We start from the raw sequence: 72,089 nt of genomic DNA on the forward strand, positions 1-72,089 counted from the left end.
GTGCTAGATTTTCTTAGAATTAGCTTATGTTCATACCATCTTATATATGTACTATTAATTTAAGAAAGACTTCCATTATTGAAGCCTAACTTTTAAATGATTGACGCTGCTCATCAATGTTGCATTAGGAACACAGAATATTAATTTGAACATTTTGTTTTTGCTAATTGAGGTGATTGTTTCAGATCTTTAGTGAATGTTGATAGAGACTAAAATGCAAAATATTGATGTATTGTACTGGAGGAATAGTTAATAGAGACAAAGCTATAAAAATATTGATCCTTTAGTGAACGTTGTGGGTCAATTAATCCAAGGGATGGATTCATATCAATGGTGTTTTGGAGAAGAAAAGAAAATTAATGGTGTGCAAGGTAGAAATTGAGAAAGAGAGGGGTTAAAAAAGAAAGCAACTTGTTTAGCCGGTAACCCTTCCACCTATTCTAATAAAAGGGGATGAGTGTAAAAGTTGGGTATATTGATAGTTAAAATAAAGTATGGAGTATTTTTAGAAGCACCTCAATAGTTTGGAGTATTCTCATTAAATAACCCTATAAAATACACAATGCGTCTTATATTGTTTACTTTTTATTTCGGAAAATTCCATATTATTGTATTTGAAATGGCTATACGGTTTTAGTGTTGTACTACTCCCTAGACCCCTTGATGTCTATAAATGGTGTAAAAAAAAAAAATTCTCGTAAAATGATTAACGAGTATAAATTTGTTTCATTGAATTGGGTGTGAATAATTGTCTGTTTTTCCGTTTAATTAATTATTTATATTGAAAATTACTATCGCCATGCGGATGTGTATATTGCTAACAGAAAGGAATGATGCTAATAGAAAGGAATGTGCTTATATGTTTGGTCGGTCAATATATTCGTGACTTTTTGTTTGTTATGTTGTCACTTATATATAAAATGACAACATGTGGGGGAAGTAGGTAAGTGTTCAACCTATTATTTGAGTAAACTTTGAAAAGTTGTGTTTCCTCTCTAAGCTATGAAAAATGTATCCCTTATGTGATATGCTTAGAAATATATGGAGCGTGTTAAAGGAAAATATTGTATGGTTTTATGTAATACAAAATTGGATCTAATATAATTTGTTATATATAGGTGGTTATGACATTGAGTAATTTGGCCTTTTGGTTTAGGATGTTAATATGTTCCTATATGACAATATTGATCTTTGGTGACATCTTTCCGAAAGGGTGATTTTTGTTTATCATCTTATGTCATCTTGAATATTGGCTTGAGCAAATGATATTGACCATTATCGCTTAGATAAAGCTTTGAGTAAGTTGTGGATTGTGGGGGCGTCTAGTGAAGGTATGACTACCCTTAACTTTGTCGTAAGACAATTGAGTTTCAGTGTTGGAAGTGGTGATAGTAGCAATTACATGAGATTGTTTGATAGTTGTGTATACTCTAATATTGTGATTGTATTAACTTGTTTCTCCGTTTATGAAATTTATGAATGGTTTTTTGGTAATACATGTGTTAGAGTAACTACTTCTTATTTGGTTTAAATGGTTATAGTAAACCAAGAAAAGGAAAAAGACGAATAATCTACATTTATTTGGTTTTGATTTTGGCGACGTTTCTTTAACGAAAGTTATTGGTGATAATTGGAACACTAATATATGAGTTATTAAGATGTATTCCTGAGTTTATACATGACAAGATGAAATTAGTGGAAAGGTTGTTACATTCATATATATGATGTTTGTATGCGTTATGAGAGATATGATATAGCTTATATCGTTGTTATAGATGATGGACACCATGGTTTTTTGTAAACTCATTCATTAAAACGTTTGTATCTTTGGGAATGAGTTTGCAATTTAATTGAACGTCAAATAATTATGATATTTATTTGACTTTGGAAAACGGTGTCTTTCATAACGCTATATCATGCAAGTCATAGATGCATAATTGTATTGTTGAATATGTAATGGAGTATGAATATATTGTGAAGAATTTGCAGGATAAAAAGCTTAATGGCTAAGTGGTTGTATTCCTTTGTGGAAATATTTTGACTCCATTAATTGTCATGCATCATAATCTGACGCATCAGGTTTTTTGGCAGATTATCAAGAGTGTTGAATAATCTGATCGGATAATGGGTTCACAGAGGTTGTGAATTGTAAGTGGATATTGAGATCCCTTACACAATGTGTTATCATGATAGTACATACGTAAATTGTGAAGAGGATATTGAGATCCTCCTACCAATGGCCATGGTAGATGTTGGTGTAGGTGGCACCACTAGGAATGGGTTTAAAGCCTATTGGGAGTGAATCGTGATGGGGCTCCCCCACTTGGGTTTACCAAGTTCAATGGGTCAAACAAAGTCACGAGGATCTCATATTGTAATACTACTACCATTCCTATTTTTAAAAGTGATGTAGTATTATTTCTATATATTGTGCTATTTCTGTCATGTGAGGAAGGTTGAGCTAAGCTCTTAATAAGTCCATAGTCCTTGTTTAAGGATGGTTTGTGACAGTCAAACCTGATGGACTTACCTATGTGAATGTGGGGGAAATGCCCTACCCCCTATGAGGTTCTTAGGCTTTAGGACCTCTAGAGCGTTCACGAGATCCCAGGCATGTGAGGGGCACCTTTTATGACATTTCGCGAGGACGAACACAGATTCGAATGTAGGTTTGTGCGCAGTTATCCGTTACAAACCACCGTGGAGAGTCCAATGCCGAGAGCAACTCGATACGGCTGTAGCAGGTAATTGTATGCACTGGGTGGCAATTCAATTCCTCAGGAACATTGTCATCTTAAGACTTGCGTTCCGTTGCCTTAATTAGCTATATCTCTTCTTCTTCTTTTGAATCATGTGGGGGATTGTTGGAATTATTGCTTCAAAAGAAGCTCTTATTATCCCACATTGGTATAATCGTTGGGATTGTTGGAAGTGTTGAAATTTTATGTGGTTTTTGCACAATTTCCAAGTCTGATAGTTCAGTCTTCTATGCTGACTATTGCGGTTTTCCCATACGGATTACTCAGTCTTCTAAACTGAGTGTTGGCTTCTCCGTGCTAATTGTGCGGTCTTCCAAAAAACAATTTACAAGACGATATTTAAATACGTCTCTAGATCCTTCCTTCTATTCCTATAAATACTCCATGCTTATGCCTTTTTTCTACACCCAACAACATCCATCCTCTCTTATATTCTCTCTAAATATTTTCTGATATTCATAGCTGATTTTGGCAACGTTCTGTTAGTAATTCTCAATCTGAGTCTTTGTCGTACACCTTAGACTCGGAAGTCGTGTAACCCTGGGAAGTTGGTTGCTAAGAGGCCGTGTGTATCGAGCGGGGCAAATTCAACTTTAGGGCAGTGATTCTATCACGCCACGACATCTTTCTCTTCAATTTATGTAAGTTTATCTGTTCATTATTCGTCTTATAGTCATACCGCCTACAGTTTGGGTTGGAGAATTCGAACTCTTGTTCGCCTGTTTTTGGAGCAAGTAAGCTTGTATGCCACACAGCCTCCGTACAAGATCCATATTCCAGGGCCAGAAAATATAGTTTCGAGTAACTGTTTTTGCATTGACAGTATATTATGGCCTTCTTTCATCTATTAACCATAGGTAAATAAAAAGATATAATTTACGAGTATTTAACAAACTGCTAAACTTTTGAATAACCGCAAAATGTCTTATACAACTATATAGAAAAACAAGTTTAGAGGCCTTAATAAAAAGAAGCGGACATGCATGATAAATAAAGGAGACTTATAGTTGCTACATTTTCAGAATAGCTGGAAATACTAGACAGAAACGCATAATTGATTACTATAAACCAGCGAATCAATAAGCTGGTAAATTAACAGAAAATGATGTTGGACAAGGAGGACTAGGAACATCAGCGACTCCCTCAAGCATCTGAGTAACCCTCTTCATAGTTGGTCGTAGTTCCGGGTTTTCTTGAATGCACCAAAGACCAATTTTCACAAGCCTCTCTAGTTGCGGCCTGTCATTCAGCGCTTCCATGTCATCGTTCACAAGACAATCTATCGTTCCAGATTGGTAACAGTCAAATGCCCAATCTGTCAAAATTGCACACTCGTCTGTACTAACGTCCATGAATACGCACCTCCGACAACAAATGATTTCCAACAACAAAACCCCGAAACTGTACACATCCACCTTCACAGACACCGGCTTGTTCTTAAACCATTCAGGCGCAAGATACCCTTTGGTTCCTCTCACAGCAGTATTAGTGTAGTTCTGATTTAGAACCAGAAGCTTGGCTAACCCAAAGTCAGAGATACGAGCGTTGTGATAGTCGTCAACAAGTACATTCTGTGGTTTTATGTCACAATGGATGATTTGAGTGGTGCATTCCTCATGCAGATACAAAAGCCCTCGTGCAATCCCCTGACCAATTTGAATCCTTTCGACCCAACTTGGCCTTTTATCGCTGAAAAGATAATCAGCAACTGTACCATTGCTCATGTATTCATATACCAGCAAGCGTTCATCTTCTTCTTTGCAGTATCCTATAAACCGGACTAGATTCTTGTGGTGTGTCAGGCCAATTACATTCACTTCAGCCGTGAATTCCTTATCAGCGCCTTTGAATGTTCGATCTAACCTTTTAACAGCGACAGAATATTGATCACCACCTGTTGTTATATTTCCTTTGTATACTACGCCAAATGAGCCCCTTCCTATCTCTTCCCTGAACCCATTTGTAGCGGATTCAAGCTCTTTGTAAGTGAAGCAGTGTGCGGTATTATATTCAGAAATAGAATGCCTCTTGCGGTCTTCATACCCTCTGATTGTACATTTTTTATACACGAAAAACAATCCCAAACCAACGACACATAACAATATGAAATTAACACATACAAAGCCACCCAAGAGGCCTTTAGTTAAAGCATTCCACTTATATTTTAGTTTTCTAGGAGGTACGAAGGGATTAACAGGATTATTAGTGCCATTGTCATGACTTACCTTAAGCCAAGCAGTCCTAATTACACCGCCGTCTTTCCTACCGTTAGAAAGTGGTAGTTTCTTCTTCCAACAGGTACTGCCACCATCGGAAATGGCAGCACCACAGAAGCAGTCATTCATACAAGAAGCCTTACATTGGTCCTCAGTGAAAGGGGACATCTGTGCATAATCTTCTTGTGGCCAGTCAGTATTTTGAAGTTGGATTAAAGTATATCCACCACCATCTTCAAATTTCCCACAGAAATCTGAATTGAAATCTGGCTCACAGCTTCCATACGAATTAGTAGGATCCATAAGTGAGTAATTCGGAGGGCATTGACATACGTGGCCATCCTCATCACCAGGGCTGCAAATGCTATTAGATCCACAGGCTCCACTGTCAGTGGCCCTCACGCCTGGTGGAGGAAACATCGTACATATGTTGTTAGGGATGAGCTGAGTTTTGGTCCAACCAACTACTTGGTTGGCAGTAGAATTTCTTGGGTAGTAGTACCATACTAGTACTCCATCAAATCCCAGACTTACTCTCTGATAATAATCCCTACCCGATTTCACCTCACCTGGTGGGATGACAGCCATTTTGGTGCCATTTTGGTTCTGTATAAACATAACCCCTGACTCGTTATAAACCAGTTCCCCACCATTTGTGCCACTACTGCCAAATGTGTAATAAGAGTGGTAATTAAATCCGGTGGCTACATCCCTGGTGTTAAGGACGACGTCTCCGTCGTCTTCAAAATATAGCTGAAACCTTCCGTCTGTGAAATTGTTCTTGGATATCCGAGAAATAACATTATTGGCTGTTCCCAAAACCTGTGTCGGAAGCAAGGTATCAGTTGGATGCTCAAAAGTCTGCCAAAGTGGAGCAGCATTGACGCTACTAATAAGAGCAAAGTTCCCGGTATCATTCATGAAACCGTAACTGACAGCTCCATCACCACTTAAGGCATTAGTAGTACTCCATAGGACAGTTCCTTGAGGATTACTGAGGACTAAACCCTCGCTAACTGTTAAATTTAATGTTGATCCTTGAGGAACAGGTTTACCTCCATTTGCACACCACACAATTGTGTCCGGAATTGCGGCATACCAAACGGATAGCAAGTACAGATCAGTATTGTTCGGAGCCTGATGAAAGCCGAAGGCAAAATCGCCCGAAGGAGAAACCACTGAAGTGCTATTATTTTTGGCTAACAGAGATTGACCAACTGAAAATTTGCCACTATTTTTTGAATATGTTGGTGATGATTGTAAGAGGATTAAGGCCAAGTAGAAAACCAGTAAGCAAGATAGAGGCCAAGCCATTGCAGGTTTTTAGATACAAAAAAAAGAAGCGAGATTTAAGCATCTATATAATCAGTATTTGTCCTGCAAGACCGTGTCGTACAACAGCGTTACAATAATACCTTATACACCTCATTTAATGATAACAATAAAATGATCGCACAAATATTACGTAGCCGTTGTCCATATTTATTACAATAGTCTTACCGGATAATTTAGGTTACTTCCTCCTTCCCAACCATATGTTTGCCTATAATTAAAATACACCCAATAAAGAATATAAAAAGTAAACAAATGTTCGAGATGAAGGGAGTATATAATTGGTCGAAGTCCGTGTGAGTCATACAAAGACTTCCCCAAGTCAACTGAAACGTCTATACCTAAAGACTAACCTAGCACTCTTAGCAGGATTGGCTTGTGTGGTCTGAAAATTGCAGTAAATAATACGGCAGAAGGACTAATAAACTACTTGTACTACCATACCAAGATTGGTTGACATGTCGACGTCATTGACTCGTCACCTGAGTCGCCTCTTATAACATTATCATCACAACCACAAAAATTTCATCTATAGATGGTGTTAGTTTATGCTTATTTTCTTAAATATCAAGCCCTGAGCTCACTATTTTGAGGCTTTCTGATAAGAGAATTGTTTGCCCTTCTTAGTAACTAGTTTTCAATCCAATTCTCGTAGCTTTTTTCATTGCGGATCACACCAAACCATGCTCGGTGTGTTTTGAACATCAATCCTATTACCTTGCCAACGGCAAAAGCGTTTATCCTAAATTGCATTGGTTGTCTGGTTGATGTTCTCGAACACAGACGAGGATGATTTCGAAATTCAAAGATTGTTTTGAATAACCTCAAGGGAAGCAGAAAGTATGCTCAGAGAACAAGATTCATTCCTTTGGCGTAAAAAAACACCACTTCTGAAATAAATATAAATATATTGTCTGAAAGACCAACAATGAAATATGAACCCGGCTTGAACTAAAGCTAACACATTGAAGACCTGGCCCCAGCTTAAACTAAAATATAACGAAAGGTGATTGCTGGGAAGGGGAAGGGTAAGGCCATGTCGAGTATCGTATACTTGGATTTTGTGTCAAGCATGGTTAGGCATCACTCTTTTGAGAAATAATAATAATAATAATAATAATAATAATAATAATAATAATAATAATAATAATAATAATAATAACAACAACAAGAACAATAATAAAAATAGCAATAATAATAATAATAATAATATTTAAGTTAAATTAATTTTAGTTAATTTAAATTCGGATCGTGTAAGTTCAGTTCAGATCCTATAAGTTCAGTTCAGATCCTATAAATTTAGTTCAGTTCAGATCCTATAAGTTCGATTCGATTCGATTCGAGATCCTATAAGTTCGATTCGGTCCAATAAGTTGATTCACTTGATCTATAAGTTCGATTCGATTCGAGATCCTATAAGTTCGATTCGATTCGAATCCTATAAGTTCGATTCGAGATCGATCCGTTTCACCAAAAAACATGACCTAAGTATAGAGCAAAAATCAGTCAACCTTAACCAAATCGTTTATAATCTGTTTGGTGGTTAACCGAATGATTAAAAACGATGCGGTTTTGGTACAGAGTTTGGCCAAACCGAATTGCCTTTGAACGCAAGTACATTAGCGGTTTTTTAACATCCCTAAACTAATCGATAGCCGAAAATGATAACCCACACAGCCGCACTATGGGTGGTCAAACCTCAAGGTCGGAAATACACAGTAACACGGTACTTGAATTTTATTTTGCCTTGTAGAAATAGAATGTGACTGAAAGTATGAGCAGGGAACCAGGGAGGAAATCAACTAACCCGAAATAGCAAAATAGTACTCCGTAAGGTTTAAAGAGGAGAGAAAGAAATTATTATCCGTCTTAAATTTTAAAACATGTCAAATATTAGCACATGTGGTAATAAAGACAACTTTTGGCATTTCCTAGGATCATGTGATTTTGGTATGTATTTGATCCATCTTAAGCTTATTAAAACGGATAATACTCGTCTTGGGTGAGAATTTGTGTAAAGAAATAGGAGTACTTCGAACTTTTGAAGAGGAGAGTTAAAGAAATACTTTAGCACTTCCGTTCTGATTATTTGTTTACTTTTTTATTCTTTGTACGGAGTAATAGATATTTGAATCAACAGTCTAATAATTAGGACAGAGGAGGATGCACAGTAAGGCAATAAATCATAATGCTAGACACCATGAGGATTATCTGAACAGCAATCAAATAGCATTGCAGCATCAGAAGGCACAGTCTTTCCAGGCAACATTTCTACAGTAAACACTTGCAACCTGGTTAATTTCAATCGATACAGTTCATACGACAAAACCTGAGCTAAAACACAAATGGTTTACAGTTCCTAGTTCAAACAAAAGCAAAGGTAGTACTGAACAAGCAAAACAAATTCCAACTACACAGAAAAATGAATTTAAAAGAACCAGGCATGTACGAGTAGTTATTACATTTTCATTGTTCTATACAGGAACGATAACTGATTAGTAAACCAGGGCATCAAGCTGATAAATGAACAGAAAATGATGTCGTACATGGAGGACCAGGAACATCAGCAACTCCCTCTAGCATCTGAGTAACCCTCTTCATAGTTGGTCGTAGTTCCGGGTTTTCTTGAATGCACCAAAGGGCAACCTTCACAAGCCTCTCTAGTTGCGGCCTGTCATTCAGCGCTTCCATGTCATCCTTCACAAGACAATCTAACATTCCATAATGGTAACAGTCAAATGCCCAATCTGTCAAAATTTCATACTCGTCTTTACTAACGTCTATGCGTACGCATCTTCGACAACAGATGATTTCCAACAGCAGAACCCCGAAACTGTACACATCCACCTTCACAGACACCGGCTTGTTCTTGAACCATTCAGGCGCAACATACCCTTTGGTTCCTCTCACAGCAGTAGTAGTGTGGTTCAGATGAACCAGAAGCTTGGCTAACCCAAAGTCAGCGATACGAGCGTTGTGATGGTCGTCAACAAGCACATTTTGTGGCTTTATGTCACAATGGATGATTTGAGTGGTGCATTCCTCATGCAGATACAAAAGCCCTCGTGCAATTCCCTGACCAATTTGAACCCTTCCGAGCCAACTTGGCCTTTTATTGCCGAAAAGGTAATCAGCAACTGTACCATTGCACATGTATTCGTATACCAACAAGCGTTCATCTTCTTCTTTGCAGTACCCTATAAACGGTACTAGGTTCTTGTGGTGTGTCAGGCCTATCGCGTTCACTTCAGCTGTGAATTCCTTATTAGCGCCTTTGAATGTTCGATCTAACCTTTTAACAGCGACAGAATATTGATTACCACCTGTTGTTATATTTCCTTTGTATACTACACCAAATGAGCCCCTTCCTATCTCATCCCTGAATCCATTTGTGGCGTATTCAAGCTCTTTGTAAGTGAAGCTGTGGGCGGTATTATACTCAGAAATAGATTGCCTCTTACGCTCATTATACACTCTGATTGTACTTTTTTTATGCACGAAACACAATCCCAAACCAACGACACTTAACAATATGAAATTAACACATACAGAACCACCCAAGATGCCTTTAGTTAAAGCATTCCACTTAGATTTGAGTTTTCTAGGAGATATGAATGGATTAGAAGGATTGTTAGTGCCATTATCGTGACTCACCTTAAGCCAAGCAGTCTTCAATAGAGTGCTGTATTTCTTTCCGTTGGAGAGCGGTAGTTTCTTTTTCCAACAGGTATCACGGCTATAATCGAAAATGGCAGCACCACAGAAGCAGTCATCCATACAAGACGCCTTACATTGCTCCTCAGTGACTGAGGACATCTGTGCATAATATGCAAATGGCCAGTCAGTATTTTGAAGTGGGATTAAAGTATACCCACCACCGTCGTTAACGCCACCATCATCTTCAGATTTCCCACAAAAGTCTGAATCGAAATCTGGTTCACAGCTTCCATACGAATTACTAGAATCCATCAGTGAGTAATTCGGAGGGCATTGGCATATGTGCCTCTTGTCATTACCAAGGCTGCAAATGCTATTATATCCACAGGCTCCACTGTCAGAGTTCGTCGAGTCTGGTGGAAACCTCAAACACATGTTATGAGGGATAGACTGAATTTTGGACCAACCAACTCCTTTGTCGCCGTTAGAATTTCTTGGAATGTAGTACCATATTAGTACTCCATCAAATCCCAAAGTTACTCTCTGATAATAATAATCCTTGGCCAATTTCAACCCACCTGATTGGATGAGATCCATTCTAGAACCGTTTTGTTGCAGTATAAACATATCCCCTGACTCGCTATAAACCAGTTCCTGGCCATTGGTGCCAGATATGCCAAATATGTAGTAAGAGCTGTAGTCATAACCGTTGTTTACATTCCTGGTGTTAAGGACGAGATCTCCGTTATCAAAATGTAGCTGAAACCTTCCTTCTGTGAGATTGTTTTCAGTTATCCGAGAAATAACATTATTCTCTGTTCCCAAAACCTGTGTCGGAAGCAAGGTATCAGTTGGATAATCAAAAGTCTGCCAAAGTGTATCAGTATTGGCGTTATTTATAAGAGCAAAATTCCCGGTATCATTCATGAAACCGTAACTGACAGGCCCACCACCAGTTGTAATGTTCCACAGGACAGTTCCTTGAGGATCAGTGAGGACTAAACCGTCATTAACAGTTAAATTTAATGTTGATCCTTGAGGAACAGGTTTACCTCCATTTGCACACCACACAATTGTGTCCGGAATTGCGGCATACCAAACGGATAGCAAGTACAGATCAGTATTGTTCGGAGCCTGATGAAAGCCGAAGGCAAAATCGCCCGAAGGAGAAACCACTGAAGTGCTATTATTTTTGGCTAACAGAGATTGACCAACTGAAAATTTGCCACTATTTTCTGAATGAATTGGTGATGATTGTGAGAGGATTAGGGCCAAGTAAAAAACCAGTAAGCAAGATAGAGGCCAAGCCATTGCAGGTTTTTTAGAGGCCAAAAAAAAAAGAGATTTAAGCATGTCTAATAGACTAATAACACTGAAGGATACTATTATATAATCAGTACAGCGAGACCGTGTCATATAATACAAGCACCTTACAATACTTTCTACACCTCATTTAATGATAGCAATAAAATGAGAGGCACAAGAATTACATGGTCGTTGTACACATATACACCGTACAATATTCTTAGACGATAATTGGTGCTATATTAATTTGCCAAGACTTTTCCCACGACTTCCCCAAGTCAACTGAAAATTCTAAGGATAAAAAAAATGTGGAAAATTTTCAGTAGGGTACAAGCCAAATGACTGTCCACACGGGATTTTTCTATATTAATTAGCCGGACTGTTTCAAATCAATAACTACGGAGTATTGTAAAAGACTGTTCTAATTAGACGATTCTTCTTTGCATTAATACACTCGTCTATTGATGGTAATGAATGAGTCTGAACTGTCCCTCTCATTACACTTTACACACCCTCTATTTCAAGCTGATGGCAAGATACCCGTCACAAACTTGCGACGGGTCAATTACATACCATATTAATCGCGGGTCGGGAAACAAGAAATGGACAAGGCACTGTTGCTCATTTATAGCAGGTTTTAAGTATGAGTACTTGACACACTATTTATTGTCAATTATTTGCAATAAGTCCGTCTTGCTTTTAATGCCATATCTCTCTCATAAATTCCATATCTCTCTTGCTTGTGCTAAGCTTCTTCTTCTTCAGCTCCCTATTGTTTCATTTGTAAGAAAGCCAAAAAAAACAAATCTCATTCATTGCTCTCTATTGTTCAAAATTATATATGCGTCTTACAATCAACTAGATTTTGTGCCCGTGCGTTGCACGGGTTTCAAATTTGTTCTTCCTCTAATTGTTTAAACCTTTTAATATCATTTTAAATAATACATAAAAGTTGTATTTCAATTACTCAAATAAGGTACTCCGTATAAATAACAAAGAATTACCCTCAATACAGAATAAAATATCTCTTCCCATTAATTGGTCTAAATATAAATTTAGAATGAATCTCTCTTCATTAATAGTGTGTCTGATAGAAATCCATTTAGATGTTTACAATTAAGATGCATGCGTCATCCGAATTTAGAACTGCACGTATCATTCAACCATATTAAACAACACAAAGCTTAACCAATACAGTATGAACAACCCTCTTAAAATTATTTTACGCCTCCTAAAGCTTGTTAATCTAAACCTCACAATGCCGTCAATATATAATATTATAATAATAGAATATGCTCATTTGTTTGTTTAGATATTTTAATTAAAAATAAACAAATACGTGTAATTAAAACGAAGAGAGCATCTAATTTACAAAAAAGCATACCTTAAAAGTGTCTCTCTATAATTTTACTTTGTATTCTATTTTTATTTTGGTGCCTCTTGATTTATTGGATTCATTAAAGATGGTGACAAGCGTTTTATAGACATAGAAGTCCTTTCTTGACTTTTAAATTGCTCACATGAGAAGTTTAAGCAACGAGTAAGTTATGAATCTATTGATCTAGAGAGATGGAGCTTGTGCCCACATTTGACATGAATTCTCTTATGGGATCCCGAACTGATGAGTCTGACTCAGATTTTGACGATTCTGATGATGAAGATCAGTAATATGGACAGCATTTTTTCTGTTATCCGGAGGTAAAGTTTATTTATTCCGTCTTTAATTTAACAATTTAAGCAAAAATAAATGAAAAAATAAACTTAATAATATGTCACTATAATTCAAAAAAGCAATGGGTAAGAGAGACACTGATCCGAATTAATTCCTAATGGACATTAGATATAGGTACGAACTCCAACCCCAAACAATTGGTCTCCCTTGTGACGGGTTACCATTTGTGACGGATATTTTGTGAGATAAAATGGTAACAAAATGGGTTAGTGGAGAAAGGGGACCACATGAATAGTGTTGCAGAGAGAGAAAAAGTGGGTACATTGTGAGGTAAAATGATATCCGTCTTCAGCTTGTGACGGATATGTCATGTCTTCAATGAGAATTTGTGAACCCAAAAATAGGTTTCTCCAACCTCAAAAGTATGAAAATAAACAATTACTGTTTGTCCTACAAGACACATCCTTCGGCACCAAACTTGATGATCTGTAAGCGAGTGTGATAGTATTAAGTATAAGTCTAATAAAAGGTTTTACCGTTAAGACGGTCACTAGAGAAGATTTATTTGTTGCAGGATGAACATCTGTACGAATCTGCAAGACAAAAATGATTAAAAACCAAAAACAAAGTTTATCATGATTCAAGTTTACGAAATACATTTGAACATAATCTAGGCACTACATATGCTATTACACAAGCTTTTAGCTTGAACAGCACAGGGTCCTTGGCTATTTTAAGCAGAAGAATTAGTAAGAGAGTCATTTTCATAGTTTCAATGACCACATCAATAATGACAAATAAACTGGTTGCCCATTATTTGTGATTCACTAAGTTTTCCAATATATGAGCAGGAATTCTGTAAAATGTAGTTAATCAAAATGGAAGGAGGGAGTACACATCAAAATATAAACATGCGAAGCTCAAAGTAATAGAAGCCACAGTGCACTTGAGAATAAGAAAGGGGGAACCAATTCATTGGACAGAGATAGCGTGACAAAACCAAAACTATTGGGAAGGTTACAAAAAAACTAAAGAAAAAAATGCATAGCTTGTGTTACTTACCCCACATCCATTATCAGTAATGCTGACAGAATTATCAGCTAGCAGCACAACATCTACCTTTGTAGCAAATCCTGCTTGTGCCTCATCGACAGAGTTATCCAATATTTCATAAACCTAAAAAATCCCATATTAGAGTCTTTTTTAGCTTGACTTGGTTATCCACTCATATAATTTAATAATCATAAAACCTAGCGACTCCATTAGAATAGCTTCCATGTAAGCAAAAGACCCACATACCAGATGATGCAAGCCTCGAGGCCCTGTGCTTCCAATATACATTCCTGACCTTTTTCTAACTGGATCTAAGCCCTCCAACACCTGTGTTAATAATCCACATGTAAGCATAAACCTTGCTGCATAACTAATGTAGATTCATAAATCAAGCAAGCAAGCGAATGAACCTATCAAATAGCCATATACACAGTGGAGTTAGTCAACGTATCCAGATTAGCAATTAATAACGGTGTTTTGTTATTGTTTCTTGGAACCACGCGATGTAAGACTTGGAGACTGGAATACTCCCGCTTGTTGGGACCACACCCTCCTAACTGTACCAGTTTCGCCGAGTCCAATTTCATGCACCTGAAAATACGAAGGAAAACAATTAGCGATAATTAATATGCAAGAAATTATACAAGAGCAATGGAATAAAAATAAACACACATAATAATAATAGACATAAAATATAGAATGGGGAAGGAAAGCCGTATTTGTTGTTGCTTTTTATATGCATGTTAAAGGGTGTTTGTTACAAATGTAATTCTATCATATTAATTAGATAGAGTTTGTTTTTTAAATAATATCTGATAAATAAATATAAAATTTTGGGGGGATAATTTACATATTAATATATCTGTTTTAATCTCTATCTTATTTAAAATTTATCATTAATATTTTTTTAATTTCTCTATTATTTATCTATTTAACGTGTTTCATTAAAGTTAGAGTCTCTGGAATTGCCTGAAAAAAGCTTCTTTTATATATATACTAGATTTAATGCCCGGGCCAATTTGTAATATCCTATGATTGTGATGTTATACACTAATAAGACTCTATTCTTTTGGACTTAATAATGTTGTTGAACTGTACATATAAAAGTTGAACTGAGCTCATAAGAGCTCAATTTTTCTGAACTAAACTTATAAAACCTTAACCGAACTTATAGAAGCGTAACTTGAAATATGTATGAATTAAGCTTAACTTTTCTGAACTAAACTTATGAGCTTAAGTTCTCTTAAGTGAATTATAAGATCTAAAATAAACTTAGAGGAAGTGATTTTAATTCCAAAAAAAATATGGCATAACTACTAAAATTTTGACAATAGTTTACATCTAAGAATTTATAGAATGATAGTAACATTACGGGTTAATCTTACAGGTAGATACCTCTTACTCATATAATTCGTTGAGCTACTGCGCATTTTGAACTTAAATTTCAAATCCTACCAATTCGAAATCCTAATTTGTGGGCGTAAACGAAGTGCACTATTAAATTAGTATTATTAGTTTCGACTATTCTAGAATAAATTGCTACTCTATCTTCTAAGCTTTACCAATCTCTATCTCAATAAATTTAAATTTAAGTAAAATACATATATTGGATATTACTATTTCTAGATTAAATATCTACTCTATCTTCTAAACTTTACCAATCACTATCTCAATAGATTATAATTTAAATAAATTAAAATATATATGCTCACTTCATTAAACTCCAACTTGTTCTAAATGTAATAAGTCTTCCGTTACACTAACTTGTCATCGCATTTATCAATGGCAACGAAAAATGAACACTTCACAAATGAAACTATTATGGACAGATGTCTTAACTTTTCATAAGTGAAATCTAAAGATAATCATGACTTGAGACGATTGTATACTCTCAATATAAACAAAGTTATAAATAAAACAACAATCCAAAATGCAGAAAAAAGTGGTGTAATATACACGAAAATACACCAAATACATATGCTTATAAAATAGTAGGTGGTTGAACGAAATATAGTACCTCAACAATTCATTTACCTTTCATTGGAATACTTATTACATTAGAGTAAAAGGAATAAATAAATGAACAAAACTGAGATAATATGTTTCTACTTCATCGAATCAAATGGCACTGGCCAAAATACACAATCCCTTGCACTTTATACCATTGCTTACCCTTTGATGAACTTTATTACTAATCTTATCGACAGTATCAACCAAAGCCCCAAATAGAAAAAGAAAGCATCAAAGAATTACGTACATAGGCTTTATGTGTCTTGAGCTATCATGATTATACTTGCTATAACATTAACAAAATATTGGAATAATGTTTACATGGCCTTTGCAATTAATTAGGTTTCAAGTGCATGTCTTTAAGATTCTTATAATATAGAAGGGTCACAAGGATGTGCAGTGTGCATATCAGAATCTTAATCAAATTCTTAAAGATATTATACTAATTCTTATTTAAGATCGTCTTAACTTAAGGCGACTCTCACACCAGAGTAAAACAAAGGGGAAAAATAAATGAAGGTTATGAAAGGTCTTAATTTAAGACGGTTTTAAGCTAAATTAACCGAAGACCTTATACATAATTACTCTAATTAAGATGATAGATCATGTACGTAGAGCATGTTTTATAGGATAATAAACTTCAAATGAAAGTAGCTTTTATGTTTGATAACTGAAAATATCGATTTCTTACCTCGGAATTGTGTTTTAGAAACGAATCCATATCCTAAAAGAGGTGCAACATAACAAATTATTTTAGTACACATCAAATATCGTTACAATTTGCAACGAATAAACACCATATATACATGTCAAAACAATAACAAACCCTAACAAAATTACCCTATGACGGAGTCAATCCTCTTCAACGCTATAGTACCTACAAAAGATAAGAACATGCTGTCAAACATCAAAAGATAAACAAAAATACATAACACTAAAATAACTAAACAATAGATACATAGAGTAACAAGCGTAAAGATGCACATATTAGCCTTCAATAAGTTCTCCATAGCGAAATTTATCATTAAATTGCATCATATATATAAACATCGTTTGTCAGTAAAAATAAGTATGATCATTACTCATGGAAAAAAGAAATCCAAATGAACAAAAACATACATAATCAAAAGAAAAAAAATTCAATGAGGGAATAGAGTGATCGACAAACTGAAATATTTATACTACTTGTATTGTTGTACGGAGTAATTGTATTGGAATTGGTCTTGTAATTATTTCAAAATTGTTCTGCATCTAGGATTCTAGGCTGTAGTTGTAGTTAGCTTGTACAACGGATCAGATAATTTCACAATGCTCTGCCTCTTGTAGTCTTGTATAACTAAATGACATATTAATATATAGATTAGATTAGATTTTTCTTAATTATAATCTCCAAACCAAATTCATATAATATATAATATCACTCTAGTCTTTCGAAATTATTGGACTCTCTATAAACGCTCGAAAAAAGCTTCCTTTATTAATATAGATAGATATTGATTGTCAAAATTTACATTCTTAATATCTCAAAAAGCTTGCGATAAAAAAATGGCTGACGAAAATGTTGCCTTAATTGACGTTACGATGGTGGACGAAGATATAATTTACAGTTTATATGCGTCTTTCACCTTTTTCTTCCATCTTAAATAAATTATAATTTCAAGATCAAATCTACAATGGTCATTGTATGCTCTTACTACAATGGTAAGTAATTAAGTTGAATGGTATTATATGTGTTGATTTTGACAAAAAAATGTATTTATATAATAACTTGTAATGCTTAGATGTAAACATATTAGATTGAAATGACTGTTTATTAAACATTTTTTTGGTGGTTTAATTTTTTTTTTTTTTCCATTTTTACGGAGTTTGGGTGTTTTACTTTTTGTTTGTTCCATATCCTATTATATTTCACCTTGGTTTAATATGATTCCTTATGTTTATAGACTTGTACACTTTGTTGTTACTTGTGAATATAACTTAGTTTAATTGATCATTATTAATGAACATATAACAAAGAATGGTAACATATAGAATTAAACTATCAACAGGGTGATCGGCTTTAGAAAGTTCTTGAGTACTATAACATGAAGCCAATTATCAATTGTTTTTAATCGTTTTTTACTTATGCATATATGGTACGAGTAATATATTATATCGATGTGGTGACAATTTATACTTGTGAAGTATATTTTGTGACTAATTTCTTTGAAAATGTTGGTAAACTGAGATAGGTCCATATTTTGTTATAAAGAGTACATTTGTTACTACTCGTAGATATAACTTAGTTTTATTGATTAATATTAATGAACATATTAGTAAGGATGGTAACATATAAAGTTAAACTGTCAACATAATGAAATGTTTAGTAGAGTTGTGGAGTACTGTAAAATATAACCAATTATGAACTGTTTGTGACTATTTCTTCAGTTGTATTAAGATAACATTGTTTTCTAGAAGCGGTGACAGAATGTATATTTCGATATTTCATGTCCAAATGAGTCCACAACTGAACATGAGTCTACCACTGAGGATCTCAAGCAAGTACAGTCAACGCTACATACGCATGACAACACGAAGAGGGCAAATGACCGTGGGGGTGATATTGCAAAAGGTGGAGGTCGTGCCAATAAACTGTAGTTTGATGTTTTGTCAATTTTAAATAATTATGTGATCTTGTATTTGTCATTTTCAAATAATGTTGTGAATTATGGACACGTATATCAACAAGTTGTTAGATATAGGCTATGTTCTTTTGGACTGAAACTTATAGGATCTGAACTGAACTGAACTTATAAGATCTGAACTGAACTGAACTGAACTTATAGGATCTGAACTTAACTGAACTTATAGGATCTGAACTAAACTTATAGGATCTGAACTGAACTTATAGGATCTGAACTGAACTTAAATTAAGTGAGTATAGGATCTGAACTGAACTTAAATTAAGTGAGTATAGGATCTGAACTGAACTTATAGAATCTGAACTGAACTGAACTGAACTTATAGGATCTGAACTGAACTTATAGGATCTGAACTGAATTGAAATTATAGGATCTGAACTGAACTGAACTTACATGATCTGAACTAAACTTATAGGATCTGAACTGAACTGAACTGAACTTATAGGATCTGAAATTAACTTAAATTAAGTGACTTGAAGTCCAAAAGAACAGGGCCATAGTGATTTACATGTGAATTAATGTTTCCATTCTTGCACATATTGTTAGCATCTTTTAATTGGTAACATAATGGATAGACATGAGGACACTTGTTGTAGTATATATTTTACACAAGATGACTTAGAGTTGTCATTATGTAATTTAAGTGACGTCTTCGTTTTTGCACAATATGTTACCATATATAACTTGGTAACATAATAGATCCATATGTGAACAATTGACATTCTTGCAAATGCATTTTAACAGTAATGTTTTTCACTCTTGCGCAATATGTAAAAAAATCACAATCAATGTATTTTTTAAGGCATTGAAATTTATAAGTCATGTTGCCGTTCTTGAACAATATGTTTCTATATACAATTTGGTAACATAATTGATAAGAAATTGAACAATTGTGTTCATATATGCGATCACTTAAACAAATTATAATAACCAATGTTTATGCCTATTAAGTTCACATTTTTTAAGAAAATGTCACTAATATGTATGACTAACTACTTCTCATTCTTAACGAAAATGTCACCATTGTAGACACAATTGTCCAAAAGTAAATGCCCAAAATACTTCACAAAACATGTTGTAAAATAAGAGCATAAACAGTGTCATAAGTTTACAGACAAATTAACAGAACCATACACCATGTCCAAAATAAAGTCATACAACATGTGCAAAATAAACTCTGAAACATGAGACTATTGGTTCCCTCAGGTGCGTCATCACACTTTCATTTATTGATCCTTAAGGCTCATCAGCTCCCTCTTCCTAGCCTTCCAACTTCTGCTTCAGGTTCTTGTGCATAACGGCTACCACTGAAAAATTTCTCCTTCTTATCATCCAATTTCGGAGGCATATCTACACAAAATGATAGAATGGTAAACATAAAATGGTTACACATTGTCACATATTGGTTTAAGTCACTAACATCGCACACAACTCCGTTAACATTATCGTAACATTAAAAAAATTACACACATTGTAAGCTACTGACATTTTTTACCAAATTGAAAATATGTTGTAAAGAAACATACTAAAAATACACCCAATTTAACTCATTCTATGATGATTTCAATTATACAACAATTAACTCTAAAGTGGTTACGAATAATACATTGCATAAATACATAATTTGTACCTATTGTAAGACACATTATAATTCAGTTACATTTTTAACCAATTTTAGAACATGTTAAGTTAAGAAACATCAAAACAATATACCTAATTTAATTCACTTTGTGACCGTCTCAAATATGCAACAATAAAGTATAAAATGGTTACACATAACACTTTGCCAAAATATATAATTAATACCTATTTTAACACACATATTGACTAAAACAGATACAATCCTAACTAAGATGGTAACATTATATACACAAACTCACATTTGACAATTATATATTATGATTTCGTAGCATGTTGCAGAAATGTCACCATTTGTATCATGCTATGTTGTCATTGTATAAACATATTATCATGTTACAGTATAGAAACAATATAATAAAAAATAAATAAACATATAAATCAAACACCAATTTTAAATTTTTAAAAAAGCAAACATAAAATAGATTCAAAACATGCAACATAAATTTTAAAAACCACATCAAATAAATAACAACAAACTCTAAAAAAAACAAAAACCAAAAATAATAAAACCAAAAATCCAAAATAATGAAATCAAATAAATCAAGAACAATATAAATCAATTTGAAAACAAAAAATCCATAATAATGAATAAACCAAGTTAAAAACAACAACAAAAACAACAAAACACAAACTAAAAAGAAATATAAATCAACAATTATCACATAAACTGAAAAATATATAAATTTATGGAAATAAGAATACCTCATCCGACATTGTTGCTTGCATTTCTCCCTCTAGTATTCCTCTTAAGTGGTGCCTTTTTGTGTTATTTTCTTTGCCACACTACTACAGATACAGGCTATTACAACGGTTTAAAACCGTTGTTATATAAAAAAGCGGACGTTGTTAAAGCGTCCGTTGTAAAAGGTTTTAACAACGGTTGGTTTTCTTAAGGAACCCGTTGTTAAAACTATTAACAACGGTTTTAAGTATACAAACCCGTTGTGGAAAGTATGACTCAATTTTGGAGGGAAAGTTATAACAACGGTTGTAATATACAAAACCGTTGTTATAACTAAGACAACGGTTTTTTAATAAATAACCGTTGTTTGTTCTTAAAAAAAAAAAAATTAAATTAAATATTACTAGATGTATGCATAATTACGACCCGTTATAATTCCGATGCATGCATTATTACTGTCATCACTGTGCATATGAACGGACAATATGGAATGAGAAGGGTTTAATAAGATTTGAAGCAGCATTGAGAGATATGATGATGATTATGGCACAACTTCCTAACATATATATTAATTAAAAAACAACTCAAACCACACATTGCTTAGTATAAATACATGCATTATCTCAACTAACATTCCATTATCTCACTATATACATCTCCAAACTCTAACTGCTAAAACAAACTCCAAATAAATTAACCCTACTTAATCTTTCAAAACAAACTCCAAACTCCAACAAAATGAATGATATCATCCTTAAGACTCTTACTATGATCAAGAACAACAACAGTTTCATCCGCCGGTTGCTCCACATTGAGGAAAGCTTCAGGAGCTACCTTGCGGGTGCTCGATCCATTCTGAAGGACGCCAAAGAAGATGGCTTGACGGAGCAGCAGCAGTTGCAGCTATATGACGATATAGCAACTGCTGAACGGAACCTCCAAATAGCCAAGGAGGAAAGGACGGATATCATAGAGGAGAATAAGACCCTCTATGAAAATATAAGAATTGCATTTTTATTAATGTATTTTTTTTTTTAATTTATGTATATATATTAATTATGTTTATCATGCATTCCTCTCTATCATCTTGCTTCTTCTTTGTTTTAGTTTATTTAATTTGTTTTACTAGCTAATTAAACGAATAATACTTAAAGAAATAACATAATGGTCGATAAAAACTAACACATACACATGCAAATGAAATAATTAGAAAAGGAAAATAATGACGATGAAAGACGATGAAACCAACAAAGGATTTACGAGATTTTTACCTGATAATTAGACGATGAAATCAACAAAGGATCATGAGAAGATAAAGAGACGATGAGAAAGAGAGAAAGAGACGATGAGAAAGTGTGTTTTGTGTTTGTTTGCTTTGGTTTGTGTTTGTGTATTAAGGTTTGTGTTTTGTGGTCAGAAAGGACTTGTGTTTGTGTGGTTTATAGTATGGAAGGTATTGACAACGGTTATTAAAGAACAACCGTTGTCAAATAAGTTTTAACAACGGTTGTAAATCAACAACCGTTGTCAAATAAGTTTTAACAACGGGTTCCAAAAGCAACCGCTGTGATTACTTTTCACTAACTTTGCGTCAATTTTGCGCCAAATTATTAACAACGGTTATGCATGTGTAACCCGTTGTTAAAACTTATAACAGCGGTTTTTATAATCATACCCGTTGTAATTCATTTTAGTAAAATTCGCGCCATACATTCTACAACGTCTATTGTGATTTTCGTGAATAATCGTTGTTAAAGAGGCGTTGTAGTTGCCTGGATTTGTAGTAGTGCCATGTTACCAATTTTTATGTTAATGTTTGAGTTTAAGGTTAGTTTGTATGTAGTTGAAAAATCTGGAAAGTTGAGATGAGAGAGAGAAAGAGAATATGAAAAGAAAGTGAGAATGAATTTTGGACGGTGTAATGAGGTTTTACATAAATTATGTGGTCATTTAGGTACATTGGGAAGATGGGGTTTATTATTTGTTTAATGTACAACAATAAATGCACACACAGTAAATACTTAGCCTACACTATTTACGAACAGTACATATTGTCGACCCACTAAACATTAAAACAACACTATCCGACATGTCGCAAGCTTGCGACGGGTATCTCCGTCACAAGCAAGACAGACTGAAGTGCATAAATCCCAAATGTGGAAATATTCTCTATGATTATTAAATTATTATAGTACTTAATAGCGCTTCTTAAACGCAAAAATACATGATTGTTATATTGTGAATCATTCAGCGACGTATAGGGGTGATAATGAGATGAGACTACGAGCAATTCGAGATCGGCTCAATTAAAGCTAGGCTCCAAAGCTTAACGAGATGAGATGAGCTAACGTTGACTCGGCTCGGAAAGCTCGCGAACGGGAGGAACATATCTGATTAGATAAGATATTGCTCATATTTTATAAAAATATTTTATCATTATTATATCTTTATATCAGTCTATCGCACATATCAAATATCTCATTGATTTGCCAAATATTTGTATATATAATCTTCGAACTTTCTAATTGAAAAATATCGCAAGAAAAAAACGAAAATTTAACAATTATATATAGGTTCGAATTTAGCTCGAGTTTGGCTCGAGCTCAGGTTAAAGTTGCTCGCAAGCTTGCTAATGGGCACAATTTTTTCAAGTTTGGATAAGCTCGAGCTCGAGTTTTACTTCATGAGCACAAGCCGAGAAAGGCCAAGATCGCATCACCCCTGGCGACGTACTTGCTTAGTCAAAACTTACTCCGTATGTGAGATGGTTGTATCCGTCACACTAAGTCACTAATCGTATAATTAAATGTGAGGAATACATAATGGTTCCACGTTGGTCTCACACATGCATCATACCGTCTCATATAAGACTCACTGAATCAGATAAACTCAAATCATTACTAAAAAATAAAGTACTCAACCACAAAGGACCAGAGAATCTAACGTTAAACTAAACATATTATAAGAAATACAACCCTTAGGACTAAGGTTGTATTTAAGAAACTAAAAAGGGAAATAATTTGTTAATATATGCATTAGTTGTATTGCTTAATATGTAATTTAGTTCTCAATTCCTAAATTTACACCAAATTTGGAAGGTATTAATACTTAAATACAACTAGGGATATCAATGGATCGGGTTCGGGTCGAGTGATGCTTCATCCGCATCCATCCATCACATTAAAAAGTTCATCCAACCCATCCATCATCCGCGAAACGTATCATCCATCACCCGTCCATCCATCATCCGCGGATGAAACGGGTGGATCGGGTGATAAATGGATGGTTATATAATTATGTTATAAGCCTAAAAAAGTATTGAATTTTATTTTACCCAAAAATATGTAAGGTAAATTAGTTTTAGACTACGTACTTTAAAAATCTTGTAACTTAATGTTTGCTCGAATAGTATATAAAGTAAGTAGATTAGTATTGGTTATCTTAAATTTTATATAAATATGTATTTTTTTTTCCAATAAACGAAGAATATCGGGTGGCGGATGGATGACGGGTTGGATTTAGCTTCATCCATCATCCATTTATTTCATCCATCATCCATCCATCATCCATTTATTTCGGGTTTTCATCCGTCCATTTAAATCGGGTGGATGGATATTTAGCGGGTGCGGGTGAGATTGACATCCCTAAATACAACCCTAAGGGTTATCATTACCCAATTACTCTCTTTAATTTCTAATTCATTTACTTGAATTGTTGTAATTAGGACTATAATCAATGGGGTAGGGTAATTCAATTGCAAATTCTGAAAAATCTCCATGTATTATTCGTAATCATTATCGTTATATTAATAAATAAATAAAAGACACCTTCCTAGCTGACGTGGCGCAAGGAAATTTCAGCATTTCAAATTTGGAGCTCTCTCATTAAAAGGGCAAGATTGTCCGTTAACTCACACAACTAATACATCAAGAAAGACAATTGGGCTTGATTGCAGGGTCATGTGATTTGGTATGTATCTGACCTGAATATAATCAATTGGGCTTGATTGCAGATCTAGTATAACTTGTGGGGTTAATTTGCATTATTAGAAAGACATGAGGCTAATATGCACATAGTGTCAAACATATGAGACTTATTTGTCACTTCCCCGCCACCGGGCCACCACCACCTTTGAACAACCTCCACCCCCATGTTAGTCCACCGCCCCACCAGCGCCGTCTACCCTGACTCACCGCTCGTCACCACGCCCAACGCCGGCGACGCCCCCTCATTTTTTCCACGCCCTCTCTTTCTCGCCGCCGCACCCTCTCGCCGGCGGCTAAACAGCCTTATCCCGCCCCTCTTGCCGGCAACGCCTGCCCCTATTGCTGGCGACTCCACTACCCCCATCCCTTCATCATCAATTAGCCCTAAATTACTTTTGACATAAACCCTAAATTAATTAACAGAACACACCTAAATTATAAGAAAGACATAAATTTAATTAATAATAATGCAATTAGTAAAGAAAATACATTCAAATTGTTATTCATAACTAATGAATTTTGTATTTGGGAGGAGATATTGTAATGAGTAAAAAATGTACTACGAAAATAAATTAAGTAAAATAAATGCTCTTTTGATTCATCTTACTAGTGCATGCAAATTAAAAAATTCGTAAAAATGATTAATAGTAGAATTTCTCTAATTAAGTTTATTGTTGTATATAATAGATAATGAAAATGTAAATGATCACTAGAATAAAATAAATAAATGGAACTAGAAAAAAGCAGAAATATAGAGCAAAAATCAGTCAACCTTAACCAAATCGTTTATAACTGTTTCAGTGGTTAACCGAACAGTTAAAAACGATGCGGTTTTGGTACAGAGTTTGGCCAAACCGAATTGCCTTTGAACGCAAGTACATTAGCGGTTTTTTAAGATCCCTAAACTAATCGATAGCCGAAAATGATAACCCACACAGCCACACTGGTGGTCAAACCTCAGGGTCGGAAATACACAATAACACGGTACTTGAATTTTATTTTGCCTTGTAGAAATAGAATGTGACTGAAAGTATGAGCAGGGAGCCAGGGAGGCAATCAACTAACCCGAAACAGCAAATAGGAGCACTCCGTAAGGTTTAAAGAGGAGAGAAAGAAATCATTATCCGTCTTAAATTTTAAAACAGGTCAAATATTAGCACATGTGGTAATAAAGACAACTTTTGGCATTTCCTAGGGCCATGTGATTTTGGTATGTATTTGATCCATCTTAAGCTTAAGAATTAAAACGGATAATACACGTCTTGGGTGAGAATTTGTGTAAAGAAATAGGAGTAATGAACTTTTGAAGAGGAGAGTTAAAGAAATACTTGAACACTTCCGTTCTGATCATTTATTTACTTTTTTATTCTTTGTACGGAGTAATAGATATTTGAATCAACAGTCTAATAATTAGGACAGAGGAGGATGCACAGTAAGGCAATAAATCATAATGCTAGACACCATGAGGATTATCTGAACAGCAATCAAATAGCATTGCAGCATCAAAAGGCACAGTCTTTCCAGGCAACATTTCTACAGTAAACACTTCCAACCTGGTTAATTTCAATCGATACAGTTCATACGACAAAACCTGAGCTAAAACACAAAAGGTCTACAGTTCCTAGTTCAAACAAAAGCAAAGGTAAGTACTGAACAAGCAAAACAAATTCCAACTACACAGAAAAAATGAATTTAAAAGAACCAGGCATGTACGAGTAGTTATTACATTTTCATTGTTCTATACAGGAACGATAACTGATTAGTAAACCAGGGCATCAAGCTGATAAATGAACAGAAAATGATGTCGTACATGGAGGACCAGGAACATCAGCAACTCCCTCTAGCATCTGAGTAACCCTCTTCATAGTTGGTCGTAGATCCGGGTTTTCTTGAATGCACCAAAGGGCAACCTTCACAAGCCTCTCTAGTTGCGGCCTGTCATTCAGCGCTTCCATGTCATCCTTCACAAGACAATCTATCGTTCCAGATTGGTAACAGTCAAATGCCCAATCTGTCAAAATTGCACACTCGTCTGTACTAACGTCCATGAGTACGCACTTTCGACAACAGATGATTTCCAATAACAAAACCCCAAAACTGTACACATCCACCTTCACAGACACCGGCTTGTTCTTGAACCATTCAGGCGCAACATACCCTTTGGTTCCTCTCACAGCAGTAGTAGTGTGGTTCTGATTTAGAACCAGAAGCTTAGCTAACCCAAAGTCAGAGATTCGAGCGTTGTGATAGTCGTCAACAAGTACATTCTGTGGCTTTATGTCGCAATGGATGATTTGAGTGGTGCATTCCTCATGCAGATACAAGAGGCCTCGTGCAATCCCCTGACCAATTTGAACCCTTCCGAGCCAACTTGGCCTTATATGGCCAAAAAGATAATCAGCAACTGTACCATTGCTCATGTATTCATATACCAGCAAGCGCTCATCTTCTTCTTTGCAGTAACCTATAAACGGAACTAGGTTCTTGTGGTGTGTCAGGCCTATCGCGTTCACTTCGGCTGTGAATTCCTTATCAGCGCCTTTGAATGTCCGATCTAACCTTTTAACAGCGACAAAATATTGATTACCACCGGTTGTTATATTTCCTTTGTATACTACACCAAATGCGCCACTTCCTATCTCGTCCCTGAACCCATTTGTAGCGGATTCAAGCTCTTTGTAAGTGAAGCTGTGTGCGGTATTATATTCAGAAGTAGAATGCCTCTTGTGGTCATCATACCCTCTGATTGTATTTTTTTTATACACGAAAAACAATCCCAAACCAACGACACATAACAATATGAAATTAACACATACGAAGCCACCCAAGAGGCCTTTAGTTACAGCATTCCACTTATATTCTACTTTTCTAGGAGGTATGAAGGGATTATTAGTGCCATTATCGTGACTTACCTTAAGCCAGGCAGTTCTGGATACAGTGCTATCTTGCTTTCCGAAGGAGAGTGGTAGCTTCTTCTTCCAGCACGTACTAGTGCTATCATCGAAAATGGCAGCACCACATAAGCAATCATTCATACAAGACGCCTTACATTCGTCCCCAATGATAGGGGACATCTGTGCATAATCTGCGAGTGGCCAGTCAGTATTTTGAAGTTGGATTAAAGTATATCCACCCTTAACACCACCACCATCTTCAAATTTCCTACAAAAGTCAGAACTGAAATCTGGTTCACAGCTTCCATACGAATTAGTAGGATCGATCCGTGAATAATTCGGATTGCATTCACATACGGGCCTCTTGTCGTTACCAAGGCTGCAAATGCTATTATATCCACAGGCTCCACTGTCCTTCTCATCGTCTGCTGGAAACTGCAAACATATGTTATCAGGTCTAGACTCAAATTGGGTCCAACCAGCTCCTTTGTTAGGGTAGTAGTACCATATTAGTACTCCATCAAAACCCAAAGTTACTCTCTGATACTTTGCCGACATTGACCCACCCGATTGGATGAGACCCAATCTAGAACCGTTTTGGTTTTGTATAAACATAACCCCTGACTCGCTATAAACCAGTTCCACACCATTTGTGCCAGTACTGCCAAATGTTAAATAAGAGTGGTAGTTATATCCGGTGGCTACATCCCTGGTGTTAAGGACGAGGTCTCCGTCATCTTCAAAATGTAGCTGAAACCTTCCTTCTGTGAGATTGTTCTCAGATATCCGAGAAATAACATTATTCCCTGTTCCCAACGTCTGTGTCGGAAGCAAGGTATCAGTTGGATAATCAAAAGTCTGCCAAAGTGTATCAGTATTGGCGTTATTTATAAGAGCAAAATTCCCGGTATCATTCATGAAACCGTAACTGACAGCTCCACCACCAGTTGTAGTGTTCCATAGGACAGTTCCTCGCGGATCACTGAGGACTAAACCCTCATTAGCTGTTAAATTTAATGTTGATCCTTGAGGAACAGGTTTACCTCCATTTGCACACCACACAATTGTGTCCGGAATCGTGGCATACCAAACAGATAGCAAGTACAGATCAGTATTGTTCGGAGCCTGATGAAAGCCGAAGGCAAAATCGCCTGCAGGAGAAAGCAATGAAGTGCCATTATTTTTGGCTAAGAGAGATTGACCAACTGAAAATTTGCCACTATTTTTTGAATAAGTTGGTGATGATTGTAAGAGGATTAAGGCCAAGTAGAAAACCATTAAGGAAGACAGAGGCCAAGCCATTGCAGGGTTTAAGATGCAACGAAAAAAAAGAGAGATTTAATGATAACAATAAAATGGGCGCACAAGTATTAAAATACACCAAACAAAGAATGTAAAAGGTAAGCAAATGAGTGAGACGAAGGGATTATATAATTGGTCGAAGACGTGTGAGTCATACAAAGACCTCCCCAAGTCAACTGAAAAGTCTACACCTAAAGACTAACCTAGCACTATAGCAGGATTGGCTTGTGTGGTCCGAAAATTGCAGTAAATAATACGGCAGAAGGACTAATACACTACTTTCATACCAAAGAAAAATAACAAGAGTACAAGACAATTCAGTTGGACCAACAAATGAACACACATGGTAGACTCTTAAAACTGTCTAATGCCCATTAACCCTCTCAAATGCACTAGGGTGGTACCGAGTCGGTACCGAGTCTCTTCAAAGTCTCTTGTTTTAAGTTCCATATCAGCTTAAATATCAAGCCCTGAGCTGAGTATTCTGGATTACGATGAAATAAAACAAAATGGATCACAAAATTGTTTGCCCTTCTTAGAGCTGGCCAAATGATCTAGCTTATCATTACTCGTCTTTATTGACAAAGCTTTGAAGAAATACCTGCAACAAGACACAAAAATGTGTCTCGGAGATTCATCTCCTAGGATGTGATACACAACATCAGAAGACCAACGAGACCCTTGAATCATCGAGAGGTACCAAAGTGCACTTACACCACTAGGACGTAAAAAGAAAAGGCGGAATGTCATCAACACACTACTGTTAGCCGGTGTAGTTACTTTGTTGTCTTAGTTTATGTTATTATTAAAATAAGTGCATTTGACCAAATGAGTCCAATATCATCTGTATAAAAACTTTTTTTCATGGCTGCCAAAAGAAAAAGTTTTCAATCGAATTCTCGTAGCTTTTTTCATTGCGGGTCATACCAAACCATGCTCGGTGTGTTATGAACATCAATCCTATTACCTTGCCAACGGCAAAAGCGTTTATCCTAAATTGCATTGGTTGTCTGGTTGATGTTCTCGAACACAGACGAGGATGATTTCTAAATTCAAAGATTGTTTTGAATAACCTCAAGGGAAGCAGAAAGTATGCTCAGAGAACAAGATTCATTCCTTTGGCGTAAAAGAACACCGCTTCTGTAATAAATATAAATATAGTCTGAAAGACCAACAATGAACCCGGCTTGAACTAAAGCTAACACATTGAAGACCTGGCCCCAGCTTAAACTAAAATATAACGAAAGGTGATTGCTGGGAAGGGGAAGGGTAAGGCCATGTCGAGGATCATATACTTGGATTTTGTGTCAAGCATGGTTAGGCATCACCCTTTTGAGAAATTCAATCGGCTGTGCCTCATCAGGATTAGTTTTCTCGAAGGAAACGTAATTTTCTTCCTTGTCATAGATGTGGCACGTAGTCATGATCGTTTTCATTAGTCGCCAATTCCATTTAGCCATGTTCAGATGCTGCATTATTCAGAACTAAAAGTTAATAAGATATCAAGCAAATATGCAGTCATCATCAGCTCCTATCGTCATCCCCGGGACTTCTAGGAGGCTCTCACTCCATGCGGGTGAGACGACCTCTTTCCCTAGAATCCACAAACCAGTTGTTTCAATTGACCCTTGCCTAAAAACTTAATGACACTCTGACGAAAAACAATACAGGAGCGCTATAAAAGTCAATTCAATTCATTATATAACAAGTTCAAAATGAACAATGAATCTTCAAGAGTCAAGAAACAAAAGAACGGATTACATATTAAGAAAGCGCTTATAAAATTAGATAAATGAAAACACTTATAAAGTTATAATAAATGAAAACGCTTATAAAGTTATTATAAGACGACGGTCATATTGGTATGCAAGTATACAACAAGGGAGGGAGGAACACATCAAGGGAACCTAACACCTTTATCAATGGATATTTGGGAATTCTCATCCCTATGTGGATCATCTTCCAACTTAAAAAGTAAAGAGAAGAGTAGAAGACAACATCAAGAAGGGGTGACTTTATAGACACTTGAAAGACTTAAACCCACGATGACAACTTAAAAGATAACTTGGCACTGAAACATAAGCAGCCAATGCAAAGGCTTTATATAAATACACCAAAATGGAAAGATCGCATTGTTGGCACCGTTGGTAGACCAATATGAGAACCATGCTTGATCTCTAAATAAGAAATAGAAGGGGCGACAAGAAACCTACGAATCTACAAACAAGAACACGTACCTTTCCCCAGTTCTCGTTTAGTGACTCTTGAGCTGCCCGCAAATTGTAACTCGGTATTTTAGGAGAAATATGGTGAGGAATATGCACATTAATGTCATGGCATAATATCTCTATCCTGAACGTACAAATAGGCATATTGTTACAACTCTATAGCTAATAACCTCCATATATAACGATAACAGCAGAAAACTTACCACCGAGGATAGTCACAATGAACAGTTCCATTAAGTTGGGCCTGAGCAGCATTCCATTCTTGTGAATTTTTGAAAGGAATATGAGGTGCTGTATGGTGTACAATAGTAAAAGTGCTCATCTACAATTTTAAGATGGAGACAACAATAATGAGCCAAAGCAAGTTCAGCAGTTTCATGATATCTGACGACATTTGTAAAAGAAAAAGACCAACATGATACTCCTGCAGAATACCACTGTCAATTCTGTTGTGCAGGATACTTACCCAAAAGTGGTAGCCCAACCACGGCATTAGCCAGAACTTGATCCATCCAGCGATGCCAGTCTTATATATTATCAGTGGCCAAGCTATACCCATGAAAGCAAAAACAGCACCCAAGCTTATCATGACACGCTTTCTTTCACTTTCTCTGTACTTCTTCAAATTAAAGTGCCACACTAACCTGCAAAAACAAAGCAGCCCATCAATTTATAGTAGTTACAAACATGAAGTGACTTTGGAAAGCAAATATTAGTCAGAAATCCTGGTCATACCAGTGTGCTATTGACATCCAAGGCCGAAGAGGGCCATAACCAAGTATTAGCGCTTTGCGCATGGCTGGTGACGAGTCTACATGCTCTTTCAGAATTGGCTGCCAAGCTGTATCTGCCTTCAGCCTAACAAACAACTCTCAGTCCGTTGGTGAACATAAAAACTTTTTGTCTTCAGTAACAACACACATAAACGGGTATGTACTGAAGCATTTTTATGCTTTGCACAAATGCTATACAATACAGAAGGGCATGTAAAACAATGTAACCTAATGCCACTAAGGCAGGGAAGAAGATCGGAATGTACACAACATTGCGCCAATGGCAGAGTCCAAAAATTTGAACTTTAAGGGGCAATAATGGCTGATGAGTAGGGGCCAAATGATTACATTAGAGGGACACAGAGCTCAAGCGAAGATTCAAGATTGTGTCTCGAGATTTTGAGCTTAAGGGGCCAGGGAACACTCTAGAGAAAGCTACAGATTATGCTTAAGGGAATGTATCGATGCTCACATGTTTGTCTTTGCGTGATGTTGATCATGCTTGAAGCGCCACGGTTCATAAGGATATATAAGAGGCATGAATGCAAGCGTGCCAATAATGTCTTCAAGTAGCTTATTCTTTGAAAAGGATTTATGAGCACAATCATGTCCTATCACAAAGAACTGAAAATAAAAGAAAAAAGGAAAAGAGTGTCACCAATGGAACACGTATAAACAAGCAAGGTTGAGAAATAATTCATTAAAAAAGAAGCTAACCCCAGTGACAGCAGTGCCTGTCCATGCCCATGCTAGAGGAAGCAAGTACCAAGGTGCTTTAGCAATCATAAAGATACCCAGCGCATATGAAGTCACACTTATCAAGATAGAACCCCAAGCTTTCATGTCATCAATTTCAAAAACCTAAGCATCATTAGATTCTTCGGAATGAGGCACAAGTAGATACACAACCTTGTTTTAAAGCGCCATCAACAGTAGAAGAAAATGTTACAGAATACCTCTTTGGGCAGGGAGGTGATAATGTCCCTGAGTGTAACATCATCGGAAATTGGCTCACCAATTTGCTGAAAACCATAGCGTTCCGCTAACAGTTGAAGGTGTGAAGGGTCATCGATTGGGGAAGATGCCGATGATGGATTAACAGGGACTGCTATCGCATGTACTGCTTTGGACATCCTCCAGCAAATCCTTTGTTGTTCTTGTGCAAGGCCATACTTGTTTATGCATCTTCTGGGCCAGTTTATACCTTCAGAACAAGACGTCGACAATGGACAATGGTCATGGCAATATGAGACATCAAAAGATAAATAGAAACCGAAATGCAAAATTCTAAGATAATACTTTGATTGATGTACAGTGGTAAAAGTTAACTCTTTACTCTTTGGGTATTCTTTCTCTTTGGAGACTGAAGATAGGAACTCTTCATTTAGTGGAAAAGTGATCTATTCCTTTACTTCCGCCAAATCAAAGATGACTAGCGGCTATTTGAGCTCTCGTGCTCTTCCGAACTTGTTTTGATTAAAAATAAAGAAATTATCAAACTAGTGTTGTATTTACAATAATTATCAAAAATTGATCCACATTCCGGCGCAAATCTGCTCGTTTGATGAACAAATTCACTAAAATTTAACACTTTTTGATAAAGATATTTATATTAACAAAGGTACTGGTTGAACCAGGAGCTTTGATCCAAATGTTTTTCATTAAATTCCAAAAGTCTGAGAGACTGTCGCACAGTGCAACTAGAGTGAGACATACCATTAAAGGATGAGTTCATCACTTCATCATAATAAATAAAAGAAAACAAACAGAGAGTTAAGAAGTTTTCATCCCCAGCCCATTTTGATATATAATTGTTTTTCGAGCATTTAAACAAACAAAAAAAACTCTCGCTCATTTACCAAATGGAATAGAGAGTTAACAAGTTTTCCCTATGTTACCATAAGAGTTACTTTATCTAGATTTTTTTTCCTTGTCATAGTGCAAAAGTGCTAATTCTCCATTTTCTCTTTACTTTAAACGGTAGTAGTTCAGTGGGCAAAAGCTGACGAACATTGTTCGAAAATGACAAATAATGAACTCACATCCAAAGAATTCAATATGTTTATCAAGTTATTGGTTTACTAATCGTACATATTCTTGAAATGTGGTGCTCCGTTCTTTATGACAATACTTAATACCCTTGACAAAACATGAGATTTAGAAAATCTTGAGAATTGCAAAGGTGAGAGTTGCTTGTGGGCATTAAACTCGTAACCATATTAGTCATTTCAAACAAACTATTGTCAAATTTTACCACCTTCAAGAACAATTTTCCAATTTACCCAAGATTGGAAAAGTTGGCTCACAATATCTATCTCCTTCAAATGTAACTCTTTGCTGCCATCCTAATAAGTTGGTAATAGCCTAATAGGATTCACGGCCATTAATGAATACTGAAAAACAATCCATATGACCCGGGACCAGGATTTAAACTTAGCGGGGGCAAAGGGTAAATAGTGTAAGGTCAAATCGAAAAAAGATCCAAAATTTACAATTAAAAATTTGGAAATTTTCTTCCATTAGCAGGGGTGAGCGCCCTTACTAGCCCTTCCCTAGCTCCACCACGGAGATTAACTCGGATACTTCTTTACGTTTGATTAAAGTACAACTCATGAAAACAATAAAGATGTAACTATCCCAAACGGCCAAACAAGGTTCATGTCACACAATTTATGGTGCTGAAATGTAATGTATTGTTTTTCATGTCAGAAACGTAAAGAATTAGTGAGTCAGACGGGCAACTAACAATACAATGAGTACCATAAAATTGTTCATATCACAGAAACTGAAATACCAGAATTCAATAAACAGAAACAGTAAAGACTCATCCTTATAGTAAAACAAGCATTAAAAGTTTAAAACTGAGGCGGTTTTACATCACTGTTGTGTAAAACTGATCCAACATTACTCCATTCGTCTCAATCAATAGTTTAATTAAATGTAAACAAATGATTGGGCACGGAGAGAGTAGTTTACTTCCACAATTAACATTATCAAGAATGTCAATGACAATTAAGAAACAAGTACAAATATCTGAACAGTAAAATAAAATACAATACTCCCTCCAATTCACCATATTCTTCCCTATTTCCTAAAACGGTTATTCAGGTTTTCTTCCCCTTTCTATTTTTGGTAACTTTTACTCTTATTTTATTCATACCTCTCTCCTATTACCCCACCCACCCAACTCTTTTAATCATATTTTATTCCTTACTTTAATATTTGTGGCCCACAATTCATTATTTAACTCTTAATTATTCATCCCTCTCTCCTATCACCAAACCCCACCCAACTTTTTATCAATATAATACTCTATTTCTTAATTCTTGTGCCCAAAGTAAAGAGGAAGAAAATAGAGGATTGGAGGGAGTATAAGGCAGTAAAAAAAAAGACAGAAAGAGGGGTAAATACCAGAAGGGTAAAAAGGGGAAGAGTGAAGCAAAGTGAAGGGAGTTGGGTGATGTTGCTTAACAAAGAATTGGGAATGTGAAAGTTGGGAAGTCATAACAATAGAAGAATATGAATCACTGAAGAATATGATGAGATATTAAAGAATAAATGGGAGGTTTGTGTTGTGTAATGTGTATGCAACACCACTCAATCTTTCTGAACCTCCTGCCTCTTCCTACTACTCTCACTCTTACTTCCCCTTTTATTTAGGCACAAATTGCTTCCCTCTCAAATTTTTTCCGTCACTTTTTATCATGCCTAGAAAATTACAAAATAGACAAGTAGTCCTAAAAAATTATTTTGGGTTGTGACGGATACCATTTTTTTTCATAAAATATCCATAAAAGGTGAGTGGAGAAGCACATGTGAGGTGCCCCACCTTGTCCCCTCTCCCTTCTTGTGAGAGGTCTTCAGCTTGTGACTGGATTAGCCCGTCACAAGCAAGACGCTTTGAAAATTACAAAATAGACAAGTAGTCCTAAAAAATCATTTTGGGTTGTGAATATAGAGTAGAGACTTCCTGTTCCACTTTTATGTCTTATCTTGTGTCTCATCCCCTTAAGATTTGATACATCACATTTAAAATAATAAAAATTTGTAATATTATATCTCCTAATGTTAATGTGTCATTAGGAGAAGTAATGAGACATAAGATGAGACATGAAATGTGACAGAGGATCTGCTCTGGAGATTATATCATCGGTTGTATAACTTGTATTTAGATTTGTTAAAACTGACCTAACCTGAATAATGTGACCTGAACCCATCCCGCACTCGAACTGAGGACCTGAATATGACTTGAAACCCGAATTGACCCCGACTTTATTCAACTCGACTCAAATGGTTATTATTGGAAACTCGAAGTTTTCCCCAAATACAACTCGAACCTGAATTGACCCGACCAGAACCCGACCCGTTTGCCAAATCTAGCTGTATTGCAGCTGGCGGTAAGTATTTTAGTTTCTCCAAAAACCCATTTCGGGTTGCAATTGGGCAATAGGTAGACTATAATACCACAGTTAAGATCACCTGTCTCATTTTTATGTCTCATCTTGTGTCCCATTACCTTAAGATCTTGACACATCACACTTCAAAGGATAAAAATGACAATAATAAATAACAAAGTGTTTATGTGTCATCATCAGAAGTGATGGGACACAAGATGAGACACAAAAATGGGACAGATGATCTCCATTGATAATACCATAGTTTCAGAGCTTTATAAGAAAATTTTTGAGATTTGTAAAAACTCATTTGGGTTGTTATTCGAGTTAAGTGTACAGTTTATGAGTTTTATTATAAAGTTTATGAACTCATATACATAAATATTAAGTTAAAAAAATTATAATATAACTCAAAGACAATACATATAAGCTCAATTACGTTTTAATTTTGATGTCAAAATTAAAATACAATCCAAAAAAAATTATATTAGCTCAGTTACATTAGTGGTATAATTTTTTTTTTTTTAATAATTGGGAGTTACGGAGTATTAACATAGTTTAAGTTAGACCAGAAAAAATTGAGCGACTTGAATGACCCGGCATCACCCGAACTGAGAATCTGAACTTGAAATGACCAACTGGAATATTTATTGTTGCTCATCCCTCATTATCCCTAAATACTTTGATCATAATTGATCTAAAACTTGCCTAAACCCGAAATGACCGACTCGACCCGACCCAACCCAACCCAATCCAACCTGAATTTTTTAAACCTGAAATAATAAAAGGTTTCTTTTGTAACAAACTGTAAATATGTAAGCGTCATGCATTACCCTCCGGAAAAACAAATGTGGTGTTCGAGTTTAAATGCAGTAAATACAAGTTATGCATCATATTATTACTCTTGAATTTAATTTGAGAATGTCTTGGTGTTATTTAGCGATAATGACTACTCGTAAGATAATAAGATTAAAAACTAAAAGTATGTTGCGCATTAGATGGTTATAAACAAGACTAATTTTCTCGATCAAAAATGTCTTTAACCTAATACGAGTAATTTACATGGAAATGATATGAATGATAACTTCAAAATCCTCCTCATCTACCTTATTATTGTACAACAAATCTTTGTGATCAATTTCGATCCTCTGTATTTCTTTTTCTCCAGACCGCTTTGTAAATTGCACTCTTATATAATAATGCGTGCATGATTTTCATTATCACAACTCTATAATGTATGAAAGTTTGGTATCACAAATCCTTATTTTCTTCAATCTTTTGTTTTAGTGTGTGTTTCCACTTGATACCATTCAATTCTTTCGTTAATTTTTAGGTTCTTTCACCTTCCCTTGCACTTTCTTTTCCGTCGACCTCTATTTCCGGTTCTTTCCATCAACTCTTTGTTCCACAAAAACATGCACCATATCGGCAGTTGAACCGGTTTACCAAACCCGAATCCATAAAAGAGCGAAAAACCTTGGGATGAGATTTGAGAAAGCAATGGTGTACCGTGTGCGTTCTCTCTTACTTACGTATAAATTAGTACTCATACATTCTTAGTTCACAGATTTTCTTATTATTGCATGAATGTCGGTATTTCACTATACAGTATAATAATTAACCTTTCAAGAGGTTTTAGGAAAAGGGAGCAGGAAAACATAAACCTTTCCAAATTCCAAGAAAAGAACGTAAGATTATCGACCACATTGCCCTGTCCCTTGTCCCTTTGAATTGTCGCAACTGTTTCATGCACCTATTTTCTCTATTACAACTTCTGCTGAGCGGGATCCATTTTCGAAAGAAGTGCATACATTTCAGCAATTGCTCTCTCAAAGTAAACTTTGGCTTGAGGTCTCTTTACCTGAAACACGCAGACAATACTATGAATACCACATTGCCCGATGTAGAGCTTACAAACTGAATTAATAAAAACTCCAGACCCGAAATAACAGATTCTTATATTTTATCGTAAGTTATATTTCAGCACGGACTATATGGACCATTTATTGTGCAATAAGCCAATAACAGTCCTCCAATGGAACTATCGAAGTAAATTTCATTGTGGCTCAACCAGTCTGTGTTGTTAACAAGTCTGGTAATGCTGCATAAATCCGAACCCTCTACCCCGCCTTAGGTAAGGGCGCCCTAGAGGCGTTGAGGTAAATGATAATGCTATAGAACTTGTAGTGTGGATCATTTGGATTTTTCTTTGCCTTTATTTCTAGTTTAGTGTTTCTTTGGCTAATCTCGATGTTTCTTGCAGTTCATTTCTGGTGCTGTAGTTTTGGTTGCAGTGCCCTGGCCTCTCGCCTGATTTAAAGTTGCACAGACATTGCGTGTAATATTTTTCCTTGTATGCCCAACGTGAACTTTAATAAAGTATAGAGACAAGCAAGGCAGACACCGGAAGAGAGTAGGGGAGTAAGAGACGAACCTTAAAGGTTGGGGTGAGGAGACCGTTTTCCAAGGTAAATGGTTCAGGCACCAATGTCACAGCTTTGACAAATTCAAATCCTCTCAACTGGCCATTAAGAGAAGTTAGAAATAGATCTGAATCCTCCATATTAAGCAGAAAAGTGCGATGAAGAAACTTACCCCAGCATCTCTTCCCACAGCATCCATCTCGGCCAAAACTGCGGCCTTTGCTCTAGGATCGTTACATAGTTGAGCTAAATCATCATACTGCGATGCACGCGATAATAGAAATATGTTAATAAACTGAAGTGTAACAAATGTCATTTTGACCAAAAAAAAAAAAAGTCAGAAGATGAATTTTGTTAGCAACTCTATGTAACATCACTATATGATAGTCATCAAAAGCTAAACATCGATAACACGAAACCAACTTTACCAGCGCCTTATTGTGATTCTAAATACATCAATGCTTGTGAAAATTTGCTCTTACTGAGGTAGGTAGAAACAGTATAAACTACCTTAATGCCCTCTCCAGCAGCCCAAGCGTTCAATACTTCGGGATCCACAGAGATGACTGCTACCAAACTCGAATTGAAGCTATCACCTGACAACAGTTTCAAGCTTATGTTATACTCCCCTCTAAAATACATGACAGTAATGTTAAATTATCTGGGTTGGATTTGAGCCTACCATATACAAAGCACTGCGCTATAAATTTACACTTTGCATATACATTCTCAATTTTCTCCGGTGCTATATACTCGCCCTGTGCTAGTTTAAAGATGTTCTTTTTCCTGCAAGTAAAAAAAAAAACAATAGCCTTGGTAAATAATTCAAAGGACTAGACAACAGTCGTGTTAAGTAATCATGGTTAACAGGTCATTTGCGTTGCCCCGAGTCGGAATTGGCATTTCGGATGCACTGTCAATGGATTATCTCGATATGGCTCAATTATGTTGAAGATAAGAGGCATGAAACAAAGCCAAAATGCTGAATATGAGAAATTACAACAAATGCACTTTACAGTACTGCATCACACTCTCATCGAGGATTCAATTGAATGCCAATTACACAAATCACCTGTCTATTATCTTAAGGCGGCCTCCGGGTAGCCAAAGCCCTATGTCTCCAGTGTGCAGCCATCCATCATTGTCAACAACTTCCCTCCTAGAATAAATCGCATGCAAGTCATTGAATGAAATGTTTCAAGAAAACAAAAGAATAAGCAAATGACAGAAGAGTCGCTACGTCTGAACTTCATCTTTGAAGTAGCCTTTGAAAACAGTGGGGCCTCGAACAGATATTTCTCCACGAGGGTATGGCTGATCCTCAGAGGTGTAATTCATTTCAGGAACGTCCACAAGTTTTACCTCTTTATAGAAAATACAAGGCAGTGTGTCAGTCACCAATTGTCAATAATATCTTCATGTAACTGAGTCATATCTACTAACACGAGAATTGTTTGTATACATCATTAAACACGGATATTATCAGTGAAAAGAAAAACCTAATCACTGCTACGGTGCTACCTTTAAGACAAGAGACAGGACAAGCATGATTCGTTTCGCAGGATCAAAACACAAACATATTAATTATAATGACTATTTGTTGTCTGAGAATGTGAACTGCGAACATTTCTCAAGATAAATCTGGGAAAAAAATTAAGCAGCTGGAAAACTGAAGTGTGGCCATGTTCTGTCAGCCAAAATGCACTCACCACAAGCAGGATTAGGAGAACCAACATGGCCCGACAAGATGTCTCCTTCTTCCATTGAGGTTATTACACAAGACGACTCGGTCATTCCATATCCTTCAACCACTTGGCAGCCAAAGCACCTAAAGGTGAGAAGTTCATAATTTTAGCACAACGGATTATTGACCGAGTGATGGACTATAATATTGGTTTAAAAGGGCACATAATTGCATTATTAGTACTTTTCATCGAAGAAAATTTCTGAGATAAATTTACCAGTGGATCACAATTAACTCACACTTTCAAGAAGTCCAAGACATCAGGTGACAGAGGTGAAGCACCTGATCCCATAAAGCGAACTCTGCCACCTACCTTTGCTTTAATTTTATTGAATACTAGCTTGTCCCAGATGGGCGACGGGTTCCTACCTGAAAAAATTATGAACAATACAATTACAATTGCACTTCAAACTAACAACAGATATTCAAGAACACACAACTACACTAACTCTATGCAGATTGCAGATAGAAGGCAGTGAAAACACATGAACCCCAACAAAACAAAAGGAATGTAACTTACAAATATAAGGGTATAAATCAAATATGCCAAGCTATAAAGAGCTCACAAGATACAGTATAGCTCACAATCCTGGCCATTTCCTAATTTAATATGGAATTTAAGAATGGAAGACAGTTCAACTACTGTCCATTTGAATTGAGCCAAAGATGGTTTGTTTTTTTTAGCTATGGAACACAAATTATACAATGAAGTAAATCAAATGGTCATTAAACCCTTTGTGCTTCATTCTTCATGAAGAAGTAGATAGTCATGCCGTGTTTGTTTGAGGGTCGATGGAAAACAACCTCTGAATCATTGGACTGGATGGATGCACACCCCGAACCTTTCTTACGCACTTGGAATAGTGCACCAGTAACAAGGCGGCTCTTAAAAACAGACAATTATATCAATGGGGAGAGGATAGTAGCCATACAACATAAAAAGCCCATGCTGTAAAGTGTAAACTAGAATACTTGGACACTAAAATGAAGAATGGTGGAGAAAGATACAATACCATTTAATATAGCTTGCTTTTTTGAGTTATAAGCTAAATTAAAGAGTCGTTCCTTAAGAGCACCAGAAGTCTTGACAGCATTAACAATCCTAGGACACAAAACAATATCAGAGACACAAGGGTGTTCCGAAATCAAACCCATGGTTATATTTCTGAATGGCACTTAACAGTTAACAGTGACTTACCCTGCATAAATTCTGTTGTACAGGCGAGGAACACTACAGAAAATGGTTGGACGTAACTCCAGCAAATCATCCATCAACTTCAAGTTGTCCTATAAAACAAACAATGTACAACTTGATTGACTTCTAGCCGTAAAATTGTTCTTTCAACCATGGTATTAAATTACGGCTCCAATCTTGAGCTCGGAAGCGATTGTTGCGGCCTAAGGTTGATCATTAATGCGACCAATACCGCCTCAAAATGCAGTAGCAGTAACCTCATGAACTTTATAACTCGATCGTGAAGCGATTTCATGGCAAATATTTAATACCATGCTTTTAACATTCCATTAGTTGAAAAAAAAAATTGCAGATAGCACACCAAGACCCCACCATCACCACAAAAGAAGAGACAAAAATATTGGCTTCAAACAATAGTTCCGACTCTTTTAACTTAGAGTCCAGTTGATTTTGATGATAAATAGATCATATATTCTGAAGTAGGACGTCATAGTATGATAAAAGAAATCACACATATGACCAATATGCAGCGAGCTAAGCCAGGCAAATAAGCCTCCACTAAGCTTCCTCTAAAAGAATAAGTAGTCTAACATCTATGAAAAATGTGAGGCTAAAATAACACAAATCACCTACCCCTTGGTAAAAACCAACAGCAACACCATAGTAGGCTGACATAATCTGGTTCGCCCTTTCATATATGTGTGCCAAAGGAAGATAGGATATGTAGCTGTGACATTCAGAAAGTTAGAGAGTATATACAGAATTACACAGGAAAAAAGGAGAAATACATTTACCTACGTGTAAGAATCTTTCGATTTACAAAAATTTTCATTTCGAGTGCCTGAGGTTTGACTAGTTCCACTAAAGAGATACCAGGTTCCTAGCACAATTCCACTATGGATACTGGAGATTTGAATGGTTTCATTTTGGGCACCTAAGGTTTGGACATACTTCCACTTTGGGTGTCTTTCAGCTTTAACTACAACCATTATTTTTTATTTATTGATGCAACATATAAGGGGCTGTTTGGTTGACACTTGAAAAACATAGGAATTGGAAAATCCCATGAATTGCAAAAACATGGGTTGTTTGGTTGCCATATTTTTTGGAAAATGGAGGAATTAGAAGTTCCCAGGAACTTCCAATACCTATATGATGTAGGAATTGACTTACCTACTCCCCCCTTGGTCATTGGAAGTTCCCATGAAATTTAATTCCTACATGAGCAACCAAACACTTTTGCCAAATTCACCCGAATTGGACTAATTCCTACATGAGCAACCAAACACTTTAGCCAAATTCACCCGAATTGGATGCAGGAACTTAATTCCCATGAAATTAAACTTCCTAGGAAAATTAAGTTCCTTGATCAACCAAACGACTCCTAAGTATATAACTTTTCTATTCCATGGTTTGTTTGGGTGTTATTTTATTTTGAGTTACCAAAAAAAAAATTATATCAATATAATAAATTTTCAAAATATTTTGAAATTTTTCTTAAAAAATTCAAATGAGTTATTTGAGCGGGTTGTTATAATTATTTTTGTAAAATACATTTTGCGAAATGTGACCCAATTTTATGATATCATATAATACTATACGGGGTAAGAACTAAGGAATATATTATATAAAGTCAAAAACAAAGCATTAACTCAAATGTTGATCCAAAATTTATTACTAAAGCCAAAATATTAACTCAAATGTTGATACAATAATAATAATCATAAATCATATACAAGTATAATATAATAGGATTATTGTAAAATATATAAAGCCAAAGACAATGAACTAAGAAATTTATATCTATGAAAAAAATAAGGAAAACATTTCAAAAATTATACTTACACATCCGTGGGACAACACAACAAAAATGTTTTACATCACATTAATAGTTAGAAAGTTAAATTTAATTAGAGGTACCATAGTAAGACAACATAAACCTTACGCACCCAAAGTGGAACTAGTTCAAACCTTAGGTACCCAAATATGGATTTTTCCAAAGCTCACACATCCAAAATGGATAGTTTCCTTGGATATACTTACACATCCGTGGGGTGAAACTTGATCATGTGGCTCATACCAGCAGAACTTGTAATCAAATTTCCATGTGTCAATACAACTCCCTTCAAGAAAAAAACATAAGCTTTTAGCACATCAAGATATGTCATCTACTCATCTACATGCAAATACAGAGAGACTGTACCTTTGGTGTCCCTGTAGTGCCGCTAGTATAACAAATTGTTGCAACGTCCTCTGGTGTGGGAGGGCAGAAGGCCCGAAGACTTTTTTGGCCCTGAAATCGTATTTATCAACATATACACTATATTGCTGGCTAAACATATTTAAAAAAAAAGGATGCATTTGACTACTAACAAGCAAATAGAAACCCAATAACTTTGATTCTAAAGTGGATTGGAAATATGTCACTCTAAAGAGCCAATAGAAGAGTAACGGTACAAGAATAACGGTAAGGAAACAAAGCGAAGGTGCCATGGATAATCCACTACCTTAGAAGTGAATCACCCTTGATATAATGTGGTCAACTCTTAGACATCGCCCCTAAGGTTACCATAATGCTCCTCCAAATGTTGCATCCACAAGGAAGAAATATATAACTCAAATGTAGCTACTTAGATCGTTTTGAGAACATACGAAATTAGTATTGAGGAAAACTCGGCAATTCGCTAAGGGAAATTCTACATCGTACACCTGAGTTTTTGGGTTTCTAAGTTGTAACCCCTACATTTTTGAAATTACATGGTGTATCCTTGAAATCCATAGTCTCTAGAATGACCACCTTCAAGCGTACAAAAAAAAAATTAAAAAAAAAAAAAGAATGACCTCCTTCAACCCTTCTATTAATTCTTTTTCTCTCCCAGTAACCCTCCTTCAATCTCCATTGAGTCCATTCTCACTCATTAACATCATCTCATCCTCCTCTACGAGATCAGTCACAAACCACCTTTAACAACCACAAACTACCATTGATACCTCCATGAACCATGATGAAAATGGTGGGTTGATGTATTACTGGGTAGGTTCCTGGATTATTGGCCGGGTTCATGGGTTAATAGGTAGGTATATGTGTGGGTTAATAGATGATTGGCTAGGTTAACGGGTTGATTAGTGGACCAATTAAAGGACCAAATTAACAAACATAAAATCAATAAGGTCATAGTAGAGACTAAGAATAGGGTAACCAGTAGAATAAAAAAAATGGCACGGGGACCACGTAGAAAACTAAAAATTTCAGGGTTACACCATAAAATATCCCTTTCGCTAATTGTAAATGGCGCATAAAAAGGTTCAATTTATGTTAGAAGTATGGAGCAAATTCTAAGAACTAGATGTAATGCGTGGATAGACGCTACATCTCGACCATTCACCACATGCTTTGCCTCAACTGTGATTAGCAGATGACTAAAAGATGACTCAATAGTTTTGAATAAGATATAAGAAATGGAGGAACTATAAAGTTATTAATTAAATAAAGCCACGGTGATCTTTTTAATGAATATAATTATTTATCCCACCAGAGTTTAGAGTAAGCAAAGCACACAGAAGTTACCTGACTTAATAGTTTTGAATAAGATATAAGAGTGACTCCTGATGCCTGAGGAAGTGAGGGCAAGTGCTCATCCACCCCTCCAACTACCTGTGCAACATGCAATGTCAACACTGACGTAATTCTCAAGCAAAATGCCACAACAATAGATTGCTATCTATTACGCCATGTAAGGTTCTGAGAGAGCCTACCACTATCACACGAACAGTAGGAATCTCCGATAGAAAGCTCAACAACTGCGATTTCCACAAACAGAACACAAATTAGTGGGAAATAGTGCAAACAGATAATACACTATACTTGCAACATGAGAAACCATTAAACGGAACACAAATTAGCGGGAAATAATGCAAACAGATAATACACTATACTTGTAACATGAGAAACCATTGATCACTTCCTTGTAAAACTCTTTCCACTAATAGGAATATTTATAATAGTTGGGCCTCAATTATCACCTTAAGGTTTTGGTTGAGATGGTTCATCTATCATGGTATCAGAGCCAGTGTGACCGAAGGTCACGGGTTCAAATCCTGGCAATCTCAAAACTCCTCAAAAACTCGAAGTGGAAACCCAGCACACGGTATGTGGGAGCCGGTGCATAATTAACCACTCTTCAAGCCCAACGGGCATTTGAGTGAGGGAGCGTAATAGGAATATTTATAATAGTTGGGCCTCAATTATCACCTTAAGGTTTTGGTTGAGATGGTTCATCTATCATCCACCACTTCAGTTTGTATTCTAAGAGAAACTTCCTCAAGACTATTAAAAGGTAATTCTTTATTTAATTTTCATGTTCGCATCACGACCCATAAACTAGTTGATGGAATATAAAACTAAAGACGAGGTGAATAGGAGAGAATAGCATATTAGAATATTGGATATACAGAGTTTAATGTAATATGATGAGATCACGATATACCATTATTTTTCAAGGCTCACTACGATATGAGTTATTTGTTAACGGGGTAATGGATATCAAACAAAAGATGAAATAGAGGGAAATGATGGTGTTGAAGAAAAGATAAAAAGGGGATGAAGGAGTGGTGAGAGAACTATTACTACCGTTAGTACCGTATCAGGGTAAGGAGATACCATAGGAGGGAGGTGTTCAACTATTTATTTACAATAAAACCGAATTCCAAGCGCCCATATATAAATTATTGTGTCCTTACTCTTTTCATGTGTACCTATGTACATCTATATATATGAATTTCTCCTATTTAATCATATAAAACTTTCCATTCAAACAATTTTTAATACAAGATATCAGAGCCGAGAATAACGGCAAAACCACGTCGGATAACATCACGTAAGATTGGAAATTGTATCTCACATTCTCACACAAAAAAAACAAAAACTTTCTTAGCACCCACCCTCTCGGCCACCACCAAATCGACACCCATGCCCAACAACAATGTCATACACATACTCCCTTCACTACATCTCTTTTTCCACTTGACTTCCTTCGAGTCCTTCCTTTTAGTCTCCTTTATCTATAGTTTTCCACCATGGCGACCTCTTCTAGCCAACTCCATCACCTTCACCAACATCTGGATCGACTAATTACCATGAGCGTCAATATAATCAATTAAACATCATCCTTTCTCTCCTAGTGGACGCACAACTGAATTTACCGCCATGACCTCGACTACCTTTTGGCATTCATCTCTCTGCCTCACCACTCCAACTTCTTCCTCCCTTAATACCAGCACGCCTCACCGTCTTTTAAAAACTGTCAAAAATGGAGGGAAATACAAAAACTGCCATGATCAGAAACGCCACTGAACCCTATAGCAATTTACCACCAAGAACAAAACAATCTCTCTTTTCTCTTCACCATTTCCGCCCTTTTTACCATCCTTTTCTCCAGTACAAAACACACTTCTACTTCAGCGTCGTCCCTCCAAGAAGTTAACAACACTTCAAGATTCTCAACACGTATAGGCCTCTCATCATCATTTTCCTATATCCACCAGGGACCACCACCCCCACAGCCTACTATTATTCTTTGTGTTTTCCTTCATTACCCCCATGACAATTATTTTTTATTCCGCTACGCCCTTGGCCTTAATTACTTCAATACTTCATTCTGCCACAATTTCCTCTCTTCTACAGACTACATCACTCGGTCTGCTCATTTAGAACTTCATTTTCTTCAAATTATTTTGAACTTTTGTAAACTGTTTATGTGGATCTCATCTGAAATTTTATGGACTTTAATGAGACGAAAATATAAAAATGAGAGAATTATGGTCAAGATAACATTATTCAAATAACCTTGTAAAGTCAAATAACCTTAAACTGTTTGGGTTCTTCATTTATAGTATAATGATAAATACAATAAACTTAGTTATCTATCAAGTTGCCGTCTTAGCTCAGTGGTAGAGCGCGTGGCTTTTAACCACGTGGTCGTGGGTTTGATCCCCACAGACGGCGTTGTATTTATTTTAATTTTTATTAATACCTTTGTTATTTGCAAGAGCTACACACTTTTCTGAATCAGTTCCTCTCCCGTAAGACACTATCGTGCACAAGCTATTATAAGGCCGTTGTACATTAAAACATTTACGGAATGCATTTTACCAAATTAAACTTCCTCCGTCCTGATCATTTCTTTACCTTTGATCAAAATATGTCTCGCAATGAATATAAAAGGGTAAACAAATGACTATGACGGAAAGAGTATTGGTTTTTCTTGGGTTTCTTGTATTTTTTTGTTGGTAAAATCAAAGCCATGAATATACAATTAATCTAATCTACTGAGTGTAAATTATTTGTCACCCTATCGCACATTTGCAGTTGTTGACTTATCGGAGTTGAAATTACAAAAAATCAAGTTAAATTAAATTAAGTTAAATTTCTCGTTTTTCACTGTGTGTTCAAGCTTGGATTATTGTTTGCTCAGCAATGTTTGCACTTGGTCAAGGAAAAACTTAAACATACATTTTGGTGTTCAAATGCAGGTCTTCGTTTAGAATATCGTTTTTGTTTGCTAGTCGATTTTTCAAGTTTACAGTATAATGATAAATATAGTAAACTTAGTTTTCTATCAAGCTGCCGTCTTAGCTCAGTGGTAGAGCGCGTGGCTTTTAACCACGTGGTCGTGGGTTCGATCCCCACAGATGGCGTGTATTTATTTTAATTTTAAGCAGCTGCTTCCTCTGTATTTTTTTTTTATATAGCTGATTTAAGTAAACATCATTGAAGATGACCTTAGTTCCAATCAAATCTCAAATCTCTAGTATCCCAAATTTTTAACCAAGTAAAAGACCATGCGCATCAGAAAAACTCACAGCATTCAATGTGCTCGGTACACAAAAAATAGCCTGTATGTCAGCATGATTCACTATATATTTTACAGCATCTGGACCTGTTTTACAGTCAAGTCAAACAAGCTAATTTCAGAACTCAGTGGACTTTGACAAAATAAACGAGGTATTATAAAAACGTACAAGAGCTGAGTGGATAATACCAAGTGTATCATATAAAGGAACTGAGATAAATGAATAAGCTGAGCAAGCATGATCCACAACTATCCACTCTGGTCTGTTGACAAAATAGAGTCCAACACTCATTCCCTGTCAGAAACAAATAGTGGAACATTAAGAGACGTGCAAAATAGGTTGAAAATCAGTCTGAAAATAGACTTATGCGGAAGCTACAGATTTCGATTCTAAAATTGGGGTAAAATGCTTCACGTGATTCAAATGGAATAAAACAGAAAGAATACAACTGAGATAACAACAACAACAACATCAGAGCCTTAATCCCAAAATGATTTGGGGTCGGCTGACATGAATCATCTTTTCGAACCGTCCATTGGTGAACGCACGCCTCAAAATGCGAATAAAAAAAGGGAAGATGAAAAACAAAAAGGAAGAGCGAAAATGTAATGGAAAGTCAAGGTGAACTTAGGGGACAACTGAAAAAAAAAATAGACGAGATTCGAATGGAATAAAACATAAAGAATACTACACATAAATCATGTTCCTATTTCTGATGGAACCAAAGACTCACAATTACGTGGTTGTGATATGATGGAATAAACTCTTTGTGCTTCATTTAATTGTGAAGGAGTCGTTAGATGTAATTTTAATCATGGGGTCTTGGTCACTGTCATGGTGGCAGTTTTCGGGCCTTATCTCACTCAAAGTGGCCAGTATAGGCTAAAAATGTGGTAAATTACTGTTCAGTTATTCCTCCTACTTAGTAAAGAGGAATGAACACTCATTACATTAATTCATGATGGTGCATGCTAGTTTCAGCTTCAAGTGCACGTATTACGCAAAGAAACTCAACTCCATTGAATGTATGAGTTTTATACATCTAATCGTTTTGTGAAACATGCGTAAGCTAACCTTGGCGAACTATAAATAGAAGAGCATTGCGGGGAACCGCGGATACAACATTAATTCAGTCATCTACAATAATAGATATTGTGAGAATTAAAGAGAGCCACTTTGTAGTAAAGAACTTGAGAAAATTCAAGTTAGTGCGAGTTCCACATAAATTTAGTTGTGTGCGAGATATATTATATTCCATCCATTTTTTGGGTGAAGATTTGTAATCCTACTATTATATTATAGTGGAAGAATTGGACTCCTAATCCGCGGTCTTTTACCTATTTGGGTTTTCCGCGTAACCAAGATATTCTTGCTGTTGCTGTTTATTTTAGCTGCAATATTTTTCTCTCTCCATCGAAATTACACAGAGGGAAATATAAATTTTCCCAACATTTTGCAACTGTTTCTTGATAATCGGACGCGGATCAGAGTTGCGGCTGATATCTAAAACCATGCTCGAAAAAACCTATCTATATTGTTAACCTAGAGATAAGGCTACATCACTACATCTGATCTCCATTACCCTCTCATATGCGGAACCCCTTGGGACATTGGGGTAATGCTGTTCTTTTAATACATGTAAAATCAGTGGAGCTCGTTAGTTTTCAGCCTCACCTTATCCCACCACTTGCGAGACCATTAAGGCACCTGGGGTAATGTTGGTTTTCGAAATAAAAACATGTAATCAGTGGAGGCTGTTAGTTCTCAGCCTCACATCACCACTTTGGATCAAACGTAATCCTTACGAGAGAGAAATGAAGATTAGAAGCACTGGACTTACTTTGGATAGTCCAAAGTTCTGAAGGGCAGATCCTACAGCCGACCGAGCAGTACTCACTTCTCCGTATGTTGTCCATTTGTACCTTCAGAATCAACAAAATCAAATGAACAAAATTTCTATTGACAATTATCATCGATGTGGTCACCAACTAATAACATTACCCAAGTGCCTCAACGGGGTCTTGCAAATAGCGGGTTAACAGAGGTCGGATGTACGGGACCATACCTCTATGTTAAAAACACAGAGGTTGTTTCTAAACCCGAAAAGAAAATTGCATTGAAAATTGCGGCAAAATAAATTCTAATCGAGTGACATACTCTCCTACTGTTCCATCAACCCGCACTCGAGTACCCAAGTACTTGTAGTCTGGAAAACTTTCAACTGCATGTCTGCACAAATTTTGCACAGCTTACAAGATGTTAACAGAAATACTTAAAACAACTGTACAACATTCTATTGCTAACAAGAAAAAAGATCTCACACAAAGTTATCATGCAGTGTCCCAATCTCAGGATGGTTTGGAAATCTAGTAACCAGTTGCAGTGGGGATCGAGCAGACCTGCTCAAAATTATGACAAAGCAAGGTGTTAATAAATAACAAAACTAATAACAAGAAACATGAGACAACCAAATGCAAAAGTACACCGATTCAGAAACTCATCAGGAAACAGCTAACCTGTACACATTCCACTTTCCTGTGTGTAGCTTCTCAGGAAGGACTACACTGTACAGGTCGCCTACAAAATATCAAGCGTCAGAACTTTGTGAACAAGTAAATCTAAAGGGGGACATTTTGTTGAACATAGCTTAAATCCTGAAGGACTTGACACATACTGACGACAAGCCACCAAATGTTAAACAAAAAATCTCCTCATCTTCCGCGAAGAACAAATTACAAAACCAGTTCTGTATATTTCCTTGTCCTTTTTCCTTTATAGAAGAGAGACTTCCCTCCATTAAGAATTGGTTGTTTATCTTCAAAACATAGAACTTTAATTTGAATCAGTCATGTTAAGTGCTGGTAACCGCATTGTATAACAAGACCGACATAGTAAATTAATGATATATGTACTCTGCTTCTTAAGGCATCCCCTCAATAACTGCGTTTCTCTAGCCATTGAGTATAATCTTTAGGTAAATGTTTGAGATATTTGTCCTGTATCATACTTTATTATGTCACTCCACAAAGGTCAAAGCCAAATGACAAATATCTCAAGCATACGCAATCAACGTCAGCAACAGCTCTAGACCATATGACATTTAATTCACTCCACACTGAAATTGCATGTCGCTTGGTCCATGCATAATTTAAGTAACGAATGAGACTAATAAGATAACAATCATAGACGAAACTCTCTTCACTAAGTGGCCTATGATACATTAAGTGAAGAGTTAAGATTGGGGAGATTGTAGCTTCCCAATAAATGGCAACTCCTAGTAGATCAAGTATCCAAACTATCATCCATGAGACGACAGTTCCTCCTCAATAGCTTGCATAGCTCGACATATTGACAATGGGAACAAAAAACCCATATCTCTCATGAATCTCTAGGAGTTCTTTTAGTACATAGTAAAAGAAGCCTTCCAACCACAGTAAACACTTCATTGCCAAGGTTGATTTCACAACAATGGCCATGACAATTTTTTGCACCTCTTAGTAGTGGTAAATGGGCGCTGACATGATAAGGAAAAGCCGCTTTGAAGTTATGCTATAACAGTATTCTTCAACTTTAAACATAACCGATTATGAAGGGAGATCCTTACTCCCATTAAAGTTGATATTCCAACGAATGTAAACTATAATTAGAATAGATTTATAGATAGCAAGAAGCAACGACATCTCCACATGACAGACATTTGACGCCAAGGCTGTCTTTCCAAATCTACTGAAGCATAAAGAGAGAGTAAAGCTGTATTTTTGAATCATCTGTCATTTATATCCTCACTGGTACAAACAAAATGAACTAAACAAATGACTGCTGTCCCTTTATCTCCACTCAACAATTAAGCCATAACCAACACTAGTAAAACTGGAAAAGACACAAAGCTCCACCATTATATCGTACCGATATTTTTATGATAAGCAAATCCCATGATCAAAAGGTTCCAAATCTTCAAACGTAAATCCGAAACAACTAAACCCAAAAGCAGAAACTTCAACAACCAATCACTGAAGAACCCACAATGTATAAACCCATTTTTGTCAATTGGGACCAACAACTAATCCAATGCTACATTCCTTCCCCTTTCATTTTCTAAGCTAATTGTTCATACACTGAAAAGGGCAATCACATGGGAATTAGAACACACCCCATCACACATCAGCTATTCTGCTATCCATTCTCAAATACTAATTGTGGGACCAGATCATCCTACAATCTACTACATCAATCCAGTACAATTCATTTTCCTACCGAATCAACAGCAATTATTCATCACCCCCTCTGAAATCAACAATATTATAGCGGAACCAAATTTTTAGCTAGCAGCGAAAATTTCAGGGGCGAACTATCAATGCAATATGCTAAGCTCCAAAAAGTTCGAAAATTTAACTAAAGTTTCAAACATTTCGTTGCTGAGAGGAGTGACCGCCCTTACTAGCCCCCTTAGTTCCACCAATGTAGCAATATAAACATTCAAACCCAATATTGAACTTTCAAACATTGCTATGACATTCACACCCATGACCCATCAATAAAATCAAACAAAAGATACATATATCCACCAACAAATTATTTCCCCCCTCAAAATCTACACAAAGCTACACATTATAATCAGTGGCAGAACCAGGATTTGTTGACTCAACAGGCGAATTACCAATGAAATAAAGTAATCTATAAAAAATCGAAAATTTTATGCACCATTAGTAGTAGTTAATTGGAGCTCACATGATGAGGAAAAGACGCTTTGAAACCCTTCTATTGGAGGTGTCATTTCAACTATGTACACTATAATTAGAATAGATTTTTAGATAGCAATAAGCAATGACATCTCCTCCACGTACAAAACATTTGACACCAAAGAATCGTCCAAATCCACTGAAACATAAAGAGAGGGTAAATAAATTTTTGAATCATCTCTCATTCGCACCCCTGCTAGTACTAAACAATGACAGTCGCCCCTTTATCTCCCCTCAACAATTAAGCCATAAGCATCCTTAGTAAAACTGGAAAAGACAACTGCACTTACTATTGCACCGATAATTTTATGATAAGCAAATCCCATGAACAAAAAGTTCTCAAGTCTTCAAGCATAAATCCGAAACAACTAAACCCAGAAGCAGAAACTTCAACAAACAAACACTGAAGAACCAACAATGTATAAACCCATTTATGTCAATTGGGACCAACAACCAATCCAATGCTACATTCCTTCCCCTTTCATTTCCTAAGGTAGTTGTCCATACACTGAAAAGAGCAATAATAAGGGGATTAGAACACACCCAACACACATCAGCTGCTCCATTCTCAAACTCTATCGGTGGGACCGGATCATTCTACAATCTACTCCAACAATAAATCCAATGCTATATTTCTTCCCCTTTCATTTTCGGGCAAAATAATTCTACTACATCAATCCTATACACTCCATTATCATACTCCATATAAACATTTACATTGCTTCAGATTAGTAGCACTCTTAGTTCCGCCACTGACCAACATCCAGCTTTTGTACAAACATATTACTTCCCACATCAAAATGTACACAAAGTAACCCATGATCAGTAGCGGAACCAGGATTTATCGCGAAAATTAAACGGGCAGGGGGACTACCAATAAAATAAAATAAACTTAACAAAAATCGAAAATTTTAACTAAAAGAATTAATCTTTTATTCATTGGTCACTGGCGACCGCACCTGTTAGCCCCCTTAGTTCCGCCACTGCATAAAATGATTTAAAAAAAATAAAACTACCTTTATAAAATTCACCAGCAGTTTGACTTCTGAGAATTACAGAGCCATGATCTTCAGTTTGATTAGATAAAACAAGATGATTTTGGATAGCTCTTAAACGACGTTGAGCAGAAGACTCCATTAATTAAATTCTGGGGAATTTTTTGATTGATTGATTAATATGTGATGAACAAGTGTTTAGTTTGGATCAGACAGATTGAATGAAGTAACACAGGATTGAATTGATTTTTAACGGTGCACGCAATTCTATGATGATGATGATGTTAATAATTGGATTTATTACGACATTTTATTTATTTAATGTTTTACGAGTATTTATTATTGTGATTATGATAGTTGTAGTTAATTATTTAATGTTTTTATGATTAGTTGGAAAATGCAAAGGGATATTCATACATCAAAGATTTTTCAACTATCTTAATTTTGCTTTTTGTGGGTTCAAATTTGTTAAATATGTTTAGATGTGATGCATTAATGTTAATGATAATTTGTTGAACATCTTTGTCTAAGAATTAACTTTGCATAGAATTCAACATATTTTAGTTCCCGTACTAAATTATTAGGCTACAAAAAAACCTAATGAACTTTTTTTATATGTTGAGTTAGTCACAGTTCTTTTCGGCCGAATTGAATGGAACTGAACTGAAATAAGAGTTAAATTTGTGAAGAAATGAAATGAGCTGAACTGAACTGAATGAAGCTCGGCTGAACTGAAATGAATTGAAATTAAGCCAGCAAAAATAGAGGCTTAGTAGAGATTAGATAGATAATAAAAGTTCGGTCGAGTTTATTACTCTCTCTGCCTCTAAGTAAGATCAACTCTCCAATAAGGCAATGATACAAGAATTAAGGAGAGTAATAATGTGTGCGGAAAACTAAGAGTCGAGGAAAATGTGGTGTCACAAATTATGCAGTTAATAGATCATACAACCAGTTGTACCCAGTTGTATGCTCTAGAATCTGACCTATATAATAAAGCTTTCGAGTTTTGTTTTAAAGAAGTCGAGCTATACCATAAAATTTCTGAATTCACTCACTTAAACAAAAAAAATTAACTTTAAGAAAGCTCAATAAAATTACACATAAGCTCGATAAGATATAACCTTGTTGTATGATGTTATTGTACCACTGGAGGTATAATGTTATTTGTGCAAATTATGTGAAACATGAAAAATAACAAAAAGGGTGATTTGCATACTACTACCTATTAAACTCCAAAATTTTCAAATTACTACCTAATAAGTCTAATTTTGCAAATTACTATCTAATACTTTACAACTAAATATATTATACTACTTTGTTGACGGAATTTGCGAATTTGGTACTTATAATTTGCCGGAGCATGTTAAATGACAAGTCTACCCTTAATTAACACACTCCCCCCAATTACCCACCTCACACTCACATTTACCACTCAATCTCTAAAACTTCTCACATACTCCTCCTCAACTCACTGTAAAAGACATTCATCCACCAAAAAGCATCTCACATTCATTCAACGCCAAAAAACCTTCTCCCTGGATTTTGTGTCGTCCACGCTGTCACCAAAGTAGCAGACTTACCACAGTGACATGTTAATAGACTTGAGTTTTGTGAGTGAGAGTTTCTTGAAGATATTAAATTCCAGATCTAAAACATTAAAACCCAGAAAAATTGAAAAATAAAGGTAACTCGTTAACCGGAACAAGAAAGGACAAGAATAATGGTAGAAAAAGAGAAACTAATTAATGGAAACAAGTGTAAAGTTTAAGAGAGAGAAAACTTATCTTTAATGGAGGAGAGGAGAGATGAATTGAAGAAGAAGAAGAAGCTGATAATGGAGGGAGAGTTGTGTTTTGAATGCTTATGGTGAATTGGAGAAGGGTAATATGGGTATAAAGGATGAGGAAGGAAAAGAAAAATTGAAAGAAAGCAAATCTTACCTGAGATTGGTAGAATTAGTTGTGTTTTCCGTCGATTAGGTAGTAGTCTGAGGTTATTTGTAGTTTAATAGGTAGTAGTTCGCAGGTTTCAACATAATATGTAGTAAAATAAAAAAAATCGAACTTTAATAGGTAGTATTTTGCCATTTTTCCTAACAAAAAAGGAATAAAGTAAAGAGTGAACCTTATTATGATGGGTATTGTTAAAAAGGAAATGGTGAACCCATGGTCACTTAGATCCAACACATATTTTTACTATCACAAAATCTCACTTTAGACGGACTACTCGTCTAAAGTTGTAGACGGGTCAAATATGTGACTACTTACGTAATAAGACAAACAACAAGTGGGATGGTGGGGTTACTTTTCATGTAAAAATGAGATTATTTGACACGTCTAAATCTTTATATGGATATATATACCCGTCTACAATGAGATTAATTGTTTTACTATATCCTCCACATTTTTTACTTTTTTTTTATCTTTCCTCCAAAACCCAATCAATTTGATTACAATTTGACAGTTACAGGTCTTAATTTGCTCATATCTTAAGTATTTTTTCGCGTTTTATTAACATTTTTGTTATTTTACTAATATTTGTCTTTTATTTGATTGAATTAATGTTTTTATTTTAAAAAAAAGGGTGATTTTATACAATTAGGGAAGTGTGGTTGAAGGGGTGGCTTTGGAAGTTGGTGGTTGAAGAGGTGATCGTGATGGTTGTGGCATCGAAGTAGAGAATGTGGGTGAGGAGGATGTCGTCGACGGGGTGTGGTGGCTGTAAAGGAGATAGTGTGATGGTCGTAGGTCGGTGAGACGGTGATGGGAGTGGACAGCTAATTTAGGGAGACGACGGTGGTTTGGGGGGGGGGTTTAGTCGGTCGTTGTCTCGTGGGGGAGAGGGTCAAGGGAGAAGGTAGTTCGGTGGTGGTAAGTGTTTTATTTAATTTTTTTTCTCTTATTCATGGAAGGTGGTGCGGTGGCTGGAGGACGGTGGTGGCTGCGGAAGAAGGAGTTACGGTCGGTCATGGGGGAGGGGAGGTCAGAGTTGGTGAAAGGGTGGTTGGTTTACTGGTTAGTGGGGTGGTTGGTGGGGGCAATTTCTTGAACCTTTTCTATCTCTTTGTGAGTAAGACATGAAAGGGGCAAATTTGAAAAAGGTTGGAAAATTTGTGTAAGATTTAGTAATATATTGTGTAGGAAATTAATAACATTTCCCTTTAATTTTTAATTCTTAAACTTGATTGAATTTATGGCTCTATAAACTATTGAATTCACACTTAATTTGTACTTAATTTGAATTCTGACCCCTCAAGAACGTAACTTTTGATTAGTGATTATGGGTCTCGAGTTTCGAAAGGGGGACTGCATATGTTGTTCCTGTGGGCCGCATGAAACTTCCATAGATATGTCGTGTGAGGTACACGAGGGGTCTTTGTATGTTTGAATGAGGTATACTAATTGGCATAGGCCGAGTATGGTCGTGTTCGTGACACGAAAACTCCTAGGTCGTTTCATATGTGGCGCATAGACAAGCAATGGATACTTCGTTACTGGCCCATGAACCCAAGGTTCCACGATTTTAAGTCGAAAAGTTTGCACCACAATTTCTCCAATTTACACCAACTTTTCCAAAAATTCTCTTCACTAATCAATAATTGATTTAAGCAAAACTACCGCTACACTATTCAAATTTCATGTATTGAAAATATAAAAGAGTAATTGTGTTTACCTTATAAATTGAGTAGATGATATTGGAATTTTTTCTGTTGATTTTAGATGTTAAAGAGAAGATAAAGTCTAGAAGAAAGAGAAGGAGTTGGAGTTGTTTCAAAAGGATATATGACATGGGAGATGAAGGAGTTAGCTGAAAGGATATTAGTAATTTACGAGCGTTAAAAAGAAAAAATGAATCATTCTGCTAAAATGGATCACAAAATAGAAACTAATAAAATTAAAATCTAGAAGCAAATTGAGGAGTCCACTCTCTCATCAAATATTCTCATTCTTAAATAAACCCTCATAAAGTGAATCATTCTACCAAAATGGGTTAGGCAATGTTTGGCAAACAGGAGAAATAGAATTATGATAGCAGAATACGGTTGACAGATTCTAGTAGTAGGTTGTATACACCAAGACAGATTTTAGTAGTAGGTTGTATACACCAAGTAGATTTATGATAATAGATTTAAGACCAAACATGGCCTTAATGTCGCAACTCCTTTCATCTGTTACACCGAGCCATGATGTTATTCCTTTATTACACTCAATTGAGCACTACATAAGAAGGTTGTACACATAACAAATGACTAAAGTAGATCAATTTCGTGGGAAAAAAATAAAAGAGTACGATTACATTGGCTAGGAAGATGGGAATTTTTAATTTCATCAAGTGCTAACATATTGTAATGTCTCTGATTTTTTTAGTTGTGCACTCGGTCGAGTACAACAGAGTACTCGACTGAGTGACACTCACTAGACCGAGTAGAGTGACCGAGTGTCTTATGGGTTTTAATCCATGTTTTGTTTAGGTGTCACTCGGCCGAGTGGCTGGTGCACTCGACCGAGTGACTCGGCCCAAACTCAAATTCCGCATGTTGGGCTCCGTGTTATTGGGCCTTACTATATATACCTTATTTCAGTTTCTTCTTCATTCTAACAAACCTTAAACACTCTCTACACTCTCTCAAACACCCACAACTCTCTATAAACTTCTCATGAACACTAGCAAGAAGACTAAGCCTAGATTTGGAGGGATTATTCACCAAGTTTGATTCTTTCTCACTCCTTTCCACTATTAATTTGATACTCATCTTTTTCCTTTTATTTTTATGTTGACTCAAACCCTAGAATTTGAGAGTTTTCATGGTATTGTTAATTAGTATTATTAATTAGTATTATGTGTAATTAAAGGGTAATAATAAGAGATTTTATATAATAAAAGAGTATAAGATGTATTGTGATGGTTATTATGTGATTTATGTAGGATGAGACGGTTTTGTGAGACTGATTCTTGATTGTCTCGAGTTGTTTATGAAGTATGCTAAAAGGTAGAGTTTCCCTACTCGATTTCAATAGTATAAATGTTTACATGTGTCATTATTATGTTGTTGTTGCAAATTTATAACATGATTATTGTGGGTGATTATTGTTAGTCTCATAAGAGTGTTGAGATTTCAAGGTGGCGTGATAATGGATTGTAAATGTTGGTTTCATGATGTCATTAGAGTTGTAACAACCCGGATTATAAAACAAAGGAAAAACTTATATAAAATAAATATCAGAGTACGATACTGATAAAAGGGTCAAGGTGGCGGAAACACCTGACCAATCCGGTTCGCTACTAAATCCAAAACAACTAATACATTATTCAAAGGGTTCTTAAAAACTGAAAACAAACTCCTAAACAATTTATTAAGCTCGCTTTGCACACTCCCCAAGCAAGCATCAACGAAACAGCAACAAGCGTTCAACCTGAACAACCTGAGAAGGGGGGCGACAATCAGTCGGGAGTAACTAGATGCTCTCCCAGTCATGTTTACAGCAATTGAATATAACTAACAATCATTAACAATTGAAATGCAAAACTAGTAATCATGTGAGACCATCTATACTCATGAAGACTCGACACCAACTGACCATTGAACAATGACAATGACAAACATATGAAATGATAAGTCCAAGTCAAACAACATGTGACGACGCATAAAGACATAAACCATATTACGATCATAAGACCATCATAAGACCATCATAACCACGCAATACAAGAACAAACCAAACAACAAAGCACAATGTATAGAATGAACGCCGTTAGAACGATTAACGAACTACCTCTAACTAATGGAGCGATTAACGAACTGCCTCTATTCAATGGTATGGGCCGATTAACGAACTGCACCTACAGTGGACCGATTAACGAATTGCATCCATACTATGTATAGCGTATAACCACTGCCTATATGCCTAAGACCTGGCCAGACCTCTCGGTGCAATAACTGTACACCGAACGACACACGGGAACCAGAGCGATTAATGAACTGCCTCTGACCAATCCCGAACATAGACCATAACAAATCCCCGAAGGGTAGCCTTAGTTCATTCCAATAGTATATAAATGATACTATCGTCATCTATACACTAGCCAACCAACAAATGCATAGTATAACGGACTGCACCAACATTCATGAACAACGTCACGACTCATCTCATAGGATAGTATAACTGACTACCCTACTTATCATATGAACGAAAGTAATCAATGACTCATACCCATAAGGACACACACGTTGAACACAATACAACATATGAGACAAGTATTAACAATCAATGTTATAGTAACCTTAACCATAACATGAACTCTGGATGCGAGGTTATAGTAACATCTACTATAACTTTAGTATATATAACTTGAAGTTATACTTACCTCAACCATAACCTTGACACGAAACTCAAAGTTACACTAGCATTAACCATAACCTTGAGCCATAATCCCAGGGTTACATTAGTTATAGCTATAACCTTGACTCGTACTTCAATGTTATAGTAGGTTCAGCTATAACCTTGAATTCATATTTCCAAGGTTATACCTCAAACAGCCATAACTTAACAACCCAAAGTTGTACTAACTTCAGCTATAACACTTGAATCATCATCAAGGTTATACTAGCTTTAGCTATAACTTTGGAGAGAACCCTTGACCGCCTATCATGCCGCCACTAGGGTTTATTCGTAAACCCTAATTGCGCTCATGACACCCATAATAAACACATAACCAACATACGATATATAATTAATACATTAAAACATATACAAACATGTGAAAACATAATTAACATGATAACAAACAATCTAACACGTACCAATCATGCAAGGCAATCATTAAATCATATTAATTACATCAATTGGCATAAACACAATTAAAATAAAACACCTAGTTACCTTATTAAGTAAATAATCTTAAAGATCATCTTCAACGATATAAACGTCCTCTCCAGGAGCAACTTCCGCGCCTTCATTGAATCATTCACTTGCCAAAGATAACGAATCTAATAAATATACTAACTATATATATAAAAACTATAAAAACTATAAAACTATGCGAAGCATAAAAAACTTACGAAGAAGATAGATAAATCCAAGAAGTAGGATAAATCTAAGCACGAAAGATGATGAAGGAAGGAGAAAAGAGGCGCAGCACGAAACCCTAGGATGGGTGGAGGCACACGACACAAGGGAGGAAGAGAGGAGGAGAGAATTAGGTTTAGGGTTTTGAGAATTATGAGAAAAGAAAAGCAAGGGTTTGGTTTCCCTTCTTATTTATAGAGAAGCTCATGAGTTTATTTCAAGCTTAGGCCCAAAACTCACCCATATATACTAAACCACACGTGAAACCCAAGATAAGAATGGGTCTTCACCGTTTTCGAACCCAATGGGCTAAAAAGACAAGAGACGGATATTTTCCCGGAAAAATAAAATATAAAATATGGGAAAATAAAATTAAGGAATTATATTATGGAAATTAGGGGTGTTACAAGAGTTGCATTATAACATGTTAATTTGGGATTTCATCTTGAGGTAGTGTTATGGTTGTTGGTGTACATGATTACTTGGCATAATTAACATTTATTACATGAGAAAGAGGCACATATGATAAGAGTCATTCATGTGAAAGCATTATATTTGGCATATTGTGTACATGTTATTGTGGTGGTTGTTGGCGAAGTTATTGTGGTATTGTACGGTTGTTGAGGAGACGAAAGGCGGTTCGGGAGACCGTCTTACACTTGGGTCGCCTCTTGGGGTTTCTCATCTTAAGAGGGACGTGCACGTTAATGACTTGAGTATGGAGGGACTCGTGTGGTGTCACGACGTCTGGCAGGGATCCGGTTGGCGCCCGGGCTCAGTACCACGGGGGCATCCCGAGTACCTGTTTTACGGGCTGTGGTCCGAGTATTTGGTGGGTAATTGTGCGGTGCCGTCACCAGGTTATATATGGAGGTGGTGTGTGGTGAATGGAGACTTGTGATTGTGTGCTTCATAAATGCATTGCATAGTCATGTCTACATGTTATGTCGTGAGCATTTGTATTATTGTAATTGACGTGTGTTGGTTGTCTGTAACCGTCGCTTGCTTTAATTGGGCTGGCCTGATACCCGTCGTTTAGTACCAAAAATAAATACCTAAAACAACTAACATAAGTTAGTGGAAGTAGGGTCGATCTCTACAGGGAGGCTATTATATCTATCTGCTATCTAAGTTTGTCAAGTAACAATTGGGGGTTTTAAATTTGATTTCTAATAAACTAAAAGAGATTAAGGCGAGAGAATAGAGCAATAAGAATAAAGAGAAATAAAGATGTGATCAATTAAGGAGAAATATGTCAGGAAGTCGTTTCACCATGACAGTTAATCAACTCAGTCATAAATAGTTCAGACGATCTAATGTGAGAAGGGTAAGGGAAAGGTCCTTCCGGTCCGCTATCCGCCCTAGAATACAACTAACTTAACTTCCGTCCTCATTAGTGTAGTCTACCGTTCATAACAGGTTTGTTCATTCCAATCTTCCGATCTAGGTCTGAATTTAACCGATTTAACTAGTTTAGAAGCGTGCACTCAAATAAACGATTATAATTATATTGTCATAAAACAGTTCTCACAGTTCAATCATCTAACCTATTCACAACATCGTCAACTCACTACCATGACTCCCCTAATCCTAACATAGAGAGATTTAGCTACTCATGCTATTGATGAAATAAACAACAACAATATATGAATAAGCAAGAGACATAATATAAGAGCAATAACGATGAAACATAAACTAATAACAACAATAATTAAGCAGCAATTAAGAACAAGGATTAAGAAAAAAACAAAGAAGAATTAAATTAAGAGTAAAGAGTGAAGAAAGATTACAAATTGAGATCTAGAATTAAGAGCAAAGTAACGTAGCAAAAGAGAAAAGCAATAGTCTGCTTAAGAGAGTAATTAAGAGAATAATAGAGTGTAAAAGTGTATGTTTAACCTAATAACGTCTTCACCTTATATAGGGAAGAGTTTATTAACTAAAATATTAACTAATCACGGAATAAAATCCCGTGTAAATAAGCAAACCTCTCGATCAAGCAAGTCTTCAGCCAAACCTCTCGATCGAACAAGAAGCACGTTCGATCGAGGACCTCCAATTCAGCCTATTTCGATTGAGCTCAGCAGGGACTCGATCGAACTCCAGCAACCATCAAAACCACTCGATCGAACAAAAGGGCTCTCAATCGAGTACTCAACCACTGAAAACAGATTGCTCTCGTTTGGTTAGCTCCCAAAAACTTCCTTCACGCTTCCCGTGGCATGGCACTTTCGCTCTAAATCCTCCATCTCCATAAATGCATGCTAAGAGGACTGAATAAGGCACGATTTCTCTACTTTCAGGTCCGTTCCTGCAAATGAGGCAAAACAAACCAAAGTAGCCTATTCGGGGCATTTTGCAATACAAAACTATAAAAACGACACGGAAATGCGTGCAATAAGACGCTAAAAAGACTATATAAGTTGCACATATTAAATCTCCCCAAACCGAACCTTTACTCTTCCTCGAGTAAACTAAATGCAAACTAATGGAACGGAAATGAAAACTCAGAGCTAGCTATAAACTGTCCACTTAAACCATTTAATGCAAACAAAACTGACATTTATAGCTACAATAGTCAAGCGCAAACGAGTTGTATGATGTCTATAAATAAGCTGAAATGTCGACCTTGCAAGACCTTTAAAATTGGACTCTCACGGGTCACTCTTCTCTCATAAAGCAAAGGGTAAGTATATAAGTGTAAGAGAAGAAGAGAAAATAGTCACTCACCTAAACTACGACTCACATAAACATGCTTGCAACTAAAATGATAGACAATTCTATTCACCATACATACATTCCAACCAAACAATGTTGGTCATAGCCGATGACTTACAAAAGTTATGGTTTAGTGAGGCAATGGATAAGAAAAGGCAAAAACAGTTATGGAAAATGTGGAGGTAAAGCGTCAAGCTAACACCTAAACAATACCATACTAAGCAAATTTGATTCACAGCCAATTACAAAATCAGTCACAAATGCCCTTCAAATGGCACAAAACTCACTCAACCAAACGCAACTCCTCAAAAGACATAAGTAATGCATAGGAGTAAGACCGTATCAAACACAAACTTCCCTTTTTTACATGGTCTGTTTTTCTTTTTCTTTCTTTTCTTTTCTAACTCTTTTCTGATTTTCCTGCCCACATCTTTTTTTTTTTTTTTTTTTTTCATTTTTCAACTCTTTTCTTTTTCAGTTTCTTTTCATCCAATTCCAACATATCCTCCTTTCTTTTCTTTTCTACCAACTCCAAACAATATAAAGCAAAATAACTCGCATCAATGGAAAGTATACCGCAAAATACACTAAACTAGCTTGACATGCAGGCTTAATTTGAGTGTAGTTAAGGGTAAAAAAGGCTAAGTTTGGCTAATGTGGAGCTAAATGGGTGAAAACGAAAGAAAGGGAAAATTTGCAAGCGCCTCCCTGCATGTGACACCGACCACAAACCCGAATGTATGCAAGCAAAAAGCAATCAAATTTCATAAAAGTTCAAATTAGTGAACATGTGTGGACAGCGGGCCGCCCACGGGGGCGCTTGGTGAGAAACGGGGAACAAGCGTTTGCATTTTGTAAGGAGTCGCCACCAATTTTTATGGGAAATTGGAACCGTTCGAATACCTCGTGTCATGTCAAGACACAAAGTAGTGACATGAACACTAAGCAATCGTTACCCTTAGCATTCTATGTCTAGAATGACTCTCGTGGATGCCAATGAACACGGGTGCTCACGGAGATCTGGAGTAAGGGGTGAGGGTACGTATTAGGAAGCTCTTTTGATCGAACACCTAATCCCGCCCGCCTCGATAGCGGCCTCTACTAATGATTAGGGAAGTTATTCGTACTCGATGTATCGTCGGCTATATGCATGCAATGCAACATCCAAGTTTTAACCCTAGCATGTGAGAATTAGACTAAGTCGGTTGACACGTAATTAGCATACAATTGGGTCGAAGTAGGATTTAATATTGATTTACATGTGAAACATACAAACAATAAAAGAAATACAATAATGAAAATACAATAATGAAAATTACAATAATTACAACGGAATAGGCGATTTATGTCGAAAATACCTTTAAAAACGGATAATTTGATAAAAGAAGAAAAGAATAAAAGAGAGAATTAATGAACAGAAATTAGCGTGATATTGCGGATATTAGTTAGTTAATACGTAGCCTAATTAATTACGTCAAGGCGAAAAAGGAGTTCGAGGCGTAACTCATCTCGAACAGCGCAGAGATCGCGCCCTGAAGAGCGCAGCGATTCTTGCGTCTGTTCCAAGGGTGAGTTCTGGCTGTGAAGCCGGAACTGCAAATCGTTAAGGTTAATTGTTAAGTTTAGGGATCGATTGATATAATTACTCGGATGAAAGTGATTTAACAGGTTATTTAGCATATGAATTAGTCATAAAAAGCAGTAGAACATGAATGAGGCGGATGCAAACGGATTAATTACATGAAGGGGCGATGTTAATGAATGATTAATTAGTGACATCGGTGAATAGAACAAACTAAACATGATGAATTGATGACAAATTAATGACGAACACGTGAATGAACAGATGAAAACTATATCAATGACGAATTCCAGAAACTCAATATGAACAAATTGAATCTCTAAAATCCGGGTTTGAATTTAGTGACGAAAACCCGCGAATATGAATTATTTGGGATTTAAGTCGGATTTGAATAATTAAAACATGTTAAAGATGATGATTAATATGATACAATATACATGTGAATATTAATGATAATGAACGAAGAATTTAAGAAAACAAGTGAAAAACAAATAAACAAAGACGAATTACGAGAGGATTTAAGAAGAAGAAAAGAAGCAGAATCTGCAGCCTCACGAAGAGGCGCAGCAGGAACTGCGCTCCTTCGAAGAGGCGCAGCAGTTGCTGCGTCTTTTCTCGACGTCTGTCTACTGGAAATCCGCAAAAACAGGTTTTAACAAAGGGTTTTAGAAATCGATTTTAACGGTGCTTTCGACATAAATCTTACATGACTGATATGATAATTAAAAGTACAAAAATACAATAAATAAAAGAGGATTATACACCCTCAGACTTACATGTTGACGCAACGAGATGAACTAAGATATCGACTAGTGAATGCTCGACGCGAATGCAAGGAAAGAGTGCCCTCGTAAGAGGAAAACGATTGATTAATTAAGATTGATTATTGTGTAGTTGGTCAAATTGGTCGGTCATGCAACGGAAAGGTCAAAACCGGAAAGATCCGAGCTTACGTGGTCGAAAGTCCAAGCACGTAGGCGCCAATTAGTAAGAACGAAGTCTAGAATGCAAAGGGAGAAGAGAAGGGCGGACACTCGCGTGAGAAATATGAGGAACGAAAGCTCCTATTTATACTAATCACGTGAAGGAATAGGGTTTCGGAGACTCTTTGGAAGTGAATCTCGGAAAGATATGAAAAAGATACGTAAATCATGCCAAGAAGGGCACTGGGAAGAGGCGCAGCGACCATCGTCCCTTGGAAGAGGCGCAAAGACTGCTGCGTCTATTCCCAGGAGGTTTCCTCCTGCTGAAGAAAGATTTCCGCGTTTGAGTTATGGTAGGACGGAAATAATTCGATTATCTCGTAAATATTGCGGGATATTATTTGCCAAAAGATAAAATTTGTAAAATATGGAATAGAAATATCCGGAACATTCCAAACATTCCGACTCGGGATTTAACAAACTATCGAAAAATGGAGACGGTTTTTGACCCGGACTCCGAATATACTCTAATTACTGCCAAAACGACCGTATCAGGACGTAGATGACAACTAAGAGGTTGACATTAATATTTGAGCAAACACTTGACGATAATCTTACGAACTGTCACAAATCGTTCCGCGAATCAAACATGCGGCCCAATCATCACCGGGTGGTTTGCGGGAGGTGCGTAAACGAGGTGTCTCTGAGCCCCCACTTTGACCGAGGCTTGGACAAGGCGAAAGTCAAAGTATAGCCATCAGTCAATCGAAGATTACAACCTGACGACTATGGCGACGCGAGGCGGCTCAAGGGGTCTGAGCCAAGGACCTATCGTCGGGAACATTTTAGAGTCTGTCGACTATCGGGGAGGGTCGTTTAAAGTCCATTAGACTACGTAAGGAAGCTCGCCAGCCATAAGGAGAGATCATACCTGAGACTCGGTCGAACTTCGCGGGGAAACAAGAAATATTGAAAGCAGCAGGACGTCGGTAGAAATCTGCGAGGAATCCGCTTGCGTCGGTCTCAAGCGAACGCTGGCGAAATTTGAGGTTGAATCTGCTTGCGTCGGTCTCAAACAAACTGTTGCTGGGGAATATTGTGATGACTAGGAACATCTTGATCGTCGCGGAAGAAATCTTGAGTGAGCAGTACTGCAAAATACTACTGCGTCGGGGACAGACGACTAGGAACATCTTGATCGTCGTAAAAGAAATCTTGAGTGAGCAAGATCGCAAAATACTATCACACGGAGATGTAGACGACTAGGAACATCTTGATCGTCGTAAAAGAAATCTTGAGTGAGCAGTACTGCAAAATACTACTGCGCCGGATAAAATGAGTTGAGCGATACTGCAAAATATTGCTGCGCGGGATAAAATGAGTTGAGCGATACTGCAAAATACTGCCGAGCGGGATAAAATGCGGACCGGAACGAAAGAAAATCGTCGAAACGGACCAAAAGAACATAATAGCATTGAAGAAGAGGCGCACCCAAAGATGGGCCCACTAATAACGAACTCATAACGGATTTTTGAACATTCGTATGGAGGGAACACAAGGAAGAGGCGCAGCAAGAGCTGCGTCTCTTGGAAGAGGCGCAGCGCCTGCTGCGTCTTTTCCCCAATTTGGCTATTTCCGCGTAAAAACGCGAAATCAGAAGGGTTATATTTCATTATTTCGAAACACATTTCCTTCAATTTCTCTCTCAAATCTCCACCATTTCCGTCAAGGTTGGATTCAAAAGCTTGCATTAAACATGACTAATCGAGGTATGTGTCTTAATCTTGCATTAATCATCTACATTTGTCGAATTTTGAGCCGCGAGAATTAGGGTTTTCGACCCTTTTGATCGAAAATTTGGGGCTTTTCCCCCAAATGGATTTGTTTTGCCAAATTGATGTTAGAAATGGATATTAGGCAATGTTTGGAACATAACCATGTATTTGCTTTGAATTTTCATCGAATTTTGAGCCCTTGAGCGAATTTTGAGACTAGTTTCACAAAATTGACCGTAAATTGCTTCGAAGAGAGCCTTAGGATTGCCCATTGGCGATGAAATTTGATATTTGGGGTCCTTGGATGATGGGTAAACTTCCTACCATCTCGAAATTTTGACTTGTGACAACTTTTTCAGGGCACCTTTCTAGGGCATAATCGCCGTTATAACGAAATGCTGCCGAATTTTCGGCTTGAACCCGGAACTAGGCTTTGACTTGGACTTGACTTGACCCAATTTATCACACGAGTGATTGGGTTGGCGGGAATATGGCCAAAGATGGCATGGAAAGGGCGTTTTCAGGGCTCCGGAGGCTCGAAAACTCCTTAACAAAGGCTTGTCGTCATGTGACGCGGCCTAAATTTACTTTAATGTTGCAGGTGATGAGGCTTCTACTTCTGGGAGGACTCCCATGGAGGTAGACGCTGCTGTTGAGGAGGCCTTGGAGCAGGTCTTCACCGACGCGGTGATGGCCACTGGAGACGAGGCTCACGAGGAGGAGGCCGTCGAGGAGGAGGAGGAGGCCCCGAGACGGGCCAACGTCAGGCGAGGAGGTCGTCACCGAGGGGGGAGCTCTGCGTGGCCGAGACTCGGGAGAGTAGGCACCTCGTGTGGGCTGCAGAGGGCCACCTGTCCTACAGGACGGTGAAGAGCTTGGTAAATAAGAATTCACTACTCATTACCTATTCTCTTTCATTCTTCTTGTCCAAACTTCTCGCAAATTTCATTCAAAACTAAGGATAGCTTTGTTTCAAATCATAATAGGAGGCCGGGAACATCAGGTCGTTCTCGGGTTATACGACGGCGATGGAGCACTACGAGCGGCTGTCGACGGAGGAGAGGGCCATGATCGAGCGTGGAGCGTTTGGTCCTCTGGTTCAGGTCTGGAGGGATATCGTGAAGAGGAAGTTGCGGGCTAACCTAAGCCTGGTCCGCGCTTTCTTGGATCGATTCTGGGATACGACTTCCACGTTTCACCTGCCTTTTGGTGAGGTGGGAGTTACTCTGGAGGATTACGGCATGATTTCTGGTCTGCCGTGTGGGACCGAGGAGATGGTGTGGCCGGAGACTGCTATGAGGGCGGATTCGGCCGAGGCGAGGAGGTTGATCGGCTGGAACTTATCGCCGAAGGTCGTGTTGCGATCTTGGGTTTGGTACCCGTACCTATGTCCGAGACTACTTTGGGGGAAGACCCCGAGTCCGGTGACGATCGATGGGAGGGAGACTGCTCCTCCTCCTTGTACAGCTGAGCAGAGAGCTCGTCTGTGGCTTTGGTGGTTCTTGTCTTCGATTTACCTCGGAGACAAGGGCGAGAGGCTATCGACGAAGCTTCTTCCCTTTCTTTCTGACCTGAGTTCCCTAGGACGTTGGGACTGGGTCATCACTGGTTTTGCGGTCCTCATCCGCTTTATGAGGGCCATGGTTCGTCCGGAGTTGATGGAGAAGGGGACTTCTCCCGGCGCCGTCGGACCTGGACTACTGTTGGAGGTATGAAACTTCCTTTAGACCAAAGTAAATTCTTTTCTTTATCGAATTACGAAAGATCGTCACTGATTATTCTTTTTATAGGCATGGGTGTACTCTTACTTCCCGAGTCTCACGCCCAAGAGGACAGAGTCACTGAGAAGGCCTATCCCGTGGTGAGGGATTGGGTGATGTGCTGGACGAAGAGCAAGCGCTCCTCTCACAATGTCTACCGGCGGGAAGTGAACGCCCTTCACCGAGCAAATGAGTATCCCACTCGTATTCATTTATATTTCTTGTCCTTTGCTTTTAATTGATCATAGGAATGATCTTTGCCTTATCTTGTCGCAGTGGATGCCCAGACCTTGGGCGGAGTACGCTGGAGCGCCTCCTTTTGTTGCTGGGGTCCTTAGACCTAAGAGCCCGAGTCGGCTGCTGTTGTGGACGTCGATGGGTCCTGTGTGGTATCTGGGCGAGCGTTTGGCTCGTCAGTGCTCTCGGGGCGCGTTGACGGTTCCCATTGACCCTCCGAGGACGATGTTCGGGAGCCTACCGAGGCCGAGAGGGAGGCGGACTGGCCGGTGCCGGTGGCGACGACCTTCTTCTCGCCCGACGAGGACTACTCGGTGTTCCTTTACGGGAGGTTGGCGTCGGCGCAGTGGTGAGTATCTTTTATTTTTCTTGATTTGATTTCGGGAATTACGACGAAAGATCATCGATTAATGAGAGCTATTTGTCTTTGCAGGAGGTCGAGGCGGCGGGCATCGAGCCCCCAGTGTATCCCGAGACCCTTGAGTACACTGACGCGACTGGGAGGACGACGATCTCCGAGTTGCGTGACTTCGACGTAGCTGTGATGGATGCTGGCCTAGACGACTGGCAGCATCTGATTCGGAGGGTGAGCCTCCAGCTTATATACCTTTCGTGTAAGAACACATTTGATTAAACTTGTTCAATTTACTGAGAATTCTTTTTGAAACGCAGGTTGCGCCATCTCGGTTCGTGGCACTATGGAGGGTGGCCAACCGGCTACGAGCTACCGCCATCGAGGCACTCGTCGGTGGTCGAGGTCGTCAGGTATGAACCTCATTTGACTTCTTTTGATTTTTTTTTGGTTTTCAGTCTTTGTTTGAGTTGATTGACATGAGCCAATTTATTTTTGTCTATAGGTTGGTCGCGAGCTGGAGCGAGAGTTGACCCAGTCTCGGGAGGAGACGGCTCGCTTGTCGAGGGAGCTCGAGTTTCGGGACGCCGAGATCGCTGCTCTTACGGCGAGGGTTGCTGAGTTGGAGGGTGCCCAGCAGTAGTTTTGCGTAGTTTTGTAGGCTCATACATTTGGACTTCTGATTTGAACATTTTTGACTTTGTTTCGGCGCAAGCCCCCGCTTTACTGGACTTTGGACTTGATTCGGGCGCAAGCCCCGTTTGCTTGTACATTTGTATATATGATGGCCTGAGTGCCTTTGCTGCTGGGTTGTGTTGCTTGTACCTGCAGGTTAGTTCTTGAACAGGTTTGGTAGACAACGGTTTACGCCGTCATGCTGCCGAAATTCACATAGAAATCATGCAAAACATGCATTTTATACACATATGGCCTTAATTAGCGCAAAAATGAGACTCAAAAGGACAAAAATGCAAAAATGCAAAAATTTTGTCGGAAATGACCGGACGGTAGGGAGGGTTACCCCCTAAAAAAGAAAAAAAGGAGAAATCTACAAGTGTAGAAATGAAAATGTTGAAACAAAAGAAAATTATTTCCTAAAAAGAAATTTACTTCCTAAAAAAAAAATGAAATAAACAAAT

At 36.9% G+C, this 72,089-nt stretch overlaps 5 protein-coding genes and 2 non-coding genes across 8 annotated transcripts; 2 read left to right on the forward strand and 5 right to left on the reverse strand.

Annotated features, from left to right (window-relative positions):
* Positions 1-3,835: 3,835 nt before the first annotated feature.
* Positions 3,836-6,289, reverse strand: LOC141608409 (G-type lectin S-receptor-like serine/threonine-protein kinase LECRK3). The gene has a single exon (XM_074427766.1). The coding sequence runs from the start codon at positions 6,287-6,289 to the stop codon at positions 3,836-3,838; it is 2,454 nt and encodes an 817-aa protein (XP_074283867.1).
* Positions 6,290-8,733: 2,444 nt separating this feature from the next.
* On the reverse strand, positions 8,734-14,585 carry LOC141606156 (G-type lectin S-receptor-like serine/threonine-protein kinase LECRK3). Its single transcript, XM_074425179.1, has 5 exons — positions 14,405-14,585; positions 14,241-14,321; positions 14,004-14,117; positions 13,478-13,534; positions 8,734-10,792 (listed from the first exon to the last, which is right to left on the reverse strand). Exons 2-5 carry the CDS (start codon positions 14,280-14,282, stop codon positions 8,819-8,821), a joined length of 2,187 nt encoding a protein of 728 aa, XP_074281280.1. The 5' UTR covers positions 14,283-14,321; positions 14,405-14,585; the 3' UTR covers positions 8,734-8,818.
* An 11,862-nt stretch (positions 14,586-26,447) lies between these two features.
* LOC141608410 (G-type lectin S-receptor-like serine/threonine-protein kinase LECRK1) lies at positions 26,448-29,190 on the reverse strand. The gene is made up of 3 exons (XM_074427767.1): positions 26,788-29,190; positions 26,645-26,667; positions 26,448-26,547 (listed from the first exon to the last, which is right to left on the reverse strand). The coding sequence occupies exons 1-3, from the start codon at positions 29,188-29,190 to the stop codon at positions 26,448-26,450; spliced, it is 2,526 nt and encodes an 841-aa protein (XP_074283868.1).
* Positions 29,191-30,231: 1,041 nt separating this feature from the next.
* Positions 30,232-35,881, reverse strand: LOC141606157 (omega-6 fatty acid desaturase, chloroplastic). Its single transcript, XM_074425180.1, has 9 exons — positions 35,603-35,881; positions 33,148-33,395; positions 32,909-33,052; positions 32,664-32,815; positions 32,154-32,276; positions 31,885-32,062; positions 31,622-31,740; positions 31,428-31,542; positions 30,232-30,659 (listed from the first exon to the last, which is right to left on the reverse strand). Exons 1-9 carry the CDS (start codon positions 35,694-35,696, stop codon positions 30,498-30,500), a joined length of 1,335 nt encoding a protein of 444 aa, XP_074281281.1. The 5' UTR covers positions 35,697-35,881; the 3' UTR covers positions 30,232-30,497.
* A 2,192-nt stretch (positions 35,882-38,073) lies between these two features.
* Positions 38,074-54,977, reverse strand: LOC141606158 (long chain acyl-CoA synthetase 7, peroxisomal-like). Of its 2 annotated transcripts, none has more exons than XM_074425181.1 (23): positions 54,555-54,977; positions 51,316-51,376; positions 51,121-51,198; positions 50,957-51,028; positions 50,640-50,721; positions 48,988-49,093; positions 48,809-48,885; positions 45,704-45,748; positions 45,516-45,602; positions 44,151-44,240; positions 43,991-44,070; positions 42,581-42,674; positions 41,951-42,039; positions 41,766-41,854; positions 40,992-41,121; positions 40,718-40,836; positions 40,249-40,372; positions 40,081-40,167; positions 39,691-39,794; positions 39,519-39,604; positions 39,181-39,267; positions 39,020-39,106; positions 38,074-38,446 (listed from the first exon to the last, which is right to left on the reverse strand). In XM_074425181.1, the coding sequence occupies exons 1-23, from the start codon at positions 54,673-54,675 to the stop codon at positions 38,351-38,353; spliced, it is 2,091 nt and encodes a 696-aa protein (XP_074281282.1). In that variant the 5' UTR covers positions 54,676-54,977; the 3' UTR covers positions 38,074-38,350. The 2 variants fall into 2 exon arrangements, with proteins under 2 accessions (XP_074281282.1, XP_074281284.1); XM_074425183.1 differs by having other exon boundaries at positions 48,988-49,247; positions 49,439-50,721; positions 54,555-54,801.
* TRNAK-UUU (transfer RNA lysine (anticodon UUU)) lies at positions 47,880-47,951 on the forward strand. Its single transcript has one exon. It is a non-coding gene; the product is annotated as a tRNA-Lys (tRNA).
* TRNAK-UUU (transfer RNA lysine (anticodon UUU)) lies at positions 48,572-48,643 on the forward strand. The gene has a single exon. It is a non-coding gene; the product is annotated as a tRNA-Lys (tRNA).
* Positions 54,978-72,089: the final 17,112 nt, after the last annotated feature.

Source organism: Silene latifolia, chromosome 10, assembly GCF_048544455.1.
Source record: "Silene latifolia isolate original U9 population chromosome 10, ASM4854445v1, whole genome shotgun sequence".
Taxonomy (NCBI): Eukaryota; Viridiplantae; Streptophyta; class Magnoliopsida; order Caryophyllales; family Caryophyllaceae; genus Silene; species Silene latifolia.

Excerpts from the sequence above, each read along its gene's own strand:
- LOC141608409 (XM_074427766.1), bottom strand. The coding sequence starts at position 6,289 with ATGGCTTGGCCTCTATCTTGCTTACTGGTTTTCTACTTGGCCTTAATC.
- LOC141606157 (XM_074425180.1), bottom strand. The coding sequence starts at position 35,696 with ATGACTTCCCAACTTTCACATTCCCAATTCTTTGTTAAGCAACATCAC. Across the intron at positions 32,277-32,663 it reads CATCACGCAAAGACAAACAT|GCTGAAGGCAGATACAGCTT; the intron begins GTGAGCATCGAT and ends GTTGTTTGTTAG. Across the intron at positions 32,063-32,153 it reads TGGATGTCAATAGCACACTG|GTTAGTGTGGCACTTTAATT; the intron begins GTATGACCAGGA and ends TTGTTTTTGCAG.
- LOC141606156 (XM_074425179.1), bottom strand. The coding sequence starts at position 14,282 with ATGTATATTGGAAGCACAGGGCCTCGAGGCTTGCATCATCTG. Across the intron at positions 13,535-14,003 it reads TTACTGATAATGGATGTGGG|ATTCGTACAGATGTTCATCC; the intron begins GTAAGTAACACA and ends TTTGTCTTGCAG. Across the intron at positions 10,793-13,477 it reads CTCTAGTGACCGTCTTAACG|GTTTTGGGAACAGAGAATAA; the intron begins GTAAAACCTTTT and ends CTTCCGACACAG.
- LOC141606158 (XM_074425181.1), bottom strand. The coding sequence starts at position 54,675 with ATGGAGTCTTCTGCTCAACGTCGTTTAAGAGCTATCCAAAATCATCTT. Across the intron at positions 45,749-48,808 it reads TACCGAGCACATTGAATGCT|TTGTTGAGCTTTCTATCGGA; the intron begins GTGAGTTTTTCT and ends TGGAAATCGCAG. Across the intron at positions 39,107-39,180 it reads CTGTGGGAAGAGATGCTGGG|TTGAGAGGATTTGAATTTGT; the intron begins GTAAGTTTCTTC and ends CTTAATGGCCAG.
- LOC141608410 (XM_074427767.1), bottom strand. The coding sequence starts at position 29,190 with ATGGCTTGGCCTCTGTCTTCCTTAATGGTTTTCTACTTGGCCTTAATC. Across the intron at positions 26,668-26,787 it reads CATGTACGACATCATTTTCT|TTGGAATTTGTTTTGCTTGT; the intron begins GTTCATTTATCA and ends TTTTCTGTGTAG. Across the intron at positions 26,548-26,644 it reads GAATTTGTTTTGCTTGTTCA|GTTGGAAGTGTTTACTGTAG; the intron begins GTACTTACCTTT and ends GAAATTAACCAG.